The sequence below is a fragment of the Cryptomeria japonica genome, chromosome 3, assembly GCF_030272615.1.
Source record: "Cryptomeria japonica chromosome 3, Sugi_1.0, whole genome shotgun sequence".
Taxonomy (NCBI): domain Eukaryota; kingdom Viridiplantae; phylum Streptophyta; class Pinopsida; order Cupressales; family Cupressaceae; genus Cryptomeria; species Cryptomeria japonica.
In genome coordinates, this window is record NC_081407.1 from 740,403,724 (window position 1) to 740,475,812 (window position 72,089).

A 72,089-nucleotide genomic window follows, 5' to 3' on the forward strand; every position below is an offset into this window, starting at 1 on the left:
AGGAAAAGGAGATCCTCATGATCATGTTAGAGAATTCCATTCAACTTTCCTCGAAGTGGCATACAAGGATACTTACCTAATGTGACTTTTTCCCCAAAGCTTGGGAGGAACAACCACATCATGGTTTTCCTGATTACTAGGTGGCATTAGGACCTCCGAAGAGCTAGTCGAGAAGTTCCTAGCACATTACTCACACAACATTGAACATGATATCACAATGGTTGATCTATGTAACACTAAACAAAAACCAGGTGAGCTACTTTTAGTCTTTCTGCAATGATGGCATCAAATGTCTAGCAAATGTTCTCATCAATTAGCTGAACAAGAACTAGTGGAAATATTTATTTCCAACTTAAATGACGAAATAGAATTTCACCTAGATGTAAAAGAGACAGACTCTTTCAATGACATGATTACCAAAGGCTTAAAATGTTAGTGGGCTCTCACCAAAAAAGGGCTTATCAAGATATATAATGAGCCAAAGGATGGCCCTTGCCCACGCTTCAATAGTGACAAGCCTAACTTCTGGAACAAAAACAAAAATGTCATCAACAATGGGGTTGTGAATGTAAGAACTATCAAAAGTGCACAACCTATGGTTCGATTTACAGGACAGAACCCCCCACCCAAGAGTAATATAGTTGCTCCTCCAAGTCAAGGATGCAACACATCTCAAGAGGAACCCAAACAACATCAACAAAATTTTAAACCAAAATGAACATATACTCCCTTAGGGGAACCCATCGAAATAGTGTTACATCAGTTGGTTTCTCAAAATCTGGTGACCTTACCCAAAACATCAAATTATGAACCTGAAGTCAAGCCTTCATGGTGGAGGGATACTGAGAATTGTGACTTCCATCAAGGGAAGGGACATAAGACATGCAATTGTCACAAATTGAAAGATCTTATTCAGGTTCTTATTGACCGAGGTAAAATCGAAATTGAAGGACATGACCTAAAGACAACAAACAATGATCATCTCATGTTTAAAAATACACTTCCATCACAAAATCAAAGGGGTCCTTCCACTTTAGGGCGAAACACAGATACCACCAATTATACGCAAGCTGCATATAATTACACTGTGAATCACCTATATGATGCCAGTGAACAAATTGCAACTATTACCATCAAAAACCCTCGCTCCACTTGCAATGTTATTACACGTCACAACTAGATTACCATAAAAGCAGCTCCATAAGGCACCCCATCTATCTCAAAGCAGTATAACCTTGTGGACCAATTAGACAGAATGCCTGCACTAATATCTATCTTAGAGCTATTGCGCCTATCTCCATCTCATAAAACAATCTTGGATCAAGCTCTCCAAGAGGCATTAGTCCCTGCAAACCAAAATACAGATCACTTCCAAGCCATGGGTGGAAATCTAAGGTCATCACCTTGTCTCACTTTCTCTGAAAGTGACAACTCATCCTTCTAGCAACCTCACAACGCCTCACTCCACATTGAAGGATTTATCAACCAACATAGGATCAAGTGAGTCTTGATCGATAATGGAGCAGGCCTGAATATCTGTAAGCTGCAATTAGTCATAGCTTTAGGATATGCAATTGAATCAGTGGATCCCCGCAAGAAGATAACAATCAAAGCCTATGATGATGCAAAGTGTTCATCCAAAGGAGCTGTGGTGCTACCAATCCGAGTGGGCCCTGTGGTGAAACACATCATCTATCAAGTTCTGGACCTTCCTGTGCCATACAATTTAATGTTAGGAAGACCTTGGATACATGCCATGCAAGTCATTCCATCCACCTACCATCACTGTATCAAGTTCTCGCATAATGGTGTAGAAATCACAATCCTGGGAGATGCAAATCCCTTTTCATATTGTCATAATATCAGTCATCAACCAAATATTACCATTCCCAACAATAGAGAAGCCATCTCCTCCACATCATACATAAATCCAGCCTCTCTTTCCAGTTCAAACACCACTATACCCAAGCAAGAGAAGCTCAAGATGAAAATAGTAGAGGAAGGTTCTGGGGAGTACAATTTGAGACAAGTCTTTTGTGTTGGACAAATGCCTACTTCTCCTAGAACTCATGGTAAACCTTAATGGTTACTTCAAATGCCACTGGTTAAGCCAACATGTACTTTGACGCCATTCATCCTTGGAAAGAGTCAAGAAGAAGAGACCAGACATGAGGACTTAGCAGAATGGATCTATAAAGATCCCATCACCATTGATATTCTTCAAGCTAAGCTTCCCACAGATCAGTATGGAAAAGGCCTTCTCATTATACAAAGAATGGGTTATGATGGTCAGAGTGCTCTATGACCTTGCAAGCAAGGATGACATGAGCCGCTGCAGCCAGAATTAAAGCCTAAGGATAACACAGGACTAGGCTTTCAAAAGGAGATCCTGCCTAAGCTCTAATTCAAAGGGAAACCCAACAAACCTCTATATCAACCTACTACAAAGAGGCCACCTTTGATCATATCAGTAGCACCGTACACCATCACAGCTACCCCACTGAGGCTAAAAATCCCAGCAAGATCATCCCCAACACCCATCATTCCACCAATCAAACAACCAACCTTATTAGCAGCAGCAATAACATCAATAGCACCGTTCACAAAAACAATTGTATCAGGACCCATAGCAATATCAACAACACCGACAATTCCAACAGAAGCAGCAGAGTCAACAATGTCGATACTCCCCATATCAGATTCACTCATCCCCATAATTCTTCCTGCAGCATCGATCATTTCATCTACAATGGTACATCAGTCGATCACACCTGTAGTGTTTAACTCAAAGGACATCCTAGTATGGTATAGTAATTGAATACTGGAAAGTGACTTAGAGACTGACTCACATGAGTGGGAATTTGATTCTATCCAGCTTAATACTTCAGATGAGGAGGACACATCACTACCTCCACCCCGCAAAGACATCCCTATTTATAGAGAAGCACAGATAAAGACCTCTTCGGTTCCTGAACTGGAAACATCTTCCATAGACCCTACGTCACATCCTATGTCTGATTCTGATAGGGAGAGTACCATCAATGACCTTCACCACAACGTCTTAACCTTCACTGACACATCTAACGAACTTAACCTAATTGATGAGGTAATGCCCATTATCCATCCTAAACTCATCGAATGGAACCAACCTAATCCCCCATGTCTTGACCATTTTCAAAATGATGAGGCGATCATTGACTTTTTGGAACTACGGGATAACATACCAAGTGGGGATCACAAAGTTGGATTTTCCATTGAACTTAATAGCACAACATACTTCAGGGCTGATGCCAAACCTTTCAGCTGCAAAAATATAACAATAAAACATGGATCTTCCAGTGAAAACCACACTGTGGCACTGTTTGACGCCACAAAAGTAAAAAGAAAGAGTGTATCCAATCATGAAAACCTCTCTGAGGCACTGGAGGATGAAAGGTTTGACATTCTCCCTTCTAGTACATAACAGGAATGGTCGACAATTCTCATTGAGGAAACAAAAGAATGCAATGTGGGGACTCCTAAAACTCCTCACCACATACATCTTGCATCTCTTTTAACTCCAGAGGAACAACCTAAGTTTGTAGAGTTCTTCCAGAAGCGTCAGATCAACTTCACATGGTCATACACAGACATGCCCGGGCTTGATCTTGATTTAGTCATGCATCACCTCACTGTAGCAGAAGGAGCCAAACCTATCAGGAAAAAGCTTTGCAAGATGCATCCTCAGATTGTAGTACTTGTCAAAGGAGAACTTAAGAAACTTCTAGATGTTGGTTTTATTAGACCAATTGATTATGCAGATTGGATATCCAATATTGTGCCTGTCGGTAAACCAAATGGGGGCATTTGTATCTGTACTGACTTTAGAGATCTGAACAAAGCATGTCTTAAAGGTGAATTCCCCCTACCAAACATTGGCATAATAGTGGACCTAACAGCAGGACATGCCATGCTTTCTCTCATGGATAGATTTATAGGGTACAACCAGATAAAGATCGCACCTGAGGGTCAACATAAGATGGCCTTCACATGTCCATGGGGCACATACTGCTGGAATGTAATGCCTTTTGGTCTAAAAAATGCAGAAGTGACCTATCAAAGAGCAATGACCACCATCTTTCATGACATGCTGCATACCATAATGGAAGATTATGTTGATGACTTACTAGCAAAATCACTCACAAGAGAAGGTCATCTAGACATATTAGAGAAAATCTTTGATAGACTAGAACAATATCATGTTCAACTCAACCTAAAGAAATGTGTCTTTGGAGTAACCTCAAGGAAACTTCTAGGATACATTGTCTCAAGCAAAGGCATTGAGGTCGATCAAACAAAGGTCAAGGCAATCATGGACATGCCACCACCAAAGAACATCAGTCAGCTAAGGACATTACAAGGGTGGCTACAGTCCATCTAAAGATTCACTACACAACTAGAAGATAAGTGTCACCCTTTTACACACCTACTACACAAAAATATCTGCTTTCAGTGGGATGCTAGATGCCAGCAAGCATTCTAGATGCTTAAAGATTATCTCATGAATACACCATTGCTAATCCCACTAGATTTGAGTAAGCCTCTACTACTCTATATATCAGCAACTAATACATCATTAGGAGTGCTATTGGCTCAACACAATGCAGAAGGCAAAGAATGTGCTATATACTACATCTCTCGTACACTGGTTGGCTATGAACTCAATTACACACCTATTGAGCGAGCTTGCCTAGCAATAATCTTGGCAGCCACTAAATTGAGGCACTATCTGTTAACACACAAGGTACAACTCATTGCAAAGATTTATACACTCAAGTACTTACTCAACAAAGCAGCATTGACAGGCCACTTGGCCAAATGGGTAATGATTCTCAGTGAATTTGATATCGAGTATATGGACCGTAAGGCTATCAAAGGCCAAGTTATTGCAGATCAATTAGCCGACGCTCCCCTCATGGGTGATCATCCTCTCATTTCCAATTTTCCAGATGAAGAGATATTCATGATCACAACAACACAACCATGGAAACTATACTTTGATGGTTCATACACTAGGCATGGCTCGGGGGTAGGCATTCTGTTTATTACACCTCAAGGTGACAACATCCCAAAGTCTTACAGGATCACATTTCCAAGCACATACAACATAGCTGAATATGAGGCCTTGATCACAGGACTCGAGCTAGCCATACAATGGAAGTTACAAGAACTACAAGTATATGGTGCCTCCCAACTGGTCATTCGACAAGCAACAGATTAATATCAGACCAAGGATGACAAACTCATGTCGTACAAACAAATGGTGGACAAATTAAAAAAATCATTCACTACTATCACCTTTGAGAAAGTACCCAAAGATCAGAAACGAGTTGTTGATGCTATGGCTACCATCGCATCTCTCCTAGATCTTCCACAGAATTCAACACGTTACGAGTTCTTAGTAGAACAACTTTGGATTCCTTCTTATGATATCCCCGAATCCGAGATGATATGTCGCCTTGTCGGTTCTAAATCCCCATGATATGGTGAGTTCTACACCTACCTTCACGATCACACCCTTCCTCCTAACCAATCGAATAACCAATATAAAACCTTCATTCGCCAAACCGCTCGATATACCATTATTGCTGAAACCCTATACCGACGCAGTCTTGATGGCACTCTCCTTCAATGTCTAGAACAAGATGAGATAACAAAGGCCTTGGAAGAGGTACATGAAGGAATTGGTGGAACTCATACAAGTGGCCTGTCACTAGCTAAGAAGATAATATGAGCTGGATACTATTGGCCATCAATGGAAAAAGACTCCTACTACTTTTTCAAAAAGTGCAAAAAATGCCAAGTTCATGGAGACCTGATACATGCACCAACATAGGAATTATAACCAATCACAACACCATGGCCCTTTTGTCAATGGGGACTTGACCTTGTGGGTAAAATCCATGCATCTTCATCCAATGGCCACAAATTCATTATTATTGCCACCGAATACTTCACAAAGTGGATCGAAGTTGTTCCACTTACCCAAGTCACCAACAAGAAGATCACCTCATTCATCTTTAACTACATCATCTACCAGTATGGTGTACCCATGTCCATCATCACAGATAACGGTCTTCCTTTCAAAAATCAAGATGTCCGTGAACTCCGTAGAAATTTCACATCCAACAATGCTTTTGCACTCCCTTTTACCCACAAGGCAATGATCAGGCCAAAGCATCAGACAAGAACATATTAAGAATCCTCAAGAAAACAGTCAATGATGTTAGTCGTGATTGGCATGTTCAATTAAATCCAACACTATGGGCATATCGAACTAGTATTCGAACCCCTACAAGCGCAACTCCTTACTCACTGGTCTATGGTGTAGAAGCCATCCTTCCCATCGAGGTTGAGATACCATCTCTATGGGTTTCATTGCATAATCTCATAGATGATGAAGCATACAGAGTATCACATCTTCAAGACTTGGAACTACTTGATGAGAAACGACAAGCTGCATACAATCACCTCAAAGCCTATCAGCAGCGCATGAGTAGAAGCTATAATCATCGAGTTCGACCATGTTGTCATCTCTTGTGTGTGTTGTCATCAAGATGTGAAGAATGGTCGTGCCCCATCAAATCAATCAAGCCATGTTCCTCACCATCTATCTCTAATAGGAGGGGTTGCGTTTCCTATCCTAAGTCATCCTATAAATCAAGCAAATTACTCTATCTGCATAGGTACATTGACTCACACACACCTAGACTATCAATAGATATTTTGATCAAGTATCTTCGAGTCTCAACAGGTAATCGATCATGGTAATCCTAGACTACATCAGACATTTATCATAATGATCTAGTCTCAATGGAGCTGCTCTGATTCATCACAACCATCCATCACAAACACACTATCAATTGATCAACCAATCAAACATAATCCAAGGACAATTACATCAATTGTCTAAGTCTCAATGAGTATTTTTCTTCATATATCTTGACTTCATCGGGTAATTACATCAATTGTCTAAGTCACTTCAGGTCACTTTGACTCACTTACTCAAACTTTATCCTGTCCAAGCGACCAACTGACATCAACTATCATGCTTTGACTCGACCAAGGCAATTAAATCGGTTGCACTAGATTGTCCATCCAATTTTGACCAATTGTATAGCATCAATCCAAACCACACACTACATCTGCTTTGTATCTCATGCATGACCTTAGGGTACTGATTGTCTTGTTGTTGCTTCGTATTCACTCCATTTTCTCCCATTCTTTCACTAGCATTGCTAACTTCTTCTTTTCTACCACCCTGCCAATTTTCATTATTTTTCGAGAGATCGCCCGATTTTTCAAAAAAATTCAGCCCATCTCTTGAGGGGGCATACCACCCATTAAATTAATATTTTATGGGGCATTTCTTCACACCTATTTTTCTTTTTTTGAAATGATGCGATAAACCACACCATCTCAAAGAGGGGCAAATGTAGTCACATAAATCTGTCCATTTTAATTAAATGAATATTTGCTATTTATTTAATTAAAAATCCACTAGCCATTAGTTAATTAAATTAATTCATCTTCAAACATTCTCCTATTAATTAAATAAATTATTCAATTTATTTTAATTAACTCATTAAACCAAATTGATAATCAATTAAATGAATAAATTCTATTTATTCAATTTAATCCCCTTTCTTCTTTTAAATAAATTAAATAAAACATTTATTCAAATCATTTATTCCCCCCACTTGAATTTTCCTACATCTCCCACTTGCCTCCTAAATCCCCTTCCTAAATTCTTCTAGAACCTATCTAATCCTAATCAATTAGCCTAATCCATCCCCTATTATTGTCACATTTCTAAGCAACTTGGAGTCACTTCTCAAAGACTTCAAAGTCTTTGAAAAGCATTTAATTCTTTGTTTCTTCAACAAGCTAACCTCTAAAGTCTTCCAAACCACATATGGCTCTTACATGACCATTTATGGTTAACCCCTAACTCAACCCTCATGTGTCTCCTCAAGCATTTATTGCTTTGACCATGGTTATCCCTTTTACCTTTGCACAAGAGTTTATCCATTGGATAAAAGCTTTATTCTTTGAATAAAGAATTTATTCACTCAACCCAACCTTGACCTTAACTCCCAAGTTAACTCTCAGGTCATGTCAAGCATTTAATGTTCATTCCCTCTCCTCTCAACTCATCTCATATTGAAACTTGTCATCCAAGGATTGGGTTGAAAGCTCTCACATGGATTTAATATCATTCCATCTTGACCCTTGTTGAGATTACTCAATCTCAACCATCCATTGCTCCATTTTTCCTATAAATAGAGCCCATTTATTCATAATCCAGATCTTGAAAACTTGTATGCATCTAAGTTATAAAGAATTTTAAAGAGCATTTAGCATATCTTATTCACATTCACTCTTTTGGTTAAAATTAACAAATAGAATTTAGATAACTCATCCTAATTTGACTATTAAGCTTGCATTTGCATACCTTTCATAATCATCTACAATCTTGAACCTCCATAAGCATCCATAGTGCAAAAAGCTGCTGAGAGCTACACTAATTTGGAACTTGGTGAGGAGAGGAACAAAGGATAAGGAGCTAAGAGCATGGTAGAAGGCATTTGGAGATGTCTTCTTGCATTTATATTCATAGTTAAATGCTTTACTTTGTTCTTAGTGTCTCTTTTGGTATTTCTGCTTAGACTAGTTTTTGGTTGATTAACACTAATGTTTGCCTTTGTTTCTTTGTTTTGTGTGTTATACGACCACAGGTTTTAGTCTAAACATTAACCCCATTTTATAGAGTATCACCTGCAATTAAGGATAAGAAATTTGGTTGAACTCGTGTGGCTTCCCAAACATCTCTTCCTTCTTCTAATGTTGTTGTTGATATTGCAGGTGAAAGGAAACAAAGGATGGAGAAGACAAAAAATATAGGTCTAGGAGAGTCTTTTGTGGGTTCAACTTTCGCTTGTGTTACCAGATCACATGGTAGGAAAAGTAATTCAAAAACCCTAGCGAGTTCACTAGTAGTGGACTTATATTTTGAGGAGGAAACTCAAGAAACAGTGGATGCCCAAATGCAAGATCACCCCCTCCTAGATGCAGCAGATAGTGGAAAAGAAATCAGAAAACGTGAAGATTCTAGGAATACTATGGTCATTGTCATTAGTAATCAACCATCACCATTTTCAATGGAAACATCCACCACTCTTAAGTGGATGAGTGCCTCACTTACCAAAAAGATGAATGTCATCCCTATTTTGATCCCAAAGGAGGATATGGTTATCAAATGCTTGGGTAGGATTTCAAAGTCCAAAAGACTCAAAACATAAACCATGATTGTTGTGGATGAGCAGACAAGACACTAGTTACGGAGGTAGCTAGACCTCTAGCAGATAACGAGATTGAGAATGTTAAAGATAAGTACTTTATCATTGAAAAGATTGATTTAGGGATAACTTCTTGGGCTGTTGATGTTAAACACTTGGAATCTTAAACTAAAAGGATTCTTACAAGAACATGGAAAGATGAGAAGGATAAAAGTGAGATGAAGCAAATTATAATACAAATGGCCCAATATATTAATGCTATCGATAATCCAAATCGTCAGCCTCTCTCCCAAGTTTCTTTATCATTCGACCCAAAATCACTTTTGAATGAGAAGTTACTTGATCAGGTTTAAAGGAGCCGAATGATCATAAATGTTTTTAGCAAATGGCTTGAATCAATTGCACAGTAAGGGACAAGTTAAATCTCTGATTTGGTTAAAGTGTTTAAGAATGCAAAATTTGTTGGGAAAGAGATAGAAACAGAGATGGTTGCTCGGGAGAAAGAGAAAATTAAATAGCTGGCTGTGTTAAGGCAGATTAGAGATACATATAGATATGGGGTAATTAACTTCCTTGCCGAGAAGATGGTGCATGGCTTACATGAAAACATACTCTTTGTTTGCAAAGAAACAATTGAGTGGAGGAACTCAATCATCCAGCAAGGACATGAGGAATTCCTCAAGCTTTAAAAAGAATTGGAGTTGTCTAACACTATGAAAAAATACATGAAAAACATAGATCTTCATCTCTTAAGAGAGGATAAGAAAACGCTTGAGCATTCATCACAGATGATTTAGCCCTTCAAAGATCAAATACAATAGGCTGAGGAAGAAAAGTCCTTAACAATTGAGGACTTCTCAAAGGCCACAAGAGTCGAATCTATGTTGGTGGTCTGTTTCAATCATTTGGAGATGCATAAGGGGAAAGTCCTACAGGTAGGTAAAAAGAAAGAAGTATGGAAGTAGCGGATTTTACACATAGGCCTTCCACATTACTAGCTCATCTTAAGGTTCTCAATAGCTCACCAAGAATTGTGCAACATTTGAAGTACTCCCAAATCACAAGATAGATAGGTTGAAGCCACATCAGCTGTTGGAGCTTCATCATGCTTTCTTTGCTCGTGGCTCATCTCATATTTTTAGTTTAGTTATCGCTTTTTAGTTTTATGAAACTAGACTTCTTTAAACTTTAAGATAGAGTTAAATATTTAACTCTGGTTTATGTGTAACAAACTATCATAGCCTTAAGGCTATTTATGTGGTTGGATAAGTCTATTAAAATCTCCGAAAAATTTTGATTGAGGAAGACAAAAACTGATTTTTCTTTGGATTTGCAATATAGACAATTCTGGTTTTCGAATGAAAGTAATATTGTGGTTCGATCTTCAAATCTATGTGTTTGAAAGATTAGCAGTCTCTGTTGGGATATATGCTTATGTGCTGAATATATTTTCTTCATTACTAGTTTTATCTTAGTTTGTGGATTAATTGATTTTATTTGTTAAATAGTACTTCATAGTTGTTTAAATGACTCTGATCCCCCTTGTCCTGTGAGACATGAGCGAGAATCGATCAACATTTTCATTACTTTGAGTATTATGGATGGAATAAATTTTATGTTGAATGAATGCGTACAGAGATATAGTTTGTGAGCTTTATACTTTTAAATTAATATTTTCCAGCATTCCTTTGTGTTGACAAATGAATGTGGAAGCCTTTCTCGCTTTCTGGTTAAAAGTGTGTTTGTTTCTTGAGTAGTCTACATAAAAATTTATTGAACATCTTATGATGAGTTGCACTCTTATGCATAGGGTAAACCAAAGCTTGCTTCACCCAACTGTTGGTACATTTTCTTTTTCATAATGGGTGTGAAAGAGTCAATATTTTAAAAACACATAAAAATTGAATAAAAGGCAAATTTGTTAACCAACAAAATGTACAAGAGCCTTTCTTATAAAAACAATGGCAAGAAAGCTAAGAACCAATAGGAGATGAGGCTAGACCTTATAATCACCTTCCAACAAATGACATAATTACCTAAATGTAGGTAGGCAATAAAATATAATAAATCTTACATAACACCTACTAATACACGATGATTCCTAAATGAAACTTAAGCTATGAGTAAATATATTTTACTCCAACAAAAATTAGAGAAGTTGTTCAGTTTTTTTTATTGGGATTTTCTATATATACATTTAATTTTTTGACCTAGTCTCTTCTTTCATAATCGATTATTGTAGGTTATAGTTGCAGCTCTATATTATTAATAAATGCATATGAACATGAACCTTCTTTCTTTTTCCTCAATGCAGTGACTCCAAGATGAAAATGTCTTAACGTTAGTATCATATTCAACTAAGGTTCTAGACAATGAGAGATCTGAAGATAATTCACACAATGGAGGTTGGAATATCTTATCTTTGCTTGAAATGGTTTTTACATTATTTCTTTTTATAATTAACTAATGACTAATAATTTTCTTAGATGAGTTCTCTGAGCTTACATGCCTTCACCAAATTTTGGAGCTTTGAATAGAATAAGATTAGATATTCTCAAAAGTATCATAATATTTATTTATTAAAAAAAAATTTCCATGCTATAGGGGCCCACAATAGCTTGAACATAATTGGCCTTTAGAGTAATGGTTAAGCCTAAAATCCATTCAGGTGGCTTCCAAATCTCACACTCTCTATTTTCTCATTCTTTTGCAAATTATGCAGAAATCAATATAGAGAATTAGGAAGGGTTTGATAAATTTTAAAGAGTTGTATTCAACACATATATTTGCTAAATCATAATCTCTGTTTTTTAAATAGCTATGTTTTTTGTTGTGTCAATTTGGTAATATACATACCATTTCTTATTTAGCACCATGTGTGTGTGTGAGGTGAAAAAAAATTATAAGAAAATATTGCAAAACTACAAAGATCCAACCTCAACAAACCCTAGTTCTACAATAAAACATTCACCATACACCAATTAAGTAACCTAAGAACATGCAAATAAACAAATTGAAGAAATAATACCATTCACATGTCAAGTAGAGTTTGATATCCATTGTCTCCTATCTCCATTGATCTTATTTGATATATTTGTTTTCAGATTCTATATGTCCACAAGAGCTCAACAATGAATAGATTGTGGTTGTAAAGTCGCTTGGTCGTAAGAAAGATTGGTAGATGCATTAGTTAGGTTGTTGATTAGACAAATTAGATAAACACATTAGGATTAGAAGAATAAAAGAGTCCTCTTATATAGAAGACATTTTAGAAAATGGAGGGATAAGATTAAGAGGTGAAAGAAATAAATGGCTAGCTAGGATTAAAGGGTAGCTAAAAGAAATAATAAAATAATAAACGTGGTAGGTAGAGGAAAATTAAGATATAAATGACATGTGTCATAGAAGGAAAAAAGGTAATGAATTAATTAAATTAAAAAAATTTATTTAATTAATAGAGGAAGTGGGACCAATTACATAAATTAAATATTTATTTAATTTAGGAAAAAGATAATTTAAATAAATTAAAATATTTGTTTAAATAGGGAAAGGCTAGAAGAGGATTATTGAATTAATTAAATTAATTAAATCTATTTAATTAATATGAGGCTTAGGATAAAATAATTAAATAAATAAAATATTTATTAAATTAGGCTAGGACAATTTTAGGTGTCTACATTTTGCCCCTCTTTGCAACAATGCAACTTGTCACGTTGGCTCAAAGAAGATAAGATAAACTGATACAAAGTTTCCCTAAGATGGGAATGATATGCCCCCTTGAGAGATTGGATGAAAAAATTGTAGACACTCTTGATAAGAAAGAAATACTAGAAAGGTGAGAGTGACAAGGTTAGATGAGAAAAAGAGATTGATGTAGGAAACAACAGACTGACACACCAAACTAGGGTTAGGAAGATTATATATACATGCTAAAATAAAAACATCCTCATTGGCATCCACAATACTTAGGAGATCAGAGCACCTAGAGAGAAGTCAACAATGTAGGAGAGATGGCAAAGAGGATTCATCGATTCGATTGTGTCCCATGGTTCTAGTGACTAGATGACATGGGTGAGCCGATAAGTACCTTGATCTTTCTGAGTAATTTTTTTGTGTTTATTGTGCATTTAATGCATTTTACAAGTATATTTACAAAAGCAAGAAAGTAGTGTTTTAGGTTAGAACATGTCTAGGTATGGATTGAATGCATTTGTGATAAACAATCATGTCTAGGTGGGTTTTGTGCACATCTATGTATATAATCACATATGTGTGTATGTATGAGTGTGTCTATGAGTGATAGGTGTGTATGTGTCTAAAAACTGTTTATGCATTGAGAAGTGACGTGTATGTGCTAATAAAGCATGTATGTGTTGTAAAACCATGCATAGGTTATGTGAAACCACATTTGTGTTGTAAAAGCACATATGTGTCAAAAAAATGTTAACAATTGATAATTTTGTGATAGACATACATTGTCAATTGCATATGTTGTTGAGAGGATTCACTCAACAAGCACCCTAGGAAAGATAAAATTGACAACAAGGTTAAAATCAGTAACCATGTGATAAACATGCATCACCAATTGAATAAGCTTTTGAGAGGATTCACTCAATAGGTGCCCTTAAGAAGATAGATTTGCTAAGTAGAATATATGATAAGCCATCGAATTGATAAAATCCGATGAGTGCTCTAGCAAGATACGATATGGTGCAATGTGAAAAACATATACACTAGGATATAGCGCCATGTGATAAATGTAAACAACAGGATAGGATAAGATAGGATAAAATAAGAAGCACTATGTGATGAACCTAAGTATTACTGGGATTGACACAACTGGTTTATCTGAATGCAAGAGGATCTACCATAGCTAGAGTCACAAGAGAGATTCCCTCTTACACAGCGACTATGGATAGATTTGACTATTGAGGACCATGCCACAATTGATGTCATGGGATTGAGACACTTCTATGTACATGCCAGAGATTTGGATGAAGATAGGACTATTGACTACTCTTGTAGAGAGGTGGTAATCTAAGACATGCACATTTAATTTGCTGACTTGTGAGATATCAGTCACTTTAGAGGTTGTATACGGGATACTAAGGATATCATTCCATGGAGATATGGTGCTATATGACTGAGAGGGGGATGTAGATGTGCTTCGATGAGTGTTTGGAGACATGGAGCTAGAGATCAGACTAGGACATTTGAGCTGGGAGGTTATCTATACCAGTGGACATACCTTGGTAGTATTGGTAGGGGAAAAGGGGCTTCATTGGCTAGGCAATATTATATCATGTGCATTCATATTGGGGGATTTAATATTCAAAAATGAGGGTGCAATATATTGCCTAACGTTGTAAATAGGGGGGTTTAATTCTAGGTATAAAAAAATACAATATTTGGTGAAAGTAGACGGGCTTTTAATTCGGGCTATGTATTTGGAGGCGTTAAAAAAGAGGAAGTTTAGGGCAATATTTTTTTAAAATAGGGGGATTATTTAGTATGCCATGAATGTACGCACTATAACCCAAGTTCACTAAGTCAAACACCCTTGGGTAGGGGGTGATCAGTGGGCTCCCATATCTTGATAGAGCGACATGTGGATTAGCTATAGATTGGGGGAGGGAATTAGAAATCCTACTCATAAAGAGGAGGATATTCATGTGGGGGCCATGTGTATTATCACATTTGTACCATGAGACTCACTAGTTTGTATACCTTGGTGGCCGCGGGATAGGATGTGGAGTGCCATTGTTACAGGTATGGGCCTATGAGCATATTGTAGCAACAAAGCCAATCCATTTCAGATTCAGAGGGCATGCTCAGGCATATGTACATTTATTGAACATGATTACTTCATAGCCATAGATTGGGAAGTTGGAGTACTAGCTATGGGTCATAGATGATATGCCAGTGTGACATAGAGCCCATATCTAGACTATGAGGCCTACGAGGAGGATGATAGGGAGTTACCATTTTGATTTTGTGATAGGTATCTCATTGGGTGAACTCCATATATTTTAGATCAACACTTGATTAATGTAGTTACTAGGCGAGATGATGATGGCGGGAATGAGCAAGTGGGTTGCAGAGGGCAAGCTAGGGTTTCATCAGGCAAAGATCCTGGAGATGGTGATGCAGATGGAGACGTAGATGGCGGGGGAGAGGATACCCCATGCTTCTTTCCCACATCATGCAATTGGCTATGCAAGGCTATTCATGCCCTAGGCTTGGGTGTGGATGAGGGGTGGAGTTTTGGGAGTGGCTCCTTTGGTGGCTGGTGTTCTCTTTTGGGGACGCCCACTCCCCCTTGTGATGATCCTAATTTTTGGGGTCTATGAGACTTCTGAGCTCTTTGCAACGGGAGATAGTTGTTGCCCTTCTTTGTGAGGATGGGGGTCCATTTATGGTCTATAATGTGAGTGGACGGGTTGTCTTGGCTGCTTCTCTGGTGTTTGTTTGAGGATTTTTCTTTGCACCTTTTATCTTTGATCTCTCTTGGCGTGGAGGTGAGGTTTGGGATCCGGGTGGTGTTGCTAGGGTTGGGTTCTTTTCTGAGGTGGGTGTGCATAGAGGGATGTGATGGAGGGGTGTTGTTCGATATTAGGACCTTGTGGCCACTTCTGAAGGGGTTTGGCTAGGTGATCTGGTCCAGACTTTTGATGGGTTCTTCCCTTTCAAGGTCTTTGTCTAGATTGGGTCGTGGCTGTCTGTGGGATTGATGAATGACTTTTTGTTGCATAGCTTTGTGATCATTTGGGGGTTTTTTTTCTCTCTTTTGGGTTGGGTGTTGAGGTTTCTATTGAGGTGATCCCAACCCCATTTGAGGCATAGTTGTGTCTCACTCTTCTTCCCAATAGTAGATGGAGGGAGTTTTTTCGGATGGCTGCCTTCCTTTGGCGATTGATCTGGTCTCTTTTCTTCATGTTTATGGGATCCATACTAAAACCCCGTGGGGTGGATTTCTTTGGTCTTGAGTTATTTATGATAGGCCCTATTTTCTTGTTTCAACAAAAGATTAAGGGAGCCTTTTCAAAACCCTTATTTTTCATGGTTTTGGGAATTGATATTTTCTACGCTTGTTTGGTTTATCCTAGTTCCCATTTTGATGTGGGTATTTTTATCCCTATGTACCCTATCTTCATGGATCAATTTATTATGCTTTTATATCAGCATCTTGGGGTTTCTCCGGTTAGTCCTATTGAGGTGGACTTGTCTTCTATATATGGAGGTGGAGATGGAGGTGGCTGGAGGAGACCTTTCTCTTATTAAGGTGGAGTCAGATGTTGTTGGTTACACCTAGAAGCCTATATATATTATAGAGGGTACTGGATATTGTGTTAAGACCCTATCAGTTTGTGGGAGCCTCTTAAAAAACGCTCTCAAGGTTAAGGGAGCCTGGAAAAACCTTTGTTTTTCTGCTTTGGACAAGCTAGATGCTGGCAATTTTCAAGGGCCTAGTTTGGCCAATTTGTGTTTTTGGTTAGGTTCAGGCTTTGTTGCTGGTGAGTTGAAAATTTTGTTACAGGTTAAGGGAGCCTAGGAAGACCTTCTTTTTATGCTTCTCAGGTCTATAAGGTAGTTTAGATCTGTTGTGGTTGCCAGCTTGGTTTGTATTGTTTTTCTTTTGTGTCTGGTTGGCGGTTGTTTCATTTTGGCTGCTCTGTCCTATAGTCTTTGGTGCCACAAGTGGTGTATTCCTTCTGTAGATGATTGTGGCTTTGCTATTGGTTATCTTTGTTGTATCTGTCTGCAACATCCCTCTTATGGTTCTAGATCTATGAAATATCTGAGGGTTTCAGGTCCCTTCAAAACCTATTGTATGGGGTTTTTGGTCCCCTCAAAACTTGTTTATCCTAATAAAAAACATAGTTACTAGGCAGTTTGGAAGGAGAAAACATATGCCATGAGGATCAAGAGATTTTATGTACACTATTAGAGAGCAAGCTCACTAGAGGCCTATTTTGTCATATGATGCAGCTCTCACTCAGTTTCAGGAGCTAGTGCCCATGCGTTAGGATTTTTTGCCTAATGTGGTCGATGCTAGCATGACCAACAAGTATGCAACATATTTTGAGGCACATCCTTTTGCACAGTTGTTAGATCCAGGTGATCCCATACCACCATTGGATGATGATGAGGATGGCGGTGGATGATGGAGGAGATGGAAGAGAGGAGGGACAAGTAGGATTGTCTAAGGGATAGGAGGATAGAGGGATGGAGGACAGGGAGAGGGAGCTCAAGGAGGTGGTGAGTGAGCTAGGTTAGAAAATAAGAGGGAGGGGATGACAAGGAGGATGAGCTACTCATGCTCCAGGATCTCACACAAGGACAGGGTGATGAGATTGATGATCTTGAGAGAGAGATGACTCAATTGAGGCGATAACTCAGAGAGATGCACAACAAGAAAGATCAGGCCATTCAGTGATACACAACTATAGAGGGGGCACTTAGGGAAACACGGGCCATAGTAGCAGGTGACTCTATGTCAGGTTTTGCATAATGTGTTCGGAAACTTGAGAGGAGACATAGTACATAAGGAACTTGTATCATGCATCTTTTCTTCCCCATCTCAGAGTGGGCAACTATAGACAAGCATCCTAATCCATGATGATAGGGTGAGAGAAGAGAGAATCTAGTGGGATGTTATGGGTCCACCCATAGTAGAAGAAACAACAAGGTGAGTAGGATGAGTAGATGAACTGACCTTGGGGCTGGGCCTTCGGAAGATCAGATTCCTTCGAGGCCTGCTAGCTTCGAGGGAGGATCTTCATCGTAACTCTCTTGGATCCCATTTTGTATAAGTTTTTGTATGATGATGTAGTATATATATATATATATATATATATATATGAGATGACCTATTCTTTGTAGTGATTATATGCATGTGTTCTTATTATATCATGTGCATTCATATTGGGTGGTTTAATATCCCAAAAATGAGGGTGCAACATATTGCATATCGTTGTAAATAGGGGGGTTTAATTCTAGGTATGAAAAAATACAATATTTGGTGAAAGTAGAGGGGCTTTTAATTAGGGCTATGTATTTGGAGGGATTAAAAAAAAGAATTTTACGACAATATTTAAAAAAAAAAAGGTGATTATTTAGTATGCCATGAATGCACGTGCTATAACCCAAGTTCACTAAGTGAAGCCCCCTTGGGTAGGGGGGGTGATCAACGGCTTCCCATATCCTGATAGAGCGACACATGGATTGGATATAGGTTGGGGGAGGGCATTGGAAATCATACTCACAAAGAGGAGGATATTCAAGTGGGTACCATGTGTATTATCACATTTTTTATCATGAGCTTCACTAGTTTGTATACCTTGGTGGTTTCGGGATAGGATGTAGAGTTACATTATTACAGGTATGGGCCTATGAGCATATTGTAGTGACAAGGCCAATCCATTTCAGATTCAGGGGGCATGGTCAGGTATATTTACATTTATAAAACATGATTACTTCCCAGCCACAGATTGGGAAGTTGGAGTACTAGCTGTGGGTCATAGATGATATAACAGTGTGACATGGTGACCATATCTAGAGTATGAGGCCTGGGAGGAGGATGACAGGGAGTTACCATTTTGATTCTATGACAAGTATCTCATTGGGTTGACTACATATATTTTAGATCAACACTTGATTAACACAGTTACTAGGTGGGACGACAATGAGCGGGAACGAGTGAGTGGGTTGCACAGGGCAAGCTAGGGTTTCATCGGGAAAAGACCCTAGAGATGGTGATGTAGATGGAGATGCAGATGGTGGGGGAGAGGATACCCCATGCTCCTTTCCTACCTCATGTGGTTGGCTTTACGGGGCTATTCATGCCCTAGGCTTGGGTGTGGATGAGGAACAGATTTTGGGGAGTGGCTCCTTTGGCAGCTGGTGTTCTCTTTTTGGGATGCCCACTCCCCCATGTGATGATCCTATTTTTTTTGGGTCTATGAGCCTTTTGAGCTCTTTGTGATGGGAGATAGTTGCTACCTTTCTTCATGAGGATGGGGGTCTATTTATGGTCTATGATGTGAGTGGAGGGGTTGTCTTGGCTGCCTCTGGTGTTTGTTTGAGGGTTTTTCTTGCCACCTTTTATCTTTGTTCTCACTTGGCGTGGAGGGGAGGTTTGTGATCCGGGTGGTGTTTGTAGGGCCTGGTTCTTTTCTTAGTTCGGTGTGCACAGAGGGATGTGCTGGAGGGATGTTATTCTATACTAGGGCACGGTGACCTCTTCTATAGTGGTTTGGCTGGGTGATCTGGTCCAGACTTCTGATCGGTTCTTCCCTTTCGACGTCTTTGTCCAGATTGGGTCATGGTTGTCTATGGGATTGATGGATGAATTTTTCCTACATAGCTTTGTGATCTTTTGAGGTTTTTTTTTCTTTCCCGATTTCTCTCTCTGTTTTCTCTCTTTTGGGTTGGGTGTTGAGGTGATCCCAACCCCTTTTGAGGTGGAGATGTGTCTCTCTTCTTCCCCAGATTAGATGGAGGAAGTTTTTTCGGATGACCACCTTCCTTTGCTGATTGATCTAGTCTCTTTTCTTCATTGTTTTAGGATCCATGCTAAAACACCATGTGGGGTGGATTTCTTTGGTCTTCAGTTATTTATGATAGACCCTATTTTCTTGTTTCAGCAAAAGGTTAAGGGAGCCTTTTCAAAACCCTTATTTTCATGGTTTTGGGAACTGATATTTTCTGTGCTTGTTTGGTTTATCCTGGTTCCCATTTTGATATGGTTATTTTTACCCCTATCTCTCCTACCTTCATGGATCAGTTTATTATGCTTTTATATTTGCATCTCGAGGTTTATCCGATTAGTCCTATTGAGGTGGACTTGTCTTCTATATATGGAGGTGGAGATGGAGGTGGCTGGAGGAGACCTTTCTCGTATTGACGTGGAGTTAGATGTTGCTGGTTACACTTGGAAGCCTATATCTACTGTAGAAGGTATTGGATGTTGTGTTAAGACTCTATCAGGTTTTGAGATCCTTAAAATCCTCTCTCAACATTAAGGGAGCTTGGAAAAACATTTGTTTTTCTACTTTGGACACGCTGGATGCTTGCAATTTTCAAGGGCCAAGTTTGAACAGTTTGTGTTTTTGGTTTGGTTTAGCTTTAGATGCTGGTGAGTTGAAAATTCTGTTACAAGTTAAGGGAGCCTAGGAAAACCCTATTTTTTGGCTAAGGGTGTGAGATAAACCATCGTTTTATGCTTCTTAGGTTTATAAGGTAGTTTAGATTTGTTGTGGTTGTCAGCCTTGTTTGTATTGTTTTTATGTTGTTCTTATTGGTGGTTGTTTCATTTTGGTTGCTCTGTCCTACATCCTTTGGTGCCATGAGTGGTGTATTCCTCTTATAGATGATTATGGCTTTGTTGTTGGTTATCTCTATTGTATCTGTCTACAATGTCCCTCTAATGGTTCTGGATCTTTTAAATATATGAGGGTTTTAGGTCCCTTCAAAACCTATTGTACGGGGTTTCTAGTCCCCTCAAAACCTGTTTATCCTAATAAAAAACATAGTTACTAGGAAGTTCGAAAGGAGACAACATATGCCAGGAGGATCAAGAGATTTTCTGTGCAATATTAGAGAGAAATCTCACTAGGGGCCTATTTTTTCATATTATTGAGCTCTCACGCAGTTTCAGGAGCTAGTGCCCATGCCGTAGGATTTTTTGCCTAATGTGGTCGATGCTGGCATGACCAACAAGTGTGCAACATTTTTGAGGCACATCCTTTTTGCATGGTTGTTAGATCTAGGTGATCCCATACCACCATTGGATGATGATGAGGATGGTGGTGGATGATGGAGGAGATGGAAGAGAGGAGGGACAAGTAGGATTGTCTGAGGGAGAGGAGGATAGGGAGAGGGAGCTCAAGGAGGTGGTGAGGGAGCTAGGTTAGATAAGAAGAGGCAGGGGATGATGAGGAGGATGAGCTACTCATGCTCCGGGATCTCATACAAGGACAGGGTGATGAGATTGACGATCTTGAGAGAAAGATGACTCGATTGAGGCAACAACTCAAAGAGATGCACAACAAGAAGGATCAGACCATCCAATGATACACAACTATAGAGGAGGCACTTAGGGAAACACGAGCCATAGTAGCAAGTGTCTCTGGGTCAGGTTTTGCATAATGTGTTCGGACACTTGAGAGGAGATATAGTACATGAGGAACTTGTATCATGCATCAGTTCCTCCCCATCTCCAAGTGGGCAGCTATAGACAGACATCCTACTCCATGACGACATGATGAGAGAGGTAGAGAGAATCTAGTGGGGGTGTTATGGGTCCACCCACACTAGCAGCAGTAGCAAGGTGAGCAGATGAAGTGATCCTGGGGTTGGGCCATCGGGAGATCATATTCCTTCGAGGCTTGCCATCTCTAATAGAGGTTCTTCATCATAGCTCTCTTGGATCCCATTTTGTATTAGTTTTTGTAGATGACCTATTCTTCATGGTGATTATATGCATGTGTTCTTATGTGATGAAATTTATTAACATGTGATGATGCAAATGAACACACCAAAAATATTTGCTTATCATGGAGTGTTCATCTAGATCAATAACAAGCCATGATGGGAATGGGTAAATTTATTATAGAATGGTAGGCTATGAGTGTGTGCAAAGTGAAAGGATGAGATTCAATCCTGAAGGAGGGAGGAGCAAAGTCTCTAAGCATGGCATCGGTAACCCGGTTTTCACCATGGTACTCACCCAGGGCACCACCAAAGTGGTTTTCACAGTTGGATGAATTTATTTCTTTTTACTTATTTTGATTTCTTACTTTTTTTGTCACAAGGTTCCTTTGTCATGTTTTCACCATAGTGACAATTTATAGTTTTTTAATTTTTTTTTGATATTTTTTTTATTTTTTTGTATTTTTGTATTTTTTATTATTTTTTTTTTTTTTTGTATTTTTGATATTGGGATACTATGAAAAATTATGGGTACAACCTGAAAAAGTTCATGTTGTTGATTTAATCTTTTAAAGGTTCTCTATGTGGTGTTGAGAGCCGATATGCACTTGATCCATATATCATTGTAATGACATAAGGGCCAAGCCGATTTGGTTCAAACTTTCCCTTCTCTCTATCTTGTTGATTCTTAAGATTCTCTTTTAGCACTAAGTAACCCACCTCAAATGTATGAGATTTAATGTTATGATTATAGCTACAAGTCATGTGTTGTTGATATTGTTTGAGATGATTGAAAGTAGTTTGTCTAGGCTCATCCAATAATTCTAAATCTTGTAAGTGGGAGACCCTGTAGTCTTTTTCATTGATCAGATTGGGTAAAGAGACCCGTAGAGATGGTAACTCAATTTCAATAGGCAAGATAACTTCAGCACCATAGACAAGTGAATAAGGGGTAGCTCCAGTTGATATGCGAATAATTGTGCGATAGGATCAAAGTTCAGGGTTGAGTTGGATATGCCAGTTATGGCCAACATCATTGATTGTCTTTTTGAGAATTTTTAGAATAGTTTTGTTAGAGGCCTCAACTTGACCATTACCTTGGCGGTAATATAGGGTGGAAAAGAAATGATGGATATGGAAGTGATCACAAAACACACGAACATCCTAGTTCTTTAATGGACGTCTGTTGTCTGTGATAGTGGAAAGTGGAACACCCTATCGATAAATGATATAATTAAGGATAAAGGTTGCAATACCCTTTCCAGTGACTTGGGTGTGAGGAACAACCCTTCAATCCATTTTGTAAAATACTCCATGGCTGTGATAATGAATTTGTGGCCATTGGAAGGAGCGTGAATCTTGCCCACAAGGTCAAGTCCCCATTGACAAAAGGGCCATGGAGTGGTAATTAGCTAAAGTTCCTATGATAGTGCATGAATAAGGTCTCCATGAATCTAACACTTCTTACACTTTCTGACAAACTGATATGAGTCATTTTCCATAGTGGGCCAGTAGTATCCTGTCCTCATCAATATATTGGATAAGGTTGGACCACTAGAGTGAGCACCAAATATGCCTTCGTGAACCTCACGTAACGCAATATAAGCTTTATCACTTTATAAACATCTAAGGAGAGTACCATCTAGACCTCCATGATAAAGGGTATCGGCTAAAATGATATAGCGAGAAGATTGATGAATGAAGGTATAAAGTTGATTTTTGAAAAGGTTAGGTGGAAAGATATTGTCGCAAAGGTAAGTGAAAATGGTATCGTACCAAGGGGAATCGAGACCAACAACATAGATCATTTCTGCAGGAGTGATCTCATATGAAGAAACTAAAATATTATCCACCAAGAACTCATAGTAGGTCGCAGTGTGTGGCATGTCAATCAAAGAAGCAATGGTAGCAATGTTATCTGCAACTCGATTATTATCCCTCAAAATCTGTTCAAAGACTATCTATGTGAAGTATTACTTGAAATCATCCACTATTTTCTTGTACGACATTAAATTTTCATCTTTAGTTTGATAGTCATCATTCTTTAAGTGAATAACAAGTTGAGAGTCCCCAAAAACATGAAGTTCCTGGATATTCCATTGAGTTGTGATTTATAGACCTATTATTAATCCTTCATATTCTGCTATATTATTTATGCAAGTAAATGACAATCGATATGACCTAGGAATGGAGTCCCCCCTAGGTTTGATGAAGAGGATACTAGCTCCTATGCCATGATGCGTGTATTAACCATCAAAATATAGTTGCCAAGGCTTTGATTTTTTCACCATAAGGATAGATTCATCTGGGAATTCAAAGACAATGGGAGCATCATTCATTATAGGTGCATATGTTAACTAATCTACAATGGCTTGTCCTTTAATTAATTTTCTATCAACATATTAAATGTCAAAATCACTCAAGATCATAACCCATTTAGCAAATCTGCCAATGAGTGTCACCTTATTGAGAAGGTATTTGAGTGGATCTATTCTTGTAATGAGCATTGTTTTGTGAGTTAGCATGTAATTATGTAATTTCTGCGAAGCAAAACCCATGGCAAGACACACCTGCTCAATTGGAGTGTAATTAAGATCATAACCAACCAATGTGCAATTTTTCTAGTGGGAGAAATTATGCGGTTCTTGGTGTCTACCCATGAGGCAACAAGTTATTTAAGAACCCACTCCAAATCCCCAACGAGGATTTTTAATGCATCCAACACAAGTGTGGATACTAGGGAGAACCCTCGGTCTAGATACACATCACCAAGTCATCGTGACTTTCACCTAACATATTAATTTATATAGTGGCAAAAGAAAGTACTGCTTGGGTTGTGCTCTCTCACTTGGCCCTATCGGCTACGTGGGAGATAGGCCCTTCTACCTAAAAAGAAGATGATAAAAGTTTCTCTTACACCCAAGTACCAATGGAAGGTGAGGGGAGATGATACTTTTTGTTATCACCTTTAGGGTTATAAACATAAAGTGTGCAAAGTGCACCAAACATTTCAAACAAGTTCTTTAACCCCAAATGAAAAAGATGTGACTCTAATTAGACTAGGAATTGAAAAATATGAAGACACACCTAGATTACCCCTGCAATAAAGTTATTAGTAGATTTTGTTAAATTACCCCCACCTACAAGCACACTCGTTAGGTTAACTTTATAAAAATCCAAATTCAAATGTGAAAAAGGGGCCTTCGACACCACATTTTTGTTTTTTTAAACATCAACACCACTTGATTAACACAATCAACAAAGTTGTTGAGTTTTGTCTAATTTGGTTTTTATCTTTTATCAATTTGTAAACATCATGTTTTTATGCTACTCAAGGATGTCCAAAAGTGACTAGAGGGGCTATGATGAGCAAGATTATTTTTTTTATTTGTTGTTTGTGGTGTGAACCAATGAAATTCTGGGGCAATGGCTCTAGTGGGTGTCTGTGATAGGAGCATTCAGCTTGTGAATGCCACATATTACTCAACCCCTAACGTAATTCCCTGAATGGAGGGTTCATTCCTTGTCTGTTGAGTGTTTGTTTCTTGCAATGGGATATCTTTATGTCTTGGTTCTTTATACCTTGATGTACACAACTTCATTGTTACAAAATAATGCTCAGTGATGATAATGTGTTGCACTATGAATAAAGACAATAAGATTATTCATGAACAATCATATCATATCATTTCATTTCTCATCATGCTGGTTGTATCAATCAAAATCACCATTCCTAGTGGATTGACTTCATTTTTTTCTTTTTCATCTTTTCATTATCTCACATTATCTTTCTCTCATCAATTATTTCATCCTACTAAAATTTCTTCTACTTTAACTGAGTCAAAAGGATAAAATAATATTTTGGCACATTTGAAACAAAAACATTAATTGCATTCATATAGTTTATTCATTTACTTAGTTCATTTATTACCATTCATTTAGATCATTTATTTCATTACATTCATTTTATCTCATGTGAATTGCATTATCATGTTAAATTGCATTCATTTAGTTACATTTCATTTAAGTGCATTATCATTGAACAACTTTAATAGTTGCATTCAATTATTAAAGATAGTCAGATACCTTTCAAATGCATCACATAATATAACATTCATTTAAGATCATAATATAAACAATCATATAACAACATCACATATAATCAAATATCATATGGAACTGCGTCATGCATCACATAGAAAGAACAACTAAAATCATATAGACTACATAATATAAAATGCATCATCAATAGAACACAAGCATATAGATTGCCGCCAGAACTACATATCATATAATTCAAAAATGATAATGTATCAAATTATACAACAAAAGGCTCAATGGCTCGATTATTATCATCAAATAAGTGTCAACCGATACTACCTCTATCTCTAAGAGGATCCTGCCTACTGGATCCTACTCCAGGATGTCCTGATGATTCCCTAGGAGGACCCATCAATCCTCTATTGCTAGTATGTTGACTTGTGTCTCTGCTAGATCTGCTCCAAGATCTATAGGCTCGATAGCTAGGCTCCCTCTGACCCTAGGGAATGACTCTCTCATAAGCTTATCTATAGTATATAGCCTCCTAGGAAGCATAAAAAAATCTATTTGGTTGCGTCCCTAGACCAAACAGCTGATCATAACAATCCATAGTCAATTGCACCCTCCACACAACATAATCTTGCTCCACGATGTCTCGATCCCTCTCCCCAGCAATATAATTCCTCTCATTGGCTAAGGAATCATAATATCTCTAGAATAGCTCTTTATCCTCCCTCTATCTCTATCTAACCCTCACCATCACATCCTCCAAGCTCTATATCTGTGCTTAGAGAATCTGCACAGTATCACCTTCCCTCCTCCTCTGCTGCTCTCTAGACAATGCATCCTCCAGACTCTAAATCCATGTTCTTAGTACCTATAGATCATCATTGTCATCTCCATCCCCACCCTACACTCCATCCCTGCCTCCCTCTACAGAAGGAACATCCTCCAGCATAAGCATGTCAATGTCATCTATGCCCTCATCATCATCATCATCCCCTCCACTACTTGATGATCCTAAATTAGAATCATCATCTCCTTCCTTATCTAAGCTACTGGACTTCATGTCTCCATCGATGTCTACCTCCATATCCTCCCTCTCATCCTCCACCTCTTCCTCTACATCCTCCTCCTCCTCCTCTCCTATTTTTTCTATAGCCAACATAGCTCCTCTCCCTCTCCCTCTCTCTCTCCCTCTCCCTCCATGTGGCTGCTAATACCGAATGTCAAAGGAATGGGTCTGTGTGCCAACCACTAGCCATCATACTGAGTTCTTGTCCTCAAATCTGCTAGACCAACTCCCCAACCCAACTGCACAAGATGTAAAGAATCAAACTCACCAACAACAACATCAAGCTGAATGTAAGCCCCCAATCGTTGATTTCATGGGTAACATGAGAAAAATAAATAGTCATGTCAGGAATACCCTATATCTATCCAAACTGTCAAAGAACCCATCCTCAAAGATGTATGTCAATAATCCAATGTATCGAAAGCCCGACCAATAAGATACCATTGCTGACGATAGAATGGTAAATGTTAAGCACCATTTTCCCAGCCGGGGCAATTCAAATATGGTCACCATGTGAACTACTATTAAATATTTATCTGATGTCTCCAGTACATGGTGTTCCCCAAACCCCTATGTCTGATGCCTAGAGTGTACCTATACGCATAAGGCTGCTCAGCCTTGAGAGAAACATGAACAACCACCTGAGAGATAGCTATATGCTCCCAAGCCCAAACTTAGAGCAATGTAATGCCACATCCAACATAGTTATGCCTCAGATATACTATGCCATGCATCTGATAATATAAGGTTGCAAGAAGACACGGACCCTAAGCAAACACTAGTCTGTGTATAATCATATCATGGATCACACAACCCCATCCAATTGGAAGTCCATGCGACCTCCTATCTGGTATAAATGGACCTACTACTACACTACACAAGACTATAGTGTGGTCATTGTAGTCCATCTTCTCCCATGGTATCTCATATCAATCTCTGATATGCAAATCTTGCTCACTAAACTCAAAGAGATCTCATAATCCATCTACCCCATCTCTACGATCATATACGACTCTCGCACCATGGATAGGAATGTGCAAAATCTGCTAGACATCATCTAAGGTAATGGATGCCTCTCCAATAGGGAAATGGAAGGAACAAGTCTCAGAATTCCACTGCTCGAGTAAAGAAGTGATCATGGCCCTGTTGGTAGTAACCTCGAGAAAATGTAATACATGGTATAATCCAAGGTTCCTAATCAGAGCAACATCCTCTTGTAGTAACTCATCTTGCCTATCGAGACCATCAGGCCTCATCTATCTACATACAAGAACATTAAAGTTCACCTACAAGTGAAAACACGAAAAGTATGTCAAATAAATCTTTTGCATGACAAATTTCATTATACATATTAAAAAATCAAAATTTCAAAAGCGAATGTGAATCAATTATGCCTAATGCAAATTAATAAGAGCTATTGTGCAATGTTATAAGTGAATGCTAATTTGATAGAGGAAATGCATAATGCTAAGATTGAATGTACATCAGAATTTGCTAATGCGAATTAGTTAGTTGAATGTGAACTAATAGTATTGAATGCAAATAAATATCAATGAATGCACATAATTCAATAAACAAATGCGCATCAACTAAAAAAAAATTCTCTGAGAATTTTATTTTTAAAAAATAGCAAAAACAAGCATAAATGACATTTTTTAAAAATATGTACCATGCCTCCAGTCCCATGTGGTCTTTAGTATGATCGGACTCGATCAGACAAGTGCAATCGCACTTAGAAGCTGGCCATGATGCTTGCAAAGTCATAGGAAAGCTCAAACGTCACAATGACCTCTAATAACTCACAAGAATGCAAATGAGCAAATGAAAGGGTCAAGTCACTATTTATAGCTTAAAATTAGGGTTTTTACCACTCCGATGGTTGTGGTCCCCCTGAACTTCAAAGCACTTGTAGACCAGTCAAATGGACTCGAAATCATGTGAAACTTCACACAATTGATCACTCGCATGGTATCAAAAAAATGGTCTTAATTAAAATAAAATTTGACCACTTTTCCCATCGTGGCATATTTACACCTAAAGCATCACTGAGGCATGCTAGGGTAGAAATTTTTCATTTTCTTTGAAACAATGTTGTTTTAATATTGTATCAAAGAGGGGAAAATGTAGACACCTAAACCTATTTCATTAATCATACACTAATTATTCATCTAATTAATTATGTGATTCTTTAATTATTTAATTAAGCTAATTATTCTTATAAACTAACTCAATCATCACATTCAACATTTCTTATTATCAAATTTATATTCTTGAATTAATTAATTAGTTAACCATATCTCAAATATTAAATAAATAGTATTTATTTAATTAATCACAATTTATTCCTTAATTAAATAATCTTTATTATTTAGTTAACCTCATTTGTAATGTTAAAATAATTTCATTTAAATTATTTAAATTAATTAACTTACTTCAATTCTCCAAATTCAAATTTCAAATAATTCCATCTAATTTAATTTCTCTCAAATTCACAATTCCTCAAATTTAAATTTCAATCACCTTTTTTGACTAATCAATCAATTTAGTCATCTCTTCAATCAACTCAGTCAATTGTCTAATCTATTCAATCCTCTATCCAATCAATCTAGTTGACTACTCAATCAATTAAGTTAACACATCAATCTATTGAGTTAACAGATCAATCAATTCACTTAACTGATCAATCTCAATCAATTATCTATCAATCAGTACTTCAGTTCAAATTCTCACCTGTAAAGACGTAAATCAACCTAACTTCAATAAGAGCCAAAATACTCTTTATTCTTAAATAAACACATAGATCAATTAATAAGTCTATTTCATTCCAAATTTCCATCCATAGCTTCATTTAATCATTCCATTTAAATCATAATAAACACAAGATTTCTATAAAAGATAAAGATTCTTTATTCCATAAATCGATAAAAGTAGTATCTCAATCATACAATACTTATGCATTTCAAGTTCTCATAAGTTTAATAACAAAATAATACAAAGTAAAGGGTGAGATGCATTCGTTGATCTGCAACCCAAGCTATTGCCAATGTAATCTTTAGCATTAAGATAAGAACAAGATTCAGACACTTTTTCCACCCAACCTTGAAGCTTATGCTTCCTCGGAATTCTTGGTCAATCAAGAATACCCGACCCTGCATGAAATTTTTTAACCAAAGAACTCGAAAGGAAAGAGGGAATCTGGTGCATGCCTAGATAATACAAGCATTTTCATTTTTTTAATTCTTTCAAGAAACAAGCATTCACTATCAATCAAGGATATGGTAGGGAGCATAAAATAAAGAATTCCATCTATTTCTATGGATAATTCAAATAAATACTCCTCCGAGTATAATTCCATGCACAACAAAAATAAATAGTTGGAAAAAGAAGCTATTCTCTGTAAGAATAAATATTCAGCACCCGTCCCAGAAGGTAACTTTCTATACACAAGCCTATCCATAGCTTGGTTCCCACAAGAATATTTTAACTAACTGATATAACATCTTTCCTATCACTTTCATAAATTAAACACTATTTCCTTACTTTCTCATAAATGAATACAATCTTTCATAATTTGGAAAAGAATTATAAATTGATTGATATTGTGAATCTAACTGTTCCATTAGAATATTTCATAAATATAAATCTAGATCATTCTTTATCTCCTAAATCCTTTCAACAAAACATACTAGATTTGAGCCTACCTCAAGAAGCGTGATCCATGGCTATTATGATCCTTGATAACTTCAAGTTGTCTGGAATATGTTTGGATTTCAATGCTTTCCTCTTCAGCACTCTTCTATCTCAAGAGCTCTCTATTCCAAGTCCATGTCCTTTCTATATACTGGAAAATCCTCTGATAATAATAAAGTAATTAACACTCATTCAAGAGTGTAACTTTCTAAGTTCGACACTAAATCAGAGATGCTCATCATTGATCTTTTATGACTCGGTCGTAAAGACATCAAAATCCCCATTATTCTATTATCTATAATCTCCTAATCTTTTCTCTCTATTCTTTCTAATCTTTTTTTCTCGTTATTCTTCTCTCCTGTGTCCTTCCTTGTGTGTCCATCTTTCTATCCTACATCTCTATTTATCCTAAATTCTCCTATGATCTCTCCCAAATTAGAGGCTCGGTTATGGTGGTTGATTTGAAGTCTTCCATTTAACTCTCTCTCAATTCTACACATCTAAAAAACATGACAATTCTAGTTATATTTTCTACAGTTTGAAGTGCATGAGTTGACTATGGATCAACTTCCTATCGTTGGCTTTCCTAATTCCATGGCACATGTGCCTGATAATTAATTTCTCTTTGCAGTTATATGCCACAGATCATGGATTATATTCCTAAGATAACTGAGGAACTAGCAGTCGATGTCTTTTTTTGAGAAATGAGGGAGTTATCTGCAATGAGGAGTGTCTATTGGTTGATGAGTCTGCAGTTACGTGGACTACTTCCTTGTAAATCTACCGACTTCCTCTACAACATCATCGGGTAGCATGCAACACAAACACTTAGGTGTTTGTTATGTGCATGATCATTTCCTTCGCTGCTAAGTCTCCAAGTCTACGTTAGTTGCTAGCCTATGTGCCTAGTCGGCCACACTTAACTTGCGACATAGTCGATGTTTGTAACGTGGAGTATCACACATTGGTTTATTTAGTCAAGAGGTTGAGTGGTTAGTTTTTATCGCCATGAGGGTTAGTTTTAAACAAAAAGGGAGGAGGGGTGGTCGGTGGTAATACCGACCCCTCCCTTTAATTAAGGGGGGTGGTCGATATTACTATCGACCACCCTCATTATTGTTTAAAACTTCAACCTACCACTCATCATTATTTCTAATTTTTAGGCTTTTATTTTTTTTATATTTGTATATAAATAATGACTTTTCATTAATATATATATTAAACCTTAAACTCTTACAAATTATTTAATAACCATTTTCTATAATTAAATATATATATATTAATATATATTTTGGATATTCATTAAATAACTTAATTTCATAAATTTGTTTGTATAAACAATAATTACATATGTATTTATAAGAACATGATCGAATTATTAGAAGTCATATACATTGTAGAAGTCATAATCATATTAAGAGTAATCAAATTATTGTAAGATTTGTTTTCGTCATGAATTTTGTTTATACCTAGGTAATCATTTGAGATATATATGTGTGTGTGTGTGTGTGTGTGTGTGTGTGTGTGTCCGACGGAATCATAGTTATCTAATTATTATGCACATAAAACTTGTATCAATATGAACAAAACAATCATTAATAAAATTACACTTTCTTATACAAAAGACAATAAATCATTCTATATAAGGTACGTTAAGTCGTTAAATACCTAACTCTTATCCAAATTTTAACTTATAAATAATCATATTAAGAGTAATCAATATAATTACACATAAACCATAATTACCTACGTATATATATGTATATGATCGAGTCCAAGTTATTGGAACTAATATACATAAAATATGTATAGTTATATTATAATTTTGAAAACCAAACATTAAATAAAGTTTCAATAAATTACGTACTTCTACACAAAGGATGTTAAGTCATAGAGTCACTATTTATGTTCAAATTATTAGCAAATTTTCACTCTTCATAGACAAATCACACATAACATTTGCCATTACTCACAAAATTTCATTCATAACTCAAAATCATTCATCAATGTAGACATATGTGTAACTTCACTAATGTGGTGTGTGAGATTCCCCTAGTCTGCTGAAGTCATTAGTTAAAAACAACTCTACCTGAGTCATTTTCTTTCCTTCAACTTCTTTCTCCTGTCCCTGCATCACTTGCACTCAATAATTCATTAGCAATGACAATCCCAACAAAAATTCTTATTGATCATTTAATTGTATATAAATCATTTCAGTAGATTCGATCTCCTATCTTATTTCATTAACATTTCTATTTTCATTTCATTTCAATTTCATTTGAAAAATAAACATTATTTTCCTAGTTAAATAATTATGGGAAAATAGGGTTCGTGACATCCTTCCCCTCTTAAAAGAGACATCATCTCGATGTCTTATTATTCTATCAATAAGCACATACTTTCTTAGTATCATACACATTAACCATACATTGTGGTCTCAATCAAATATAACAAAAATAGTATCATCTATACTTTCCAAATTTACAATAAGTAAATCAAAATCAGAGTATTGAAGTATTTCGTGCATCAAGCAAATACTACTCTAAGAAAACAAAAGATGAATATGATAGTCATTCATCGCATCATCCTCCCAAATAGCACTATCATCAGAATATCAATCCGAGTGGATCCAATATTGAGTGAAATCTCTGCTAAGTAGTCTTAACACTACTTCGATCAATAATTTGGATGTGCTCCACTAGCACCTTTCCTGGATCCTATATCCATAAGCAACTAGATTCATACTTCCAACACATCGAAGGGTCCCACATATCTTGGTACCAACTTGATGATTTCCTAAATAAAATAAAGCTCTTATGATGCTTCTCTCTCAAAAGAATTTCTTCTTCAGTAACAATTATCTGAGAGTCTTGTTTCTATTGTCATAGCTTTTTCTTGTCTGTCGATTATCTCTTCCAATATATTCTTGATCAATTTCATTTGCTCATTTATTTATTTTAAGAATATTAGAACCAATGATGATCCTATCTTTATTCTATCCCAACTAACAAATGTTTGTCATTTTTGTCATAAACATCATAATGGGTATCATTCCTTAAAAATGTATGAAAGGATTTTGTTGTATGCCAACTCAGTCCAAAGGCAAATATTTCTTCCATTTGTATTTCTAATTCATGTGATACATCAAAATGAATTTTCCACAACCTGATTAACTCTTTCTATTTTTCCACTCGTTCATCTATGTAAAGATGTCATGTCGATTTAATTTAGTTCCCAAAGATATATTCAATATTTTCCAATTCCAAAATGTCAACCAAACATTCCTATTTGATATTTCTATTTTTTAAACTCTATGCAATTGATAAGTTGAATGAGTAAATGTCTTCACAAGATTTAATGATTCATCTTTATATGTATCCAAGTACGAAATATGCAATCTCTGTCAATCCGTTGACACTATCCAACTATAATATCTTGCTTGTTCTTACTCAAAAGCTATTCTTGAATAAATTTTATATTGATTTCCTGCCACCTATACTCAGGTTTGATACAAAAGTCCTATTATACAATCTTGCTCAACATTGTGCCACATACTCAACTATCTTTTCCAAAGTTCTTAGGTTTGTCACATCTTTATCAACAGTCTCTAGATTAACTAGATATTTCGAAATGTTTTTAAATATGGTGAAATATTTACATCCTCAAGTTTTTTCCTCTAAGTGAGTACATCCTTTATTGACGTTCTTAATTACCCTCAAGTTCTTTTCTCAAATTTATCAAATCTATGATCCAAAATATCTACTTTCAAAACCTCAATAATGTTTTTCTTCCAAATACATCTATTGCTATCTCAAGTTTGACTTTATAGTAAACATGGTAGATAAAATTCCCTTGATGTATGAGCACCCATCATTTGACTTCCTTTTTATTTCCAACTATTCCAACCAACTCAATCTTCTTCATACCTTAAACTTCTATCAATCCATAAAATTTCCAAACTACTATGTATGCTCTTAACCGACAAATAACAAGGCAATCATGATGACAAAAAATTTCCTAACATCATAACATATGTTATACAACTACTAGCACAATCTTACACTCAATTATCTCAAATATGTTTTTATGCCAAAGACTATATATTCTTGGATGTTTAAGACTCCATAACCTACTTTAACAAAAGACATTTTGCATGGTCACATGATCTCTAAGGTAAAAACCAAGGAAGTAAGATCTCATATAATTGAAGAACTAATTTGAATTTGTCTATCTACTAAATATATATATTTATCTTTGCAAGGCCTATCCTCTACTTATGCGACACATTGAATTTACTCAAACTAAAAATTACACAACACATAGTATTATTGCCCTAACTGACACAACACCTATGTTTGGTACACTCTCTGCTCTTACTCTCTTGGACATACCATCAGGGGTTCACTATGATCATGATAAGGACACATACTAGAATATAGAGTCCTATGAAGATTTCATCATATCCTCCATAATTCCTATCCATATAGTACCTACCTCGTACACTATAGACATAGTCTATTAAAGCATCTCAAGCATATAGGTTCTAATAACAACCATCATTTATCAATTAAATCTCAGCCACAACTTACTATATAAGCATCCAACTCTTACTCAATAACTATATTCCAATGAATGTGTCCATTAAGGATGTCATTCTAGGAGATAATCTTTCTCCATCTATCTGGACACCATGTTGATTTTGGAAAAAGCAACTTTACTTATCGATTGTTCATAAATGATATCACCCAAATTTATATTTCTTCTCATGGAGTCAATGAGGTGCATCCTTTCGACTTATATAAACTAAATATAGTTAACTTAGTAGGAAGATACTCATATATATATTCTTCATCTATCTCCTCAATAGGCTAGTCCAACTATTCTTGTCTCCCAACGGAAAGGTAGGTGAGATTTTTGTTGCCCTACTCAGCTTGCTTAGCTATTTCTTCTCTCTTGGTTTTAGAAGTTGATACCTTTCTTCTTTCATCCTAGAAGTAGACAACTGCCTTCCTTAACCTTATAATTCTCATCTTCAATATCCTGAATTCATTTCAGAGTAAGAGGGAAATATTTCTTCCTTAATCAACCATCCTCGTTCGTCTAGGTCGTTGTCATCAATTCACCTTTAAAAGGCTCTATGCTCCTTTATTTGCAAGTTTCATGCATTATATATCCAATAGCAAGTTTTTCAAGCACATGACTTCATTCATGAAGCGAACTCAGAGGCCCTAGAGTTATAAACTATGCTCTGATACCAAAATGTAAAGATGTAAATCAAGCTAACCTCAATAATACCCGAAATACTCTTTATTCTTAAATAAACACATAGATGAGTTAATAAGTCTATTTCATTCCAAATTTCCATCCATAGCTTCATTTGATCATTCCATTTAAATCATAATAAACACAAAATTTCTATAAAAAATAAAGATTCTTTATTCTATAAATCGATAAAAGTAGTATCTCAATCATACAATACTTACGCATTTCAAGTTGTCATAAGTTCAATAACAAAATAATACAAAGTAAAGGGTGAGATGCATCTGTTGATCTACAACCCAAGCTATTGCCAATGCAATCTTTAGCATGAAGAAGAGAACAAGATTCAGGCGCTTTTTTCCGCCCATCCTTGAAGCTTACGCTTCCCTGAAATTCTTGGTCAATCAAGAATACCCAACCCTGCACGAATTGTTTTAACCAAAGAATTCGAAAGGCAAGAGGGAATCTGGTGCATGCCTAGATGATACAAGAATTTTCATTTTTCTAATTCTTTCAAGAAACAAGCATTCACTATCAATCAAGGATATGGCAAAGAGCATAAAATAATGATTTCCATCTATTTATTTGGATAATTCAAATAATTACTCGACTGAGTATAATGCCATGCACAACAAAAATAAATAGTTGGAAAAAGAAACTATTCTCTAAGAATCCATATTCAACACCCGTCCCGAAAGGTAACTTTCTATACACAAGCCTATCCATAGCTTGGTTCCCACAAGAATCTTTTAACTAACTGATATAACATCTTTCCTATCACTTTCGTAAATTAAACACTATTTCCTTACTTTCTCATAAATGAATACAATCTTTCGTAATTTGAAAAGCAATTATAAATTGATTGATATTGTGGCTGTAACTCTTCCATTAGAATATTTCATAAATATAAATCTAGATCATTCTTAATCTCTTAAATCCTTTCAACAAAACATACTAGATTTGAGCCTGCCTCAAGAAGCGTGATCCATGGCTATTACAATCCTTGAAAACTTCAGGTTGTCTGCAATATGTCTGGATTTCAATGCTTTCCTCTTCAACACTCTTCTATCTCATGAGATCTCTATTCCTAGTCAATATCCTTTCTATATTATGGAAATTCCTATGATAATAATAAAGTAATTAACACTCATTCACGAGTGTAACTTTCTAAGTTCGACACTAAATCGGAGATGCTCGTCATTGATCTTTTACGACTCGGTCGTAAACACATCAAAATCTCCATTATTCTATTTTCTCTAGTCTCCTAATCTTTTCTCTCTATTCTTTCTAATCTTTTCTTGTCGTTATTCCTCTCTCCCGTGTCTTTCCTTGTGTGTTCATCTTTCTATCCTACATCTCTATTTATCCTAAATTTTCCTATGATCTCTCCCAAATTAGAGGCTCGGTTATGGTGGTTCATTTGAAGTCTTCTTTTGCATACGTTGAGTCTTCCATTTAACTCTCTCACTCAAGTCTACACGTCTAACAAAGATGGTAATTCTAGTTATATAATTTTCTGTAGTTTGAAGTGCATGAGTCGACTATGCATCAACTTTCTATCGTTGGCTTTCCTAATTCCATGGCACACATGCCTGATAATTCATTTCTCTCTACAATTATATGCCACAGATCGTGGATTATCTTCCTAAGCTAACTGAGGAACTAGCACTCTATGTCTTTCTTCACAAAATGAGGGAGTTATCTATGATGAGAAGTGTCTATTGGTTGATGAGTCTGTAGTTATGTGGACTACTTCCTTGTACATCTACCAACTTCCTCTACAACATCATAGGGTAGCATGCAACATAAACACTTAAGTGTTTGTTACGTGCATGATCATTGCCTTCGCTGCTAAGTCTCCAAGTCTGCGTTAGTTGCTAGCCTACGTGCCTAGTCAGCCACCCTTAACTTGCAACATAGTCGGTGTCTGCAACGTGGAGTATCACACATCGGTTTATTTAATTAAGAGTTGGAGTGGTCGGTGTTTATTGCCATGAGGGGTAGTTGTAAACAAAAAGGGAGGAGGGGTGGCCGGTGGTAATACCGACCCCTCCCTTTAATTAAGGGGGGTGGTCGATATTACTATCGACCACCCTCATTATTGTTTAAAACTTCAACCCGCCACTCATCATTATGTCTAATTTTTAGTTTTTAATTTTTTTTAATATTTATATATATAAATAATGACTTTTCATCAATATATATATTAAACATTAAACTCTTACAAATTTTTTAATAGCCATTTTCTATATATATATATATATATATATATATATATTGGATATTCATTAAATAACTTAATTTCATAAATTTGTTTATATAAACAATAATTACATATGTATTTATAAGAACATGATCGAATTATTAGAACTCATATACATTGTAGAATACGTATATATATATATATATATATATATATATATATATATATATATATATATATATATATATATATATATATATATATATATATATATATATATATATATATATATATATATATATATATATATATATATATATATATATATCTGTGTGTGTGTGTGTGTGTGTGTGTATATGTATATATATGTATATGTATATGTATATATATATATATGTATGTGTATATAATGTATATATATGTATAGATATGTATGTATGTCTGATGGAATCGTAGTTATCTAACTACCATGCATATAAAACTTGTATTAATATAAACAAAACAATCATTAATAAAATTACTCTTTCTTAGACAAAAGACAATAAATCATTCTATATAAGGTACGTTAAGTTGTTAAATCCCTTACTCTTTTTCACATTATTTAACTTATAAATAATCATATTAAGAGTAATCAATATAATTACTCATAAACCATAATTACCTATGTATATATATGCATATGATCGAGTCCAAGTTATTGGAACTAATATACATAAAATACATATAGTTATATTATAATTTTTAAAACCAAACATTAAATATAGTTTCAATAAATTAAATACTTCTACACAAAGGACGTTAAATCATAGAGTCACTATTTATGTTCAAATTATTAGCAAATTTTTATTCTTCATAGACAAATCAAACATAACATTTGCCATTACTCACAAAATTTCATTCATGACGCAAAATCATTCATCAATGCAGACATATGTATAACTTCACTAATGTGGTGTGTGAGATTCCCCTAGTCTACATAAGTCATTAGTTAAAAACAACTCTACCTGAGTCATGTTCTTGCCTTCAACTTCGTTCACCTGTCCCTCCATCACTTGCACTCAATAATTCATCAACAATGACAATCCCAACAAAAATTATTACTGATCATTCAATTGTATATAAATCATTTCAGTACATTCGATCTTCTATCTTATTTCATTAACAGTTCTATTTTCATTTCATTTCAATTTCATTTGAAAAATAAACATTATTTTCCTAATTAAGTAATTATGGAAAAATAGGGTTCGTGACATCACCTGATCTATATTGAAAATTTATAAAGACAAGACCTTTTCATCAAATCAATCTAGAATCACAGTCTTCAAGGCAGTTGTCTAATCTATGCAGGAATTTCAGTGCAACACCAAAGAGCCATCCTACACTCACAATTCAGAGAAGAACACTAGAAGACACAATGCAACTAAGGGAGTTTTCAATTCTCTTATTTAAGCATTTTGTTTCATTGATTTATGTTTAAGGTTGCTAAATTAGTTAAGAATTTTGTGATTCGTCCTTTTAGTCTAATTAGCTATGTTTAACCTAACACACACACACACACACAAATAATGGTATTTCTTTGAAAGGAAATCTATTCCAATATAGATCTTTACTTATATGACCATAGCACATTTGCTTGAGAATTATTTGGCTAGGAAATATCTGTGAATGATCGAGAATGTGCATTTACATGTCTCTCCTATTGTTATAATTTATTGATTAATATACCTAATCATGTATTCTTTAATATCCACAACCAATACATTGCATCATATCATCCTATAATCATATAAATATGAAAAAAGTTAAAACAATTCTCAATGATCACATACATGTAAATAAAAAGGAATTAAAAACATCACTAAGAATATATAAAAAAGATACCATAAATATTAGAATGTATCATGATGTACCATCAAATTTAATACAAATAATCTATTTTATTAATATAGACATTATATTTGAAAGTTTTGATATCTAACTAAGTTCATTGGAAATAATGGCCAATTCTATGTAAAAGCTATAGGCATTTTTATGGTATTTTTTCTCCTTTTAAATTATCCCCTAATGTTCATTTAAATATTAAAACTGAGAAAAAAATGGTCATTAATTTGCCGATAGGGAATTCCTTGTGGGGTTGCACCTCCACCAGAATTGTCTCACGCCGTAAAATTTCTTCTTTTTCCGATTGCCCATCAGTTATTCTGGGAGTCTCCTTTTGCTGTAGGTAGACAATACTGTGCCTTCCCACGTGGTACTTGCTACATCCCACATGTGAAAAATCTATTACAATTAATGATTATTATCCTCCTATCTTTGATAGATTATTTGAGCAACAAATATTGGAAAATAACACAACTGCAATTTCACAAACTCATAAAAATGTGCAACACAATGAACACAATATTTTCAGACAATTGTCCTTGGAAAAACCCCGAAGGGAAAACTAGTACTGCTGATGAGGAATATGTATTAAATACAGAAAATCAAGAGATACAAATACTGCTTGCCTGTTACTGGCAGAGCTTCGACGACCTCCCAATTTCTCTTGCTGAGATTCTACCCCGCTACTATCCCAGCGCTATCACTGCTCCCTTGCTAACATTGAAAGACTACTTGCTAACATTGCAAGTTCTTCACACAATTCATTCATTCATTATTTTCCAAATGCCCCCTGACCCCCTTATATACTACTCTCGTTGGAAAACCAATGGACGAGATTAATTCTCAATCAATGGTCGAGATTAAAAAAAACTAAACAACCCTAACCAAATTGGTTGCTAGAAGTTTCTAAAAAGAGTCAAATAATTAATAAGAATTGTTTGAATTCTAACTACATTTGTTAGCAAATAATTATTTACTAATTATTTAGAAAATGGACAAACAACTGTCCTAGCTAACAAACTAACAAACTAACACTCCCTCTTAGTGAGGAAGTTGTTCTTCATGACACCCAACTTCTCTTTGAAGAAGATGAATTTCGCCTTCCCCAATGCCTTTGTCAAAATGTCTGCTACCTGTTGATCTGTAGGTATAAATTGTAGCTGAACAACTCCACACTATATACAATCTCTAATGAAGTGATACCTGATGTCTATATGTTTCGACCTATCATGAAACACTAGATTCTCAGTCAACTTAATGCAACTCTGATTGTCGCAGCGTATCACTGTAGTCTCCACCTTCTGACCAAACAAGGCTACTAGCAACTTCCTAAGCCATATACCTTCACATGTCGCCATGCTAGCTCCTATGTATTCTGACTCTGTAGAACTCAGAGCCATAGACTTCTGCTTCCTACTGAACCAAGAGAACTCCTGATCCCAAACTGAAACAACACCCTGAAGTGCTCCTCTTGTTTATTGTACTACCTGCCCAATCTGCGTCAGTATAGCCCATCAGCCTAATTCCTTCACCTCAAGCATATCTAATCCCATACTCAATTGTACCTCACAAATAACGTAGCACATGCTTTGCCACTGTCCAATGCACTCCCTTTGGTTCAACCATGAATTGACTAAGAGAGTTAACTGCAAAAGCTATATTTGGCCTGGTGTTGACCAAATACATGAGAGAACCAATCAACTGCCTGAATAATGTGGGATCTACATCCTTCTCCCTGGATGTATCTACCTTCCTCCAATTCATGATCATAGGTGTAGACATAGCTTTGCAATCTTCCATCCTAAACCTTTTCAAGATTTCAATGCAATATTTCCCTTGTCCAAGGAAAATCTCTCCATCTATGTGCCACACCTCCATGCCTAGAAAGTAGTGCATAAGTCCCAAATCCTTCATCTCGAACTCTACTGCAAGGTCCCTCTTGCACTCTTCTATGAGCCCTAGTGAACCTGTTAGAAACAAGTCATCCACATATAGAACAAGAATGAGAATCTCACCCCCAACCACCAAGTATTAGAGATTAGCATCCGCCTCACTCTTCACAAAGCCTATTTCCTGCAAGTAACTATCAATGTGTTCATACCACGCTCTGGGAGCCTGCTTGAGTCCGTATAAAGCTCTCTTTAATCTACACACCTAGGTCTCTTTGTTGTGTGCTACAAAGCCTTCTGGTTGTTCTATGTATACCTCGCCTTTCAACTCACTATTGAGGAATGTTGTCTTGACATCCATTTGATGGATCTGCCATCCCATTTGTGCTGAAATTGAGATTACATCTCATATAGAAGTATACCTGGCAACTGGAGAAAATGTCTCCTCATAGTCTATTCCCTCCTTCAGAGAGAACCCTTTTGCCACAAACCTTGCCTTGTATTTCTCGATGCTACCATCTGCACCATGCTTGATCTTATAGATCCAATGTGATCCAACCACAGCTCTATCCGTTGGTCTAGGAACTACCTCCCAAACATCATTCTGCATAATTGAAGTATACACCTCAACCATAGCATCTTGCCACGATGATGTGCAGCCTCCTGATGGCTAGAAGGTTCACTATCTACCAACTGACTAACTAATGCAACATAGTCATCAAACTTGACTGGTTGTTTCCATTGTCTACTACTCCTCCTAGGAGTACCCACTAACTCGTAAGTATTCTTTTGTGTCTGTTGAACCTTATGATTGTTGTTGTCAATGGTAGAAGATGAAATATCAACCTCCATGTCTTCTTGATGCACTTCTTCTTGCATCTGTTGCTCCATACTCTTAGAACTCTCACCTTCTGAGCCTATGCTTGTACTAGTAACTGTACTAGAGCTTTGTTGACCTTGATTCGGTTGAGTGATCCTTGGAGCTTGTGTTGGCTGCTCACTCTGATCATCTACTGGAAAATCTCTGGACCTTCTAAATGCCTTGTCCTCCATGAACTTGACATTACATCGAACAATAATCTGCCTGGTCCCTGGAATGAATATCTGATATACCTTTGAGGTTTCGTTGTACCCCACAAAGTACCCTCTTTCTGCAGTCTGATCTAACTTGGTACATGTATCCTTTGGAATGTGACAATATGCCAAACTCCCAAAGATCCTAAAGTGACTAACATCAGGCTTCTTCCTAGTGAATGCTTCCTTTGGTGTCATCTTCCCTGGCACCTTATGTGGAACCCTGTTCTGTATGTATACTATCGTGCTACATGCTTTTGCCCATAAGTAACGGGGCAGGTCCTCATCATGTAGCATAGCCCTTGCTGCCTCTGATATGGACTGATTCTTCCTCTCAACAACCCCATTCTATTGCTGGAATAGTCCACTCTCTCCTGATTCCTTCCCTGGTACAAAACTCTTGAAATTCCTTCCCTTTGTACTCGCCTCCATTGTCTGACCGAAGAACCTTTATCTTCCTTCCTGTTGAGTTCTCCACAAGAGCCTTGAACTCTTGGAAGTGACTGAAAACCTCATCCTTGGTCTTCAAGAAGTATATACAGGTCTTCCTAGAGAAATTGTCAATAAAAGTAATAAAGTACTCATATCCTCTGAGAGATTTTGTCGACATTGGTCCACATACATCTGAATGTACTAGATCAAGAACACTCTCAGACCGAGTGTCATTCCTTGGAAAATATGTTTTCACAAACTTCCCCAACACACATCCCTTACATACATCATCATGCTCTGTGCTCACCTCTGGAACACCTATCACAGTCTCATGAAACAATTTAAGTGCTCCATGATGTATATGGCCCATCCTCCTATGCCATAGCTCTCCAAGATCTCTAGGATTATTGCTACTCATGAGTACCTTAGGAGTATCAAACTACAACCTATAAAGTCGACCACTCCTTACTCCAATAGCTATGGGTGATTTCCAATCCTTATGCTTAATCAATACATGTGCCCCTCTAAAGAATACATTGTACCCTTTGTCTTCAAGGATAGATACAGAAATCAAATTCACCCCTAAGCTTGGAACATGCAACACATCATGAAGAGGAATCATCTTACTATTCTCCCTTTGAAACTGAACAGTCCCTTTCCCAACTGAGTTGAGTTTGGACATGTTTCCCATAGAGATCTAGATTCTGGTGCTCTCCTCCTTATAACTGGAGAAGTATTCTCTAACTCTTGTCATATGAAATGATGCCCCACTATCTATGTACCAAACACTCTATGAGGTTGAGCTAACCATACACTCTATGAGTGCAAACTTATCTTCCATTCTATTCGAGAGCTCATCTACACTTGCTGAAGCTGCAACTTGCTTCTTGCCTTTCTTGTCATTCTTCTTCCTTTCTGGGCAATCGCTGACATAAGTGGCCAAACTCGTGATAGTCGTAGCAATTTATCTTCAACAAGTCTTTCTTCTTCTTCTCACCTTGTGGATTTGATCCTTTATTGGAACCCTTCTTTGCTTTTCCTTTACCCGATAGGGCAACAATCTCCTGTTCTGCCTCACTTTTATGACTTTTATTGTTGGCTCCATTGACAAGGCTTAGTCTAAGCTCCTCCTGAGTGAAGTCACTCCAAAGTCGATCCCAATTTGGTAAGGTGTCTCGTTCATTCACAACTTGAACAAAGACATCCCACTGCTTAGAAAACCCATTTAGGGCTATCTGTACTAGCTCATCATCACTTGGTGTATCTCCAACAACTGCTAACTCATCCTTGACAAGTCCAAGTCTGGTGAGGTAACTCGTCACATCTTCTCCCTTATTCATTCAGGTATTCCTCAGCTTTTCTCTAAGAATCAGCTTCCGATTAGTGGTAGCATTTTGGTATAGATTCAGAATGGCATCCCACATCTTCTTTGTAGTATCTAGCTTTGTAATATGTGGAACTATATGGTCCTTGACACCATCAAGGATTAGCCTCCTCGCCTTGGAATCATCCTCCTATATGCTACAAGCTATGTTGCATCTGTAGGTACAATCACAACAGTGGTAACATATTCTTTAATACCATTCTCTTCTAGCAATAAAGAAATTCTGGCTTTTTAGACACCAAAATTAGAGGCTCCATCCAATCTGTCCTGATCTCTTAAACCAACTGAGGCCATTTCAAAGGTTAAAGCAAATAAAAATTCTAAAGAGGTTAAAATAGGTTTTATAAACCCTCAGTTTCCTTCCCCTAGGGTAAATCTCTTCTACCCTTAACTTAGCTCTGATACCATGTGAAAAATCTATTGCAATTACTGATTATTATCCTCCTATCTTTGATAGATTGTTTGAGCAACAAATATTGGAAAATAACACAACTGCAATTTCACAAACTCATAAAAATGCGCAACACAATGAACACAATATTTTCGGACAATTGTCCCTGGAAAAACCCCGAAGGGAAAACCAGTACTGCAGATGAGGAATATATATTAACTACAACAAATCAAAAGATACAAATACTGCCTTCCTGTTACTGGCAGAGCTTCAACAACCTCCCAATTTCTCTTGCTGAGATTCCACCCCGCTACTATCCCAGCGCTATCACTGCGCCCTTGCTAACACTGCAAGACTACTTGCTAACACAGCAAGTTCTTCACATAAATCATTCATTCGTTGTTTTCCAAATGCCCCTTGACCCCCTTATATACTACTCTTGTTGGAAAACCAACGGCTGAGATTAAAAACAACTAAACAACCTTAACCAAATTGGTTGCTAGAAATTTCTAAAAAGAGTCAAATAATTAATAAGAATTGTTTGAACTCTAACTACATTTGTTAGCAAACAATTATTTACTAATTATTTAGCAAATGGACAAACAATTGTCCAAGCTAACAAACTAGCAAACTGACACCACAAGCGAATCATATTTGGTTGTAAATCTTCTCCACCTTGTCGCGTGCAGGATTTTCACAAGGTAATCATGCAAGGACTCACCACAAATTTGGGGGACTATATTTGTCTTCAAAGGAAGAATCAGGCTGAAAGGAGGAAAGAAAATTATGGCGGTTCTTTAATTTGGTTGCAAAGTGTTGTAAAGAAGAGGTTGGAGTATGGAATTTTTTATTCTTAGGTGACACAGATAAAAGACAAGTGAGTTTTTCTGTAGCACTATTTAATAGGAGGAACAACTGTAGCAATGTTACTTTTTTGTACTAATGGATTCACACAACTTAGCCACAAGGAATATACAAGAAAGAGGCACGTTTGTTGTGAGATTAGCAAGATCTCTGCTTCACTCGCTCTATCAAACACCCATTAATCTTTGTCAACCCTTCTCTGTGCTTATAGTATGTCACTCCGGCTGACATTGTTGTCTTCTTGTTATTCTATCACCAAGACAACCCGCCTTCATTTATCTGGTTGATTTTTCTACATAAGAAAAGGCTTTCAACATCTTCTCAACCATTCTGAGTGCTTCCTTTGGTTCCTCTATGCACTGCCATTCAAACATATACAGGGGAAATGACTGGTTATTAGTAATTGCTATAGCTTATATTCTTTGTCTTGTGCTTATCATCTCTTCTTCCTTTCTCCTGCTACCACAAGGTACTGTTTTTTTAAAACAGCTGTTTATTTATATTTTATTGGCGTTAACTGTGTACTGAATGAAATCAAGTGTGTATATTCTGTGCAGGAATAGTTGTGCGAGAGAATACAACTGAGACTCCATAAACACTTCCAACCTGACCAGCTTTTAAATTTGATTAGGCACATATGTTGCTAAGTCATTTGTTGTGATAATAATGGCATTTTTCCTGTAAATTTGATATGGATGTTCATTTACTCTATAATGGTTAAGATTAGGATTATGCTTAGGGTTAGTATAATGTTTATTGTTAGGGTTAGGGTAAAGATTATTGCTAGGGTTAGGGTAAAGATTATTGTTAGGATTAGGGTTTGTTTAGAGATTAGTTTTCATTGAATTAGATTTATTATCTTTATTTTTTTAAATAGCTTGCTAAATACATGTTTATATAAATAAATTTGAATACTATTTAAATATCAAACAATTAAATCTTGTCTTATAAGGAAGTATAATGGTTAAGTAATATATTTTTAAATATAAAGATGAAAAAATGTATTGAGTTAATAATTTATATGAGGCTTGCCAATCTTGAAAGGAATTGTGACACATCAATTCACGAAAGAGATAATGAATTAGAAATAGATCATTGACAACAGAAGAGAAATGCTCAAGATTCCACACAAGACAAAAACCCTTGTTTCTCTAATATAATACATTTCTCAAGTTACCTATCAAAATATACCAATAATTGGTAATATAAGTAGCTTAATATTTTATTAATGGATGATTATTTCAAAACACGTTTATAGTTTAAATTGGAATCCATAAAAATAATATGAAATTTCACTAATATAATATATGTTTCAATATTTGTCTTGATTTTTTTGGCACTTTATCTAAATCTTGTCCATATCTATGCATTTTCCTTATATATAATATAAATCACATTCACAAAAATGAGATTTTGTTGAGGAATTGGATAAATTAAAAAGTTTCATAATTATATTATTATGATGTTATTAACATTCATCAATTCTTATCTCATAATGGATTTTTTAATTATCATAGGTTTACTTGAATTAATCAATCCTCTCATGATAGCAATATCACCCATTAAAGTACAAGGCTTAGCTTTATTATTGGATTGTGATTATTCAATTCTATGTCCTAAGTGTTGAATTGAAATGCTCTATTATAATTTTAAAAATTCATTATGTCTGTGCATTTCTCTAATATAAGTTTGATCCTTAGCATTGTAAGGAAGTTAAGTAGCGGAAACAACTTCCTACACTAACCTTGAGAGGAGGGTAATGCAAAACTTTTTCAGATCATTACAACAGTTACAGAAAATAGAAATAGATATAATAGCATTCATACCACAACACAGTGATTTACGTGGGGAAAACCCTTTCGGGAGAAAAACCCCACCATCCAAAAGCAGCTCAATATTTTATTCAGCAATCAAAAACAGATTACAACATACTTGCAGAGCAAGCTCTTCGCAGGAGTAGCACTAATCAGAGATTCAGAGGCAACTCAATAGCCATGAGACTCTTACACACAACCTCTATCTCACACACCTCATAAATAGGAGATACAATACAAGAAACCGTCAAACGGTATTACAAAACCATGGGCTAAAACCACCCAATAAGGTGTAGCCGACCTTATCTCCCTTCTATGACATGTTAAAGCACACATCAACACGTGTCGCTCCCTTTTACAGCTCATTTATGTATCCGATACAAATTATTTTTCCTATTTCAGGAGTACAAACTTCCGGAGGCCATAACTTGAGAACCGGGTGTTCGATTGACGAACCGTTTGAAGCGTCAGAAAGCTCGCGAAGTGCTCTATCACCTCGTAACCCGCTTCGCCGGTTACGGCCACTTTTCAGGGCGTTTCAGAGCCTCTAAAGTCCCCAAAATTAAGTTTAAATATTTTATTGCACCCCTCCAAGATGAAAACATTAATATCTTCAAAACTAGCTGTGACCTTGCGACGCAACTTTACCGGAATGCTTATCTAGCCAACCAGAAGCTCCAGGGAGAGTTTCGCACCATTTCGTGCTCAAATAAAAACTTACTATAAATAGTAACCTCGCATAAATGCAAGGTTGAGACACCATTTTTCCCAACAAGCATTTCCAGTTGTTTAGATATAATGCATAATTTCCTCTCATGAAGGCCATCAATTAACCATATATCAAGTTTCCACAATTCCTAGAATTATTGCTAAGTTGATTCACGACTAGATTGTGTTCAAGAACTTTTTCACCAACATTTTGGACCACAATAAGTTTTCTTAAATGTGGAAAAACAACCAAATAGAAACAAATAAAAGATATTCTTAAATGTGGCAAAACAACCAAATAGAAATGAATATTTAGTCAAAGATAAATAGTAAAATTACAATGAAAAAATATTAACAAACGGTAGACATGGATATTTCATTACAATTGTATAATTATAATTTTCAAAATCCTAAATTCTCAACTAATCATATTGGTATTATTAATTTTTTCATAAGTTATTATATATTTAAATATATATAAATTAGATTAAAATAATATAATCTTAAAGTAGTAAGATTAATAATAATATTTTTACTTATTGAAGTATTTAAATAATACAATTAGTACATTAATTTTTTTAAATAAATTTGTGTTAGTGTTTAATTAAAATTTATTTGTGTTAATGTTTAATTGAAGTTTAATTACATCTAAAGGGTTCCAAGTAGGATAGAATAAAGGTAATAAGATTGAGATTAGAATTAGGTTAGCTATTAGGGTTAGAATAAAATTTGGGTTATATTGAGTTTTACAATTACAATTAGGGTTAGGGTTACAACTGTTAGAATTAAGTTTACACTTAGAGTTAGAGCTAGGACTAGACTAAAATTTGGATTATATTTATAATTAGGGATAGGTTTGCAATTAGAGTTATGATAAAATTTTGATTCTAAGAATTAATAATATAATTATAATGAATGTAAAAGTTAGTATTGATGATGCAAGTGTAAAACAATAAACTTCGAGGGATTGAGTTCTGAACAAAGATGCATCTCAAGGCAAGCTAGATGGAATTATGGCATATTTAGGGGAATAGCACCAGTAGTTGAGCACCCTAACTTCGCGCTTCTCAAAATCCTACATGGAAATTCCAAATCACTCCCATTTTTTACAGTAACTTACTTGGCAAGTCCCCTTCTTATAACTAAGCTTTTAGCACCACATCATCAAGTATGGTGCCACATCAGCATGCTTTTTGCTAAGGTATCCAAAACAACTCCCAAAAAAAGTGAGACCAATAGGCCTAGAAAAGAGGCCCCGATAGTTGTGCAGCTGATTTGGCATCACCTGATTGGTTACTTTTTACAATATTAGTACATTTCCTAACAACTATTGGTACATTTCCTAAAAACTATTGGTACATTTCCTAACAAAAAATGATATTTTATATTTCAAACAATATGTTTTATTTGTTCAATTTTTGGAACAAAAGGTATCAACAACCCTCACAACAATTGGTACATGCTCAACTACTAGTGCTCTTCCCCTAGCATATTATGGATAATCTACAACTTTGATTGTTAGGATGTTGAATAGGTATGTAAGGTTGTCTGTCATACATATTTTTAGATATTCATCTATTATGAATGTTTTTTTATTGATGTTTGAATTGAACATTTTAATTAATGCTCCAACAATTGTAGTATTAGCTCCAAGGACATTATATTTATTATAAGTTCCATCTACTTGATAATCTTGGATTTTTATTTTGATCTAGGAAGAGAGGAATACTTCCATGTAAATAAAGTTCATGGAGTGCAAGGAGGCGTGATTGAAATATCTTAGTATATTTTTATCTTTGAATATTCTAAGATAGAGGTGGAAAATTTTTGATCTAGAACCTTGAGAGTGAAAAAAGATTTAAAGATAAAGCTACATGCTTAAGGCATGATGTTTAGAGATCTAGAAATACTTTTAGCATGTGAATAATTTTTTATAATTTCTGTGTGATTTAGACAATGTTGGTGTAACTAAGAGAAGAAAGATGTAAAGCTTAGCAATTATCCATCTCACTGTACATCAACACCCTAATCAGTCTACTAGTATATTGAATTATGTAAAGAAAAATATAAAAGTTGCAAAAAAACTAAGATATTCTGGCTAATTTTATTTGAAGAAACCAGGTACTCTTCTTTTTTAATACTTTATCTCTTGCACAATGTTGGTTTAATTTTTCTCTATCTTACCATTACCTTATAATATTTGGTGTTACGAGGACCCCCACAAAAACCATGCAAGTAACTTACAACAAGATTCTACACATATTGTGTTTTGTTATAAAGATGTAGGAATAGAAATAAAGAAAAGGCATCTCTCAACTATTGTGGAACAACCATTTTATTTTTACAGTAGAAACTGGGAGATACCTTACTAGACATAAGTTTTCTCTAATACAAAAGGGATCAAATCATAAGGGACCATGGGATATCTCAATTGATTGAGGAATCTCTCAAGTGATTGTGGTTTAAACCATTTTATTTTACTGTAGAAGTTTTTAAAAAATTCCCTTTATGATTGTCTACAATAAATTTTTTTTTTTCTTACCTAGCATTTTTCTTCCACTCGCTGATATCAAAACCATTACACAATGAAAGAATCACTCCACATTTTGGCAAGTTCTTAGTGGGCATTCAAATTTCAAGCATATCCTACAATTTAAACTTTGTGAGTAGCTTAAACTTTTTTTTCAAGGCTTAAACTTTGTATTACAACTATGGCTAGCTACCCACATAACTCTTATGGAGTTCCCCACCAAACCAGTATGGCGACTCTCCTTCCATTCCAAACCAATATGGAGATTTTGCTCCTACTCCCGGTGAGCAATATGAACAAAACCCAAATGGATAGGCCCTTCCTATCAACCCTAATCATACCCCCACCATCACTCCTTATGAAAAATCTACTGCTCCTTACTATTGCCATCCACCTATTAAATAGCAACCATTGTTTGCACTAGCCACAGACCACCTACTTCATGTGGGCAATATGGACAAAACCCAAATTGATAGGGCCCTGCCTACCTATCAATCCTGATCATAACCCACTTCCGCTCATGAAAACTCTATTGCTCCTTCCTGTTGGCATCCATCTATTCAACAACAATCATTGTTTGCACAAGGCATAGACCTGGGAATTAGAAGACCTTTTCAAGCTTATGATCCAACTCTACCGATTTTGAAAAATAATGTGTTTATAGATTGCATCAAATAAATTATTACCTATTTCTTCATCCCCAATTTAACTATTTTTTGAAAAAGGATAGTTATATTTATAGGTTACTAATAGTAGTATCAGTAGAAAAGAATGGTAGATTTATTTTCATATTAGACTACTTCACCTCTCAAAATAGTTGACTTGTGTGTATACTTTGTTATTTTTATATTTAATTTTATTTATTAAAATATAGTCTATGATAGTATTATAATGATAAATTTATTGATCGTAGTGAGATACATTCATTTAGTAGTAATAATTCTATCATTTAATTTGTTTCTATCTTTTTCTGTATTATATGTTACATATTACATTTTTATGTTAGCATCTTTTTATCATTTGCTCTTATCACACAAGATTTAATAAATTAGATGTATCAATAATAGTTACAATTAAGTGGAGGGAAAGTTGGATATTATTTTATTTTCTATCTCACATATCCATTGGTCACATAATGTTAAGCATCTTAATTACACAAATCTTTTATTGTGTCTTTTATGATCAAATTATGATGCTTATTGTTCAGATCAACTTATTATATGGTTATAATTCCTCTTAATAAATCATGATCATGTTATCATGGTTAGAGTTTCTACTCCAACATTTCTCTTTCCTTGATTCACCCCTTTCGAGGCAAACAATTTATTTATTTCACCAATCACTTTCGACCTTTTTTGTGGTTCAAAGTTAACTCTAAATGACAACACTAATTATTTTTTCTTTAAGTTGTGTTTATGTTTTAGACAAGCATTCTTATTCATACACATCTACATGTTTTTTACCTACCTACATATGATATTATAATATCTATAGAGTGATTGAGATACCAACATGTGACACACATCCCTTAAGTTAGCTATATGTATCACCTATACAACTTGTGTACTAATTAGGTACATTAAGAAATGTGTATTCCTATAATCAGTTTACTCTTTTACCCCTAGATTATATCTTGTTATGAAAACATAGAATAAAAGAGGTGAATTTTATTGTAAAAACATGTAGCTTGACTATTGTACGTGCTAACCCTCTCTTGAAGAGTGATATCATAGTAAGTTCTCTCATAAAAAGTAATGTCTAAATTATTTCTCTTTTTTATTTTTCTTGCACAGTTCCCCTCTATTTCTTCTTTTGCAACCCCTTATGAATTCGTTGTTTTTTACGTTTTAGAACTCTTTTCCTTATTACCGCTTGAATATTTCTTGCACAAATCAATGCGCTTCACTACGTTTTACTTCCTAACTATTTTTATTAGTTTGGAACTTGCCATATTAAAGTGTAAATTTTATTCCTCTATACCCACACTCCATCACTTGTAAACTTAAATGATCTTATATAATTTTTCTAATTCGTGTGCTATCTTTGTACCTGGTTTTCTCTGTTCTTTATAACTATGATCTTTCTCAATTCTTTATCTCCTTAATTGCCCACCATGCATTACCAATTGTAAAGCATGTATCTTATATTGGCTAGAGGAAGACCAAGCATTGATGTTCTCTATTTTGGTGACTCACTTATCTGTTTCACACAATCCTTTGTTCTTATCTCTGTTTTCTGAGAACTCTTGTCTTGTACCCCTCTTGTTTGTTTCAATGAAATTGGTAGTCTATATATTTTTAAAACTAAAAAGGAAAGCCTTTCATATCCAGCACTTTCATTTCTGTTTCCTTCTTTTAACTACCAATTAAGTGTTGCCATTGTCTAAGCATTTATTCCTATTTTTAATTTTCTTCTTTTTGATGTTTCTTTGCAATATCTCCGATCTAATAGTTATTCCAGCATCTATTCACCTTTTCTGCCCTGTTAGCCACTGTATATTTTGTCTTTTCACTGCACAGTTCTATCTTGTTTCAAGTGTTTAACTCTGTTCCTTTCTTTTCTTGTACAACCCATTGTTTTTACCCTAGATAGTATTGTGCGGGATATATTTTAGGTTTTTATTTTAAGTTTCATAGAATGAATATTTTTCACATACCTATTGGCCTTACAAATTGGACCTTTGCCAGGTCAAGCCGCTAGTTAGCTGATAGGCTATTTTCACATCGGCATAGCCCACCTGAAATGTCTCACGCACCCACAAAAAATATCATGTCGAGCCGTATTTTCTAAAGTTCCGATAGCGGGTAATTTCCAGAGAGTAGATGTAAGGAAATCTATGGTGCGGAAACACTCTCCTAATGTCAATTCACAAAGGATGTAAGCAACAATATCTATCTACTTCCTAAATTGCAGGATCTCGAGATGACTTAAACTGAAGAATAAAGAACATATAAAAAACATGCACATATACACAGAGATTTTTACTGTGGGAAACCCTTTTAGGAAAAAACCCACACACCAAAAAGTCGAGCGTCTCCCTTGTATTATAGTAAACAAAGTTACATACAATTGACAATGAACTTTTTGCATAGGCTTAGATTGTATTACAATCAACCCGAATTACTATCACACTCATTTCCTAATGAAACTTGCAGCAGTTTATACACACTGCAATCCGTTATGAAACTTGGTGTTGTAACTGTCACTACACAAAAAATGGTTACTGACAGCCTTGTCACTCATCCATCCATGTGACAGTCATAAAAATATGTACAGACACCACCATATGAGGGATGCTACATTGTGGTCATCATATGCCATTAGAATCACCATACGGGTAAGCAATAGCAACTACCGGAACCACCGTACGGGTCTGGATTGGTAACTACCAAAACCACCGTACGCGTCAGCATTGGCAACTATCAAAATCATGGAATCAACGTACATGTCAGCATTGGAAACTACCATACGGATTAACTCAATACGTACAAGGCAACAACCATACAGTATGTAGGAGACAACAACCGTACGGTATATATGGGTTCGTACGTACTGAAGAGGGGAAAAGACTTGTGAGGTGGATTAGATAGCAAGTATGCAAATCAAACATATAATCATATGAAATCCAAAGACATGATTTGAAATTCTCAAAAAAAGAATGAAATGCATATACCTCACAACCAATACCTTCTCCTTCGGATGAAGCTTGATGAAGTGAAGGCGCCCTTGGATGATGCTCCACTTGATATGCTCCTCTTGCTTGCTTGATGTGGATGGCTCTCCAATGTTGTGCATAATATGAAATGGATTTTAGGAGGATGATATGGATTAAATGGTTAAGTGTGGATGAGATATGATTTGGACATGATAATGTTGCTAAGATGGTTTCCTAGACTCAAAAGGGCAGCATAAGATTACTGAATTTGGAGATGAAGAATGAAGGGATGGAATCCTCAATTTATAGGAAGAGGAGAGGAAAAATGGATGGCTAGGATGTATTCAAGATGAAGGGCTAGGATTGCTTGTGAGCTCCCACAAGGCCCAAGAGAGGGTGTGGATACCAAGATATATGCCTTAAAGGCATTTTTTGTCTCCACACTCCTCAAGGTACATTGGGAAGACTTCCCAAGGTACCTTGAGAAGAGCAAGGTGCATTGGGAAGACTTCCCAATGTGCTTTGAGAGGAGCAAGGGATGTGACATTCCTTGAAGAATGGGGAGGAGGAATTTAAAATTATTCAAAAAGGGATAATCATGGGGATTGGAGGAATAAGAAGAAATTAAAAATTCCTTGGGAGAGGAGATGCCTAGAGGATTGTGAGATTTTAAAAATCTCACATTCACCTAGGAAAAGAGCATTAAAAGCTAGTGGTTGGATGGAAGAGACAAGGAGTTGACTTTGTGGCTAATCATGATGATTAGCCATTAGCAATTCATTAGGAGGTGGATTAGAGGAAATTTTAGGTGGGATTAGGATTTGTAGGAGGATTTGACTAGGAGAGAGAATGAGTGGAGCGAATTAAAAATTAGAAGAATAAGGTTAAGTGAGTTTTAGGGAGTTTCTAGAAGAATTTATTAGATTAATGATGAATTAAGAAGATGATTTGTAGGAATCATGTAGGTTATCTAATTAATTGAAATTAATTAGCCAAGAGGAAGATTTGTGAGGATTTAATTTTTTAGAAGAATAAAGAAAGGGATTGATTAATTAAATAAATCAGTCACATACTATAGTGATAATATTAATTATATTTAATTAATATTGAGGAGAATTTGAATTAACATAATTAATTAATTAATTATGTGAGGAATTAAAAATAATTAAAAATAATTATTTTCAAGTGTCTACATTTTGCCCCTCTTTGAAGTGAGGTGTGATGATGCGTTGATTCAAAGAATAATCTCATTTTTTTTTATGATGATATTGATTTGGTAGGATTTCCTAGCTCTTAATTGCTAAATTCTAGTATGATGATGCCCCCTCGGGAGATCAATTGAGATAATTGATTTTTAGAGTTTTGCAAGATTGATATCCTGATAGATTTGGTTTGATTTCTGCAACTGTGGATTGATGAAATTGCAAGTTCTTCGATTAGCTTGATGGCTTAGGTAGGTAAGATTGAAAAATCTTGTTTGATTCAATTGATAAGATCTAGATTTAGTCTGGTTTCAGGAAGGATTCATCCTGTATAAGATAAAGATGATCAAAGCGTCTAGTTTCAGGAAGGATTCATCATGTATAAGACATGATTGATCACAACGTTTGGTTTCAGGAAGGATTCATCCTGTATAAGACATGATCAGAGAATCTAGTTTCTAGAAGGATACATCTTGTATAAGACATGATTGATCACAACATCTGGTTTCAGAAATGATACATCCTGTATAAGATGTGATTGATCACAACGTCTAGTTTCAAGAAGGATACATCCTATATAAGACATGATCAGAGTGTCTAGTTTCATGAAGGATTCATCCCGTATAAGACATGATTGATCATAATGTCCAGTTTCAGGAAGGATTCATCCTGTATAAGACATGATCAAAGCATCTGGTTTCAGGAAGGATTCATCTTGTATAACACATGATCAGAATCAGAATTAATTATGTCAGGAATTAAAAGTAACTAAAATAATAATTTTGAAGTGTCTACATTTTGTCAGTGTGTAGAAGATAGAAGGAGAAAAGGATTCCCCAGTGTAAAGCATGGGAGATGTATGCCCCCTCGAGAATTTTTTTAGAAAAGGATGAAAAATTCTCGAAAAAAGAGGAAGAAGAATCGGGGTGGAAGGGATAAATGAGGAAGAAATATGAAGCAGTCTTGAAGAATTTAGAAAGAAGAATAGGAGATGCGAGACCGCAGAGGAGAATGGGCCCTCACAGGGGACCCATATAAGCCACAACGGATCCAATGAGGGGTCATTGTTACACACAAGCCTTGGAGCTACTTAGAGCGAAGAAGAAGAGAAGGAGAGATGGACTGCCTTCCAGTTCATGATATTCGCACTAAGAGGATCTGACGTTTTGACCGACCGATGAGCTATGCACAAACGGTCAGTAGGTCTATCCCTCATTTGAAATTTTTTATTTTAGGTAATTCTTAGGGCTAGAAATAGGGGTCAAGCTTAGCCGAGACGCTCACACTGATCACTGTTTCAATGCACGCACTCCTAGAACAATGTGAGTGCTCGCGATTAGCACGAGCGCTCGCCATGAGCTGGTCAGGGTAGGGGAATTTGGGAGGGCTATGGGTGGACCGAAAAAACGGAGGAAAGGGGGAGCTTTGTTGGTGCAAGTGCCTGCAAAACAGCACATGTGTCACAGTTTTGGCACGAGTGCTAGGTAAATCAGCACATGCACCTAGGAAGGGGGGATGAATTTTTGCTTAGAATTTTTGGTATGGGAGAAAGGGTATGGTTGGTTTCGGAGGTGAGGATTCGGAGGTGAGGAGGGGATTTTGAGGTGTGAAAGTAATGAGTTGATGTAATGGATTCAGGTGGAGAGGGGACCACTGGCATCGATGGAACATTGGCCAGCAACGATGAGTCTATACCATGAGTTAGGCTGCGATGAGCTGGAGGTTCTAGATGCATTGGGATTACATTATGTAGGCAGGTGGCCTAGGATACGGGCGCATACTGCTATGATGACTACATTAGTGGAGAGGTGGGATAGTCAGTATAACACCTTTTGTTTACTAATTGAAGAGGCGATAGTGACCCTATTAGATGTTTGGAGGATCTTGAAGATCCTCGTTCGTGGCGTGAGCCCTGAGTATCAGTTGGATACGGGCGATTTTTAACTGAGGGAGGTGTGCGAGTATGAGATGTTGCCGATGCTAGATAGGAGCAGGATGCACTTGGGCTGAGCGTTGGGTATCTGACAGATTCCTCGGTTGGGTTTAGTGATTTGCAGCTTTTTGAGTTGGTGGATCCTACTAGATTTGGGTGGACACAGATTTCCTCTAGAGTGGAGCCGATGTGTTTACTTCATGGTGCATGATGGCATTCAGCATGCATGGAGCTCCGCGATGCTAGCCCAGCTTTATCATGATATGCACCTAGTGACCTATGAAGAGTATGTTAGTTTGTTTGTCGGGGTTAAACTATTACACATCTGGGCATGTGAGCATATTGCAGTGACTCGGCCACTAGGGGTTCAAGATAGATGACCATGACAATCATTTGTGGATAGGTACATGGGAATACTGCATTACACACAGATAGCATCTGTGTGGTTTTGGAGATGAATCCTAGATGAGCTGGCGCAGTTTACATGGAGGCCATTTTTGGGGTGTGAGTGGTGGAGGGATGACTGGCAGTTGGACTGGGCAGGAGTTGAGATGTGGATTTTTTGCCAGTCAGTCTATATCATGGATTATTATGCTCCATTTAGGGTTGCTCAACAGCTTGGGCAGGTGCAGGATATAGTGGGCGATATCCTGGTGTATCCCTAGATTACACGAGAGGTGATATATTGGGGGCCTACACTGAGTCCCTTGGATGGACGGACGAGCTTCTAGACATCTTTTCACATAGTTTGGGATGAGCGGATGGGAGCAGGGGAGGACCCAGGTATGACAGGTAGATACAAGAGCTGGTGGGAGGGGCACTTGCGAGTGCAACTTACTATTCCTAGGGTTTTGGATGATGAAAAGTTGGAGCTGGGGGTTGATCAAGTGGTGGGTGGGGAGGATGATGGCCCAGGAGAGAGAGTTGTAGTTCGGGCAGGGTGTGGTGTGGATGGAGGGCAGAGGAGAGTTCGAGTTGTGTGGCGAAGGGGTCCAGAGGAGGAGGGAGGGGATGGAGAGGATGCCCTAGTGGGAGAGGCTGTAGAGGCTGCAATAGGCGAGAGAGAGGAGGATGCAGTTGGGGAGGGAGAGGTTGTGCCCATGGATATCCTTGAGGCACAGGCAGGGGAGAGGAGAGGACTGACATAGGCTAATTTTGACCGATTACAGCAAGAGCGGGATGGCTATCGAGCGAGGGTTCATTCCGTTGAGGATGAGATGTAGGTAGAAAGGGCTCGGGGGTAGAGCCTGGAGGCAGAGGTGGAGCAACTGACACAGGAGATATTTGATCTGACAGAGAGTCTACATACTGCCAGGACAAAGGTGGATTCCTTGAGGGCGGAGGAGGAGGAGGCAAAGAGGATGTTGGAGGAGGCCCGAATAGGTACAACTATAGTAGGGCTACAAGATCTCATTCGGCAGTAGGATGCTGATTTAGAGGGATTACGGACTAGAGTGTAGAGGGCAGAGGTAGATGTGATACAGCTGTGGGGGGAGAGGGATGCAGCACGCTAGACATTGATTCCTGTAGGGTTGGCGTAGATATTTTCTGATAGTCTACAGCAACGAGAGAGAGCTGAGAGGTCAGCTCGAGATGCAAAGTATTATAGGAGTTTATATCACGGAGTAGTACCTACAGGACAATGAGTAGCCTTATACACTGAGAGTGTGCAGTCTCACAGGACCCAGAGTCAGCGGCTGAGTCAGACTTAGCAAACAGGGGGGTTAGTGGGTTTTTGACCACCAGTAGAGGGAGCAAGAGCAATAGGAGGATCGGGTGGGGGTGGTACATCAGAGGGGGGTGGAGAGATGGGAGGGGAGAACTAGCTCCTTGTATTGCTTGTGTATTATATTTTGACCCGTCGGGGCGATCATTGTATCATGACAAACAGATTTTCCTCTTTATATATATATATACATGATTTGATTGATGGTAGATGATGTGTAGCATTTATTGTTATGGAGTATTTTTGTTTTTCTTATGATGTCATATATGGATGTAATCATGGATGTGCTATGCTGATCTATTTTGTGATGCAGAGTGGATGCTTATATATGTATATTTATGATGTGTTGCTGACATAGTTTTTGGATGTAGGATGAGTGATTTTTTATGCTTTATGTATGAATACACCTATGTGAATGATTTATGATGTAGTCTTCATGTAATGCTATATGGATGAGTGTATATTTTGTTTATGTGATACGATCTTATATGGTAAATTTTTTGTGGAAAATATGACTGTCTAAGAAATGCACTCTATATGATGTGAATGAATCAATAAAAAGAGGGAATATGCCAATAATAACACAATGATCTTAGATAGAAGAATATGGAATAGATGGGTAGTGGGGGAATTTTTTTTTTGAGAACTCCATGGGTTTTTTTAGTTTAGGATTTGATGGAATGATGATGAGATTTTGTGTACAACAAATATAGAGAGCCAACCTAGTTTGATATTACCCTGGGTGACTTGCACCGCTAATTATAGAATTCAGGATGCCATGAGAAACCCAAGGCATGGACTAACTCACAGATAAATGGGAATTCCTTATACATAGCTATGCAAGTGTTAAGAAACACTAATACAAAGTTGTGGGTTCGTATAAGGAAACCCTCAAACACACTGATACCTCTTGTACACAAGAAGGTAAGTGTTGATAAACACTAGTACCAAGTCGCCGATTTATACAAGAGGGATGCAAAACATGCCATACTATGAAAATATGTCCTAGTATGTAGCTATTGTAACATACCTAGATATGGCAAACCCAGGCAGTCGTAGATAGTTGCAGTCATAGGGCAAAAGATGCAAGTCTACATGAAAAGATCCAACAAAATCTAGAAAGTCACTTCCTTGCAACCAAATGATGCCTCTTGCCAAGAGTAGAACTAAGATGAAGGATTAGGTTGCCCGACAAGGGAAGGAGTCATCCCTAGGGCAAAGTGGGCTTTTGGATTAGGCAAGTGATTTTATGGTTTTGGAGAGTGACTAGTGGATTTGGGATTATTCTCAAGACTTCTTGAAGATCACATAAAGGCGTAAAAGCTCAGTTTAATGGGATGTGCCTTGTTCATGACTCAGGCAAATACTCATCATCCTACGCATGTTTTATTGGGAGGCAGAAAAGAAGGAATGCTGCGAATGGGAGGACTAGACAGAGAGTGATTTGCAATGTCGACTTGATAGACAATGGATCTGGTTATTTACCTTGGTGCTTGCATGGAGGTTTTCACCAAGGTACTTGTCCATAGCACCACAAAGTGGTTTTCACTGGTGGACGGATTATTTTTTTTTCTTTTCAGGATCTTTTTTGTGTTTATTGTATTTTTCTTGATTTTTTTTTTTTTGGGGTTTTTTGACAATTTAGGACTTTCTGAGGATTAGGCATAAAATATTTTGAGGTGCATGATATTCATTGGTTCATCCAAAGGATTGCCTTAAGGAGTAGCCAACTGATAAGCTCCTAATCCATACTTTGTTGTGATTACATATGGTCCAAGCCAATTAGGCTCGAACTTCCCTTTCTTTTCTCTTTCTTGTAGATTTTTCTAATTCTCCATGAAGACAAGATCACCAATCTGAAATTCTCAGGTTCTAACTTTTTTATGATAACTCATGCACAAACAGTTTTGATATACTCGGAGATGATTCAAGGCCTTGAGATGCCTTTCATCTAGCAATTCTAGCTCTTGTAAGCGGGCAATTTTGTATTCCTCATCTGGTAAGATATTTTTCAGCGATACCCTTAGAGAGGGGATCTCGATCTCAAGGGGAAGAATGGATTCAGAACCAAATACTAGGGATTAAGGAGTGGCACTTGTGGGGGTGCGGATGGAGGTGCAGTAGGCCCAGAACACAGGATGGAATTGGAGGTGCCAATCACGGCTCGATTCATTGATTGTCTTTTTGAAGATTTTTATTAGGGTTTTATTAGAAGCCTCAGCTTGGCCATTTCCTTGGGGGTAATATGCAGTGGAGAAGCGGTGTTGGATATTGAATTTTTGGCAGAGTTCTTTGACATCCTCATTTTTAAATTGTTTGCCATTATCTGTGATGATAACTTTTAGAATGCCATATCGAAAGATCAGATAGTTTAGGATGAATTTGGATATCTGCTTACCAGTGGTAAAAGTAAGAGGGATAGCCTCTACCCACTTGGTAAAATACTCAGTGGCAGTGATAATTAATTTATGTCCGTTGGAAGATGGAGGGTGAATTTTCCCAATGAGAATGATCCCCCACTGCGAGAAGGGCCACCGTGTAATAAATGGCTGCAATTCTTATGATGGTGCATGAATCTTGTCACCATGTTGCTGGCAACGGATGCATTTCTTCACATAATTATATGCATCTACCTCCATTTTAGGCCAATAGTATCCTATTCTCAAAAGCTTTTTAGCCAATGTGAGCCCACTTGAGTGTGCCCCATAGATACCTTCATGTACTTTGCGCAATGCCCATTCCGCCTCTTGTTTATCTAAGCACCTTAGGAGGGAACCATCGAAATGCCTTCTGAATAGGGTGTCTCCAAGGATGGTGTAACGAGCACATTAGTGAATGAAAGTTTGTTGTTTGGTTTTAGTGAGATGTGGGGCAATGGTGTTATCTTTGAGGAAAGCAAAGGTTTCTTGGTACCAAGGGGACTCGGGACCAACGAGAACACACACCATTTCAGACTTTGGTAGGTCATATGCTGGTATAAACAGTTGCTCAAACAAAAACTCACACTTCTGACTATGTGCTAGAATCTGAAGGAGGGAGCCAATGGTGGCCATTTCATCTATAGCCCTGTTGTTAGTTCGTGGGATTTGATCAAACTTGATTGCCATGAAATGTTGTTTAAGATCTTCAACCATGGCATGGTAGGGAAGGAGTTTATCATCTTTTGTCTGGTACTCATCATTGACTTGTTTTATGACAAGCTGGGAATCCCATAGACTTGTAACTCATTTATTTTCCAGTGAATAACCAAGAGTAAACCTGTGATAAGGGCCTCATATTCTGCTATGTTGTTGGTACATGCAAAGGCTATCTTGTATGATTTGGGGATGCCATCTCCTTGAGGTGTGACCAATAATACTCTTGCTCCTAATCCATTTTGGCTGCAAGAGCCATCAAAGTACAACTACCATGTGGAGGATGTGGTAACAGCCATAATGAACTCATCTGGTAATTCGGTGAGGAGAGGATGGTCCCTTGGAAGTGGAGGTTCAGCCAACTAATCTACAATGACTTGTCCCTTGATTGCCTTTCTGTCCACATATTTAATGTCGAACTCACTTAAGAGCATGACCCATTTAGCAGTTCTGCCAGTGAGAGCCACTTTTGATAGGAGATATTTAAGTGGATCTATTTTAGCAATTAGCTTTATTTTCTTGTTTAGCATATATTGTCAAAGTTTCTGCATGTTGAACACCAATGCTAAGGATTCTCTTTCAATGGGGGTATAATTGAGTTCATACCCTACCAATGTTCGACTAATGTAGTAAATGGCATGTTCCTTTCCTTGATCATCTGTTTCCGCCAGTAATGTCCCCAATGCCACTGCAGTAGCACATATATACAAAATAAGGGGTTTTCCAAGAGTAGGAGGCATCAACACGAGAGGTGATGCTAGATATTCTTTCAGTTTCTCAAAGGCCTTTTGGCATAAGCAATCCCATTTGAATTTCATGTCCTTGCGCAAGAGATGTGCGAATGGATGGCATTTATCTACTAGTTGTGAAATAAAGCGTCTAACAAATTGAAGTTTCCCTTGGAGACTGCATAGTTGTCTAAGAGTTTTTGGTGGAGGCATTTCCATGATAGCTTTTACTTTTGCCGGGTCAACCTCGACATCTCTGCAGGAAACAATGAATCCTAATAATTTTTTCGATGTGACTCCAAACACACACTTTTTGGGATTTAGGCATAGTTTGTATTTTTCTAATCTTTCAAAGATCTTCTTTAGAATGGGAATGTGTTCTTGCCTTGTCTTAGATTTGCCTAGCAGATCATCCACATAGTCCTCCATAATTTTGTGTAAGAGGTCATGAAAAATTATCATCATGGCACATTGATATGTAGCTCCCACACTTTTTAGGCCAAAAAGCATGACCGAATAACAGAAAGTCCCCCATGGTGTTGTGAATGCAGGTTTATGTTGATCCTCATCTGCAATCCTGATTTGGTTATATCCTGAAAATTTGTCCATAAGTGACAGCATCTCATGCCCTGCTATAAGGTCCACATTCATATCTATATTTGGGAGCGGGAAATCGTTTTTAGGACAAGCTCTATTTAGTTCTCGGAAATCTGTGCAGATGCGGATGCCCCCAGTAGGTTTGCCAATAGGTACAACATTAGAGACCCACTCAGCATAATCTATTGGTTTGATGAATTCTACATCTAACATATTTTGGAGTTCCGCTTTGACCAGGAGTGCAATGTGTGGGTGCATTTTGCGTAATTTTTGTTTTACAAATTTTGCACCTGGACAGACAGTGAGATTGTCAACCACCAAGGTAGGATCCAACCCTAGCATATCGGCATAGGACCATGCAAAATTGATTTTTACCTCTGTAAGGAAGTTGATGACATCTTGTTTCTCCTTTTCTATGAGTGACTTGGCAATGAACACATTTTTCGAAATGACTTCGGTGCCCATGTTGATGTCGTCTATTTCTTCTATCAGCAAATTTGATTTTTCCTATGGAAGGTAACCAATGGTAGGGAGGTCAAGTCCCTCATTGTCAAGTGCCTTTTCCAGGTTTTCACTTTCGGATAGGTCGTTTGTTTTTAATTTTTGTTCATCCAAAGGTGCCTCAAGGAGGTTTTCACCTAGGGAATCATGTCTTTTCCTTTTATTATCTTTTTTGTGGCTAAAGGCATTTTCCTAATTACCAAAGTATCCCTTTTTGTGTAGTTGGATACCCTCGATTCTGTTACAATCTTCCAGATTTTGCACCGTTAAGAGAGCAATGAGAGAATTATTGTCGGCGCAGATATCTAAAGTGGGTTTGTCTTGTTGGCCCCAGTCAAAGAGTTCAGGATGGACAAGATGTAGCTCATGTGAAGTGGGAGGGGTTACAGGGGTGATGGTATTGATGTAAGCATCAAATAAGATATCTTTCTCATATTCATAAGGCATTTCATAGAATTCCTCTTTGTCGGTGCTTTCGATATCCAAAGAATGACTAGCAGGGGCACCGACAATAGTAATCTTAGGCACTGGGGTGTACCCTAAGCCTTTGTTGTATTTGTAGGAAATAGGATTTATGGGTGCTTTTCTTCCTTTCTCCTATGGTCCCAGGCCATGTCCTTTGTAACCCATTTTTTCAACTATGGCAGATGCTTTTGGGTACATATTTTTGGATACTTTTGCTGGATCATCATCCTCTTCCTGGTACAACCAGGAAGAGACATCTGCTTCAAGGCTCTCCTCATTAAGTGGGCCCCATTGTTGGAAGGTGGTATTTTGGCATTGCATGACTAGTTTCGGGTCCTTTTTGAGCTCTTTTAGTTTGCCAAATGACTTAGGAGAGAGAGGGAGGTTGCCTATTAATAAGGCGTCCTCCAATTTGTATTCTCGAGAGCCATTGTCCAAGATCTTGATTTGATTATCTGGTTGGGATGAAGTGGAGGCAACATTTGATGCGTCAGATGGAGGCGTTGGCGAGGGTCTATTTAGTGGACAATGATACCGATGCTTCCCCTCTAATAGTTTGCAATATTGAAAAGGTTGGAGATCACCTTTGATAGTGATATCTCTTCCATTATAGGAGAATTTGATGCATTGGTGTAGGTGGAGGGTACGGCCTGCAAGGAATGAATCCATGGCCGCCCGAGGAGAATGTTTTAGGGGAGATCAAGATCTAGTACTTGGCAAGTGGTTTCAATTGTAATGGGGCCCACTTGAAGAGGTAAGGTGATTATGCCCTTTGAAACTATTTCTACATCATCATATGCCTTTATTGTGGTCCTTCCTGATGTGTCTACCAGATCCTCAGAAAGTCCCAATTGTTTTATTAATTTGTATGTACACGGATTAAGCCCGGATCCACCATCTATCAAGATACGTTTGACCTTATGTTTGTGGATAAGAGCTTCTATGTGCAAAGGTTTGTTATGGTCTTGATCTGTGGGAGCATCTTTGGAGGTAAATACAAGGTGATGTTGGGCAGCAAGGTTTCCAATGAGGGCTTGGAATTGGGTGGCGTTGATGTTATTAGGAGTGTGTGATTCAAGAAGGGCTTGTTCCAAAATTTCTTTATAGATCGGGGAAGTCTTAAGAAGTTCCAAAATAGATATCTGTGCAGGGGTCTTCCCAAGTTGGTCAAGGAGGTCATATTGGTAGGTGGAAGACATGGGCGGGGGGTTTGGTGGGGGAGGGACTCCTTGGATGGTGACTTTACCTCGACGTGTAGTTACATTGCAGTCATTCTGGAAATGGGAGGTGGAAGGTGTGGCGCCTTGAATGACTATCCTAGTAGGATTTGGTCTTCTTTGGGAAGAAGGAGGATTAACACCTTGGATGGTTATGACATTGACATGATTGTCTGCAGGTTCAATGCGACCTACTAAAAAATCAAAGTCGGTTATGTGATTAATGTAGTCATAACCCATTGCGTTAGATGATGAGCCTTTTCCTTTATCATGCTTCGGGAAGGGTTCTTGGTATATTTTGAGTTTGTCATTGTTATTACCAAGTTTTGCATTTGCTACTTCAATCTTACCCCTATCAATGAGATCTTGTATGTAGATTTTTCAGTTTCATACACTTTCGTGTATCATGCGCCTTGATACGATGGTATTCACAATACTCATTTTTGTTATACCATCTTGGTTTAGGTTGATTGGGGTGAAATGGGTGAGTGATTGGAAAAACCACTGCACCTGCTTGGACAAGTTTTTGAAATAGCATTTCAATAGGCTCAGCCAGAGGAGTGAAGTCTCTTGGAGTCCTGTTATTCGATCGGGGTGGTCGTCCCTAGATTGAGACATTGTTGTGAGGTTTTTGGGATTGATTTTGATTGTTTTGATTATTGAATTGATTATTATTGGTGGTGGATTTTGGGGGAGCGGCCACGGTTTGGACCCTCTTTGCATCAGTTACACCATCATTGACCACGTTTTTATTTTTAGACCACAATTTTGGCTTGTCGTTATGATAAGAGGAAGAAATTTGTGTCGACTTCTGGTAATGTTTCAAGGTCCCTTCCTCCAACAAGACACGCTCGAGGGTGAGGCCCTTATCGGTCAATTTTTGGAAGGATTTGATACATTGGGATATTAAGGGTTTTGAAAGTTCAGGCACCGAGTTCTTTTGAAATAGCTCAATTTGATGTTGTTCTGGCATGTCCCACTGGAATTTCTTGATAAGATGTCACCATCTTTGTAGGAAATTGGCGAAGGTTTCTTCGGGCCTTTGTTTTGTATTGCATAGGTCCATCATTAACCATGTTGTAAGCATAGTGGGCCACAAAGTTTTCTGCCAAGTCTAGAAAGGAGACAATGGAACCTTGTGGTAGAGATGAGAACCATGCTAGGGTGTCTCCCATGAGACTCTTGGGAAAGAGTCTGCGAAGATAAAGGTCACTATAGGAGACTTCTTGGCATAAGATGTAGAATTCTCAGACATGGTTGCGGGGGTCTCCTTTGCCTTCATACTTGGTGAATTTGGGGATCTCAAATCCTCGGGGGTAGGGTGTAACTGATATAGATGGGTCGTAAGGACAAGGGAAAAACTCTTTGAACGAGTAAGTTTTCCTTTTATTAGTCCTTTATTTCATGTCCTTGATGATATTTTTCATGTCTTGAATTTCCTTGATGAGGTCTTATTGTGGACTTTGATAATGATGAATTGTATTTCCCCCAAGAATTGGATGAGCCAAAGAAGGTGCACCACCACCAATATATTGATATGATGAGGAGCCGGGAACGTGGGATGTGAGGACCGATGTCGCATGGATTTGTGTGATAGTTGGTTGTGGTCCGGAAACTATTGTGATAGGATTGAGTACGACTTGGATAAAACTTGCGACATTGTTGGCAGGAAGGGAAGTTTGTGGAATAGAAATATGTGTTTGAACGAAAGGAGGTGGTATAGAAGTGTGCTAGAGAATAGATGAGATTGGATGTGATAGTGGTATAGATGGTAAGGAGGAAGAAGGTGGGATGGAAACCATAGTGGGAGGTGTTGCGGGTGGTATTGATTGAGCTTGGATGATTGATGGTGCTATAATTGATTGAGTTTGAATAATAGGTGCAACACTTTGTGTGGGAGCGAGGTCTCCTTGTGGTTGTTGGGCGAGAGCAGATCTATTAAATTCAGGCAGAAGTTGAGCTTCATTTTCAAGGAGAGTTTTTAGAAGTGTAGTAGGGTTATGTTGAATAAACTTTTCCATCATCTCTTGGTTATAAGAATCCACTAGGAAAGTTTGCACTTCCAGAGAGAGTTCATCTTGGCTAACCATGTTAGGATTTTGGCTTTGATCTGGATTGCTAGGCTGCCCACTTTGTGTAGGATCTTGCATGGGATCTTCATATAGGGCACTAATGTCTGGCATGCCATATTGTTGTTCAGCCATCTTTCTCTTTTGGGATCGAGTTGTGACCATACATGAATAACCTGTTAGTGAATAGATTTGCCCTTTATTTTCAAATGATTAATCTTAAACTCTATTACCATATTCTGAGAACAAATGATTCACTGAACAATTGGGTAAGTGTTGTTCAAATCACTTCCATCTGAATTTTTGCATAGGTACAGCTCCCTATCTTGGTTTTTCATGAAATATGTTTTATTTTTATTTATATCTGAATGAAAGCTTTTAACTAGAAAGCATGTAAGGCCACCTATTTCATTCTTGGATGAAAGGCTGCCATTTTTCTTATGTCTCATAAAAAAAATGAAAGCTATTTCCTTAATTTCAAAACATGTAACTACAGTAACTGAAACAAAGTTCAATATACTTTTTGTACTTAAACTAATTAAAGACAAACAAATTCAAGGAAAATAAATCCTCCCTCAATCGTGAATCTTTTCTAGAGTAAACAACACGTTCAAAGGAAAGAACATCAGAAGAATAATGAAATACTGCAATGAAATGATCAATTACTGTTACTTGATCGGATGAACATATGCAAAGACATGTTATCTATTCGGATTCAAAATACACAGATCTTTCTTCTCCCCAAAAACAATATGATCAGATTTCATATATATATCCTTATGCAACAAAGACACAAAAATATATCTGCCAATCTTTTTCACAACAGGTCCCAATCATCTGATTCTTCCTTTGAATAAGAACATAAAATACCAAAAACAACACTTCAGTCGAAGTTCCCAAAATTAGTTGCTAAAATCTAACCTTTCTACCCTCTGTTTTACTTTATTTATAATCTAAACGGGGGCGGTCTCCCTGAAAACTCGACCACTCCCCGATAAAACAGTTACAAAACTAACAAAGATTATTTTGGGATAGATGTCCCGAAGTTTCTGCATAACCATAAGAAATGTTTTAAAAATAAAGAAAACTAGCTCTAAGCGGATGCATTATGTCATATTCCGTCATTATCATCTTCTCCGTCTTCGCAGGCATCATGAGCAGCTGTGAGTTCCTGGATCATTGATTGGCTTGGGAATTTCATTGCATTGAGTTTCGCCTTTGCCACTTCTTTATTCCACTTGTGTTGCACCATCTTCTCTGAGTGCTTTGACAGTTGATCGTTCCCAATGAAAACCATAGATTCGATCCTAGCTACCTTGATTATATCCTCTGGCGTGAAGCTACTCTTGACTCTGATCTTCTCCATGTTCAACCAAAAGGATTTGACTGCTTCCTGTGTGCTTGACCCGCAGATTCCTAGCTCCCAGTCATGATCGGGATTTACCACTTTATTATCCTTGACTATACTACTTTGCAAATCTTGGAGTTCATAGACGGAGGTTCTTGCATTCGTAATTACTGACTGAAAGGTGAGCACACACCACATGATAGTTTTCTTTAGCATGAAAAGTTGGTATTCATCAGCTACCAGCTTAATTGAATGTTCTGATAGAAACCTGGTAGCCCCATACTCTTCGATTTTGGTAAACAGAGGCAGGACATTTTGCCATTTGTGCTCTTCTTTCTCCCACGGTACAAGCTGGTTTTGGATTTCAAAAATCAGGCTCTGTACTTCATCACACAACTTCTGGGAGTCGGTAATGTATTTTTCACCATCTTTGATTACTTGTTCAATCCACTTCTCAATCGCTTCAGTGATGCTCTTAGCCCATTGAACTTGGTTCATCAACTTCTTGTTTTTCGGAGAAGTTGGGTCAAAATTCTCAGTGGCATGGGATATTGGAATTGCTCCAAGGCAACCGATGCTATCAATGAACTGAGCCAAAACACTTATGTGTCTTTTAAGTTCTCTTTTCTCCCGTCCATCCTTCTTTGACCAGGTAAGCATTTTCTTCGCTGACACTTGGAAAAAATGGTTATCTGTATCCTTTCTCATCTTTCCCAACTCTACTTTTGTTATTTCAAAATCATCAAAACTGGCCTCTTTGTTCTCATCTTTCGGTTTGTAAGAGGCAATTTTTGCCGTCCATTTACCAATTTCTTCGTCATTGTTCAGGTGAGTGGTAGTCTTGAACCACTTTGGCTTTGGATTCTTCTCGGAGTACTTGGAAACCATCTCCTAAATTGGAATGGTCATAGGAAGAAAGCTCCTTTTCTTGTTCACTGAGGTTGTTAACCATTTAGGAGCCGCAACAGAATGAGTAGTTCCTTCAATCATTTTTGGTGGTGGCCTCATAGCCACAGTCACTGTTTGGGAGTCCAGAGCACAAGCAACTTCACCATCCAAATCTTCAATTTCAAAGATCTGATCCTCAAGCACGACATCTTTTACTCCCATATCCTTGACCTGGTCCATCTTCCTCTGGGCGACACTACGTGATCGAGTATGCCAAGGGGTACTGAAATCCAAAGTTGGGCTAGACCTGCGTCTAGGCTGAGCTGACTTGATTTCCTTACCTGCATGAACATGAGCACTATTAGAAGGACATTTTGGTGAAGATATATTTCTTGCAGAAAGGGACTTGGCGCCTGGCTTCATTGCTTTCTTTTTAGCCACCCATGCCACGGTTCTTTCCAGAACTCGTTCAGTTCTCAATTCTATATCATCATTTTCCTTCTCATCCCAATTAATTGGGGGCGTTTCAGTCTCTGCATGGGCTAAATACCCTGGTTCAAACAGTTCAAGATAATCCTCTTCAAGCCCTTTAATATCTAGCCTTATTTGCAAAGAGATAACCTGTTCCAGCACCGATCTCATGTTTTCTCTTTTAAAGATTCCAAATTCATTTGAACAGTCTTCCCAGAAATCTTCTAACTATGGCACGGGAAGATAAGGCATTAAGCCAAGGCTCCGAGAAAATCCTTTATTGTCAAACCCTTTTCTTTCAGAATACAGAGAGAAATTAAAATTTCTAAGGTCTGCTCCTATACTTAGTGCATCAGACATTGAATTACAAGATAACACTCCCAATTGTATTAGAAAATGACCTTCCCACTTGTCCTTAGGCTATGCCTTCTTGACCACGGAAGTCAGTTGTCTGCATACTTCTGCTAGGACAAAACAATCATAATAGATGTGCAGAAGCTTGAAGGGTTCCTCTTCAAAGCCTGCTACTCGTATATAGAAAAAGCGTGGGAACTGGATGTAAAAGCTACCAAACTTCTTAATCAAGATCCGTGCATCATCTGAAATCCGTTTGGCCTTTGTACCCTTTAGTTTATGACACATATCACCTAGGAATGCATTGTGTACCCTTCTGAAATCTTGTAGGGCATTATCTTTTTGCAGCATTGGATAAAACTCATACACCAGAACATCTTCCTCAGTGGGCTGCTTGGGTATACCCGTTAACTCTTTAACACAGGCCAGACAATACAAAAGATACGAGGACATGAAGAAGTTTTGTTGAAAATGCTTGGCTAGACTCAACTGCTCTTTCATTGAATCAACAATTAACTCTGTCCAATCCAAATATTGTTTTCCTTCCAGAACTAATTGCACATAGCAATATATCCAATCATCAAAGCTATAAGCTTCGGCAGAACCTTTGGCTCGATGCAACAGAAGCATCACATAATGGATATGTGGCAACATATGGTTCTTGTTTGGATTTTTAGGTAGTCTAGAACCAGCTCTCTGAGGGACCTTCAACTAGAACTTCGTCACATTATTCCTGTGTCCAGCTCTATCTGCATTGAACTCACTGATTAACTGGGCAGGAGAGAAATTAGAAAAC